The 72,089-nt window shown below is 43.8% G+C and overlaps 1 protein-coding gene and 1 long non-coding RNA gene across 3 annotated transcripts; both read left to right on the forward strand.

Moving 5' to 3' along the window:
• Positions 1 to 20,855: 20,855 nt before the first annotated feature.
• LOC120021694 lies at positions 20,856 to 29,302 on the forward strand. Of its 2 annotated transcripts, none has more exons than XR_005472542.1 (5): positions 20,856 to 21,257; positions 27,770 to 27,944; positions 28,044 to 28,121; positions 28,654 to 28,707; positions 28,827 to 29,302. It is a non-coding gene; the product is annotated as an uncharacterized LOC120021694 (long non-coding RNA). The 2 variants fall into 2 exon arrangements; XR_005472543.1 differs by having other exon boundaries at positions 27,849 to 27,944.
• A 3,932-nt stretch (positions 29,303 to 33,234) lies between these two features.
• On the forward strand, positions 33,235 to 51,050 carry slc34a1b (solute carrier family 34 member 1b). Its single transcript, XM_038964755.1, has 11 exons — positions 33,235 to 33,364; positions 33,573 to 33,719; positions 33,899 to 34,042; positions 34,316 to 34,427; positions 34,551 to 34,746; positions 35,305 to 35,400; positions 35,501 to 35,621; positions 35,829 to 35,996; positions 41,457 to 41,573; positions 49,650 to 49,774; positions 50,355 to 51,050. The coding sequence occupies exons 1-11, from the start codon at positions 33,235 to 33,237 to the stop codon at positions 51,048 to 51,050; spliced, it is 2,052 nt and encodes a 683-aa protein (XP_038820683.1).
• The last annotated feature ends 21,039 nt before the right edge of the window (positions 51,051 to 72,089 follow it).

A 72,089-nucleotide genomic window follows, 5' to 3' on the forward strand; every position in this document is an offset into this window, starting at 1 on the left:
ACACAATACTGGGACCAGCATCAAACCACTGAATATCACAAGGGTAAATCTATAATAAAATTCACATGTAGAAAAATAATTGATCAACTAATTATTAACTAATATCAGACTTAATCTGAGCTGTGGTTTATGGTAGTGACAACGTTTGTTAAGTCACTTACAGTGGCTGGCAGTTTCTCATGGTTTACTGTCCAGTGAAAATCTCACTTTTAAAAGTTCATATTCTGTTAACTTATACCCAAATTAATGTTGTTGACTCATCCTATTCTACTATTTTTGACTAGAGCATAAATCGGAGAAAACACACTTCAAAAACCCCACCTCAAACTTGTATCTAAAACAGACTGTTTAAAAAATGCTTGTTATTTCCTGATAGAGGATAATGTCATCCTCTGAGAAGGATGAGCTGGCCTGTCAGTGGTCTGCTCATACTGTATGAATACTTTTTATGACCGGTATACATCCACACCATTCTGTTGTTGGGGTACACCAACACCATTCCAACACAGAAAAGCTGCTTTTTAACATACTTCATAAAAACATTTTTGGAAGGAAAACTATTTAACTCATATTGTAATTAATTATAGGTTATATTTCACAGAAATATTGGTCAGTTTGACATACTGTATGACCAACACCCAGAAAACTCAGATACCACAAACTATTTCCAAGCTGTGTGTTGTTCAGTGTATTGATTTCATGTTTTGGTGTATACTATTGCGTCTGCATGAATGAGAATAATATTGCTTCAGACAAGGCGGCAAAAGGAGACATAGGTTTGTGTAGAGTGCACACACATCAGCTTGTGGTCTTGTTGCTATGGCAACACTTTCTGGCCATGTTTCTATGGCAAGACTTTCTGTGCAGTTAGGAAGTGGCAATCGGTACAAAGCAAGTATGTTCAGATAAGAACACTACCGGAACCCTTCTTCAGTGATCTATCAATGTCTCTCTTGGAATCTTTCAATGAACTGAAGCAATAGGGCAATGTTCCTAGTATTGGAATATGCAATATATGTGCAGTAAATTGGATTTATCAGTGTGTTTATGATTTAATCTGTCTGTCTGTCTGTCTGTCTGTCTGTCTGTCTGTCTGTCTGTCTGTCTGTCTGTCTGTCTGTCTGTCTGTCTGTCTGTCTGTCTGTCTGTCTGTCTGTCTGTCTGTCTGTCTGTCTGTCTGTCTGTCTGTCTGTCTGTCTGTCTGTCTGTCTGTCTGTCTCTCGCTCTCTCTGTCTGCCTGTCTCTGTGTCTGTCTATCTCACAGTCTCAGCTCTAAGTCTGCTAAAGATCACAGGATTTATGCCCCCCCAAAAAATGGTACGTCATATATTAAATCATTGTGTTTCTGATTGTTGTTTCCCTAATCCAAAGCAGATGTATTCACTGGTTTATGTCTGTGCTTCCAGGGTCTGGCAGTATCTGATGGAGGTGAGCTGAAACATGGAGACATACAGAACAAGTCAAAAGTTTGGACACACTCTTCCATGCCGTCCCTAGGAGGGGTGCGTCACTTGTGTGGGTTGAGTCACTGACGTGGTCTTCCTATCTGGTTTGGCGCCCCCCCTTGGGTTGTGCCGTGGCGGAGATCTTTGTGGACTATACTCAGCCTTGTCTCAGGATGGTAAGTTGGTGGTTGAAGATATCCCTCTAGTGGTGTGGGGGCTGTGCTTTGGAAAAGTGGGTTGGGTTATATCCTGCCTGTTTGGCCCTCTCCGGGGGTATCGTTGGATGGGGCCACAGTGTCTCCCGACCGCTCCTGTCTCAGCCTCCAGTATTTATGCTGCAGTAGATTATGTGTCGGGGGGCTAGGGTCAGTCTGTTATATCTGGAGTATTTCTCCTGTCATCCGGTGTCCTGTGTGAATTTAAGTATGCTCTCTCTCTTTCTCTCTCTTTCTTTCTCTCTCTCAGAGGACCTGAGCCCTAGGACCATACCTCAGGACTACCTGGCCTGATGACTCCTTGCTGTCCCCAGTCCACCTGGCTGTGCTGCTGCTCCAGATTCAGCTGTTCTGCCTGCGGCTATGGAACCCTGACCTGTTCACCAGACGTGCTACCTGTCCCAGACCTGCTGTTTTCAACTCTCTAGAGACAGCAGGAGCGGTAGAGATACTCTGAATGATCAGCTATGAAAAGCCAACTGACATTTACTCCTGAAGTGCTGACCTGCTGCACCCTCGACAACCACTGTGATTATTATTATTTGACCCTGCTGATCATCTATGAACATTTGAACATACATTTACATTTTTTACATTTTAGTCATTTAGCAGACGCTCTTATCCAGAGCGACTTACAGTAGAGTGCATACATTTTATTACATTTTTTTTTTTTTTTTACATACTGAGACAAGGATATCCCTACCGGCCAAACCCTCCCTAACACGGACGACGCTATGCCAATTGTGCGTCGCCCCACGGACCTCCCGGTTGCGGCCGGCTGCGACAGAGCCTGGGCGCGAACCCAGCCCAGCCTGGGCGCGAACCCAGAGACTCTGGTGGCGCAGCTAGCACTGCGATGCAGTGCCCTAGACCACTGCGCCACCCGGGAGGCGCAGTGGTCCCGGGAACATCTTGGCCATGTTCTGTTATAATCTCCACCCGGCACAGCCAGAAGAGGACTGGCCACCCCTGGTTCCTCTCTAGGTTTCTTCCTAGGTTCTGGCCTTTCCAATTTAGACAGTAATACAATTCAAGTTCTCTATTCAAAATCACACATTTCAAAGTGAAGCATACATTGTAGTTTCTGTATTACATCTAATACAGCCCTGTTGTTACAGTTTTTCTCAGTCGCTTTGGTGCATTTTTCACATCATCCCTAACATGTGCAGAATAATAAGTGCATTTCTCAGAACAATTTGTACAAACTGCAATATACAATAGATATGTTTCTAAAGCTAGTCAGTCACTAAAAATCCTTAGTACATCTCTCAAAAGTAAATATTCATGCCAATGATCATGTCAGTGTCATCAGAATGATAAGTCATTGAGTCATTGTTCTCGAACAAGGTCGTCAATATGTTTAGGCATGTTGTCAATGTAACTGTGTACTTTGACAGTATTACCTGATGTAAACTTAGGCTACAGTTTGGATGACAGTTACTGTATTGAAAATGCACAAGGCTGCACTTCTATGGCATATATCAATTTCAACAGTACTATTTACATATTACTGTATGTGGGTTATTGATTGAAAGAGACTGGACAACCCAAGGGGCACAAAGGAAAAAAAACTAAATTAGAAAGAAACACAGGAAACCACCCCTAAGGCACAACTTTGCCCGCAGCACTGTTGTCCTGTCTCTACACAACCAGACGTTCCTGTCTGTCGGCCCACATATTCTCATCCACATCACACCGGACATTTTCCCTTCCAATGCAACGTGGAAAGAATCTTTTGGAATGCCTTATCCATCCTCTGCAGGCGTCTACTGTGATGTCCTCACATGCTGCATCCATTGCAGCCAGCAGGGTCATCTGTGTGTGTGGCTGACGATCGTACACCTTCCACCTCCATGCTGAAAAGAACTCCTCAATTGGGTTAAGGAATGGTGAATAAGGTGGGAGGAATTCTATGAGCATCCTTGGGTGGGTCACAAACCATTGCCTTATGATGTTTGATCGATGGAAACTCACATTATCACAAATGACCACATACTTTGGCAAATCCTCTCTAAACAGACCCCTCTCATCATCAGGGATGAGAGCCCTGTAGAGAGTCTCTAAAAAGTTGAGTAGATGCTGGGTGTTGTATGGCCCTATAAGGGGGATATGGGTTAGGACACCATGCTCCGAAATAGCAGCACACATGCTGATATTTCCTCCCCGTTGGCCTGGCAAATCCACAGTAGCTCTGTGACCGATGATATTCCGACCCCGCCTTCTGCATTTGGTCAGGTTGAAGCCAGCCTCATCCACGTATACAAAGTTGTGAGAGGGTTCACTTGATTCCAACTCCATTATACGCTATATCCCAGAACACACAGTTGAATTTGTTTTGGTAAGGAAGTGTGACATAAAATGTACATATATTGCATGTTCCTTCCACAGCAATGGAAATGTGTGCAGTTTAAGCTTACTGTACTATGTATCACTATAAAATGTTGCTGTAAAGTAGTTACATAGATATACGTTTTACCTGTACATACTGGTACCGTAGCTCCTTAACTCTGTCCTCATTCCTTTGGAATGGTACACGGTACAGCTGTTTCATACTCATCTGGTTTCTATGCAGCACCCTGTCGATGGTTGAGATGCTAACCGTATGGATGTTTTCAAAGACAACGTTGTCTTCTATAATGGTCCTTTGTATTTCCCTGAGTCTCATGGCATTGTTTGCTCGGACCATGGTGCAAATAGCCTCCTCCTGTTGAGGTGTGAAAAGGCGTCCTCTGCCACCGGTTTGAGGTAATCTTGCAGTCCTATGTGGGGAAAAATGCAGTGATGCATCGCACACTTTCACATAGACAAAAACTATGCGAACACACATTTTACTGTAAAACATACAGGTGGGTGCATGTAAGGTGCAGCATGTATCTGTATAGAGTATATTTCTGTATGCTGTGAAATACAAGTGGACTACTGTAATATGAAGCATTGTAGGAAGTATACAGTATACTGCTCATATACAGTAACAGTGCACTGTACATTGGTGGACATACCTGTTCTCTCTTCGAAACGTTTGAACTATTGAGGACACGGTTGATCTCCCAATATTCGGCTGCACCCTTCGACCCGCCTCAGCCATTGTAAGGCCATGATTGACAACATGGTCTACAATAGTGGCCCTTATGTCATCAGATATGCGCCTATGTCCTCTTCTGTCTCTTCCTCTGTTTTGCCTTCCACCACGCATCCTTGCTCCTCTTCTTCCTCCTCTTGGCTGTTGACCCTGTTCGTTTCCTGGTCCATCCATTATTGGAAAATTGCAACTCTGTGTTGTGGTCTGTCTATATATGCTTGCCAATTGATTCTTCATGAGATGCACCTTTGAGCAATTTAGACAACTGGTTGATTGTTGGTTGAACTAACACTTTACATTCCTTCATGAGTGAGGGTCAATTTCACCTGCACGATTCATCAATTCACGTTTTTGTACAAAAGGTCTAATAGAAATGTGTAAAACTATGCTTGACAGTTTATGACAAATAGTTCAACAATTTTGCATGTAATGGCTTATGCAAGGAACTAATGCCTAGATGTTTTGAGGGGTAAGACTATTCAACAGAGAACCATCTACTATATTTTGATCAACATGACATGAGCAATTGATAATGTGGAAAAAAGCTGACACTTGTACATTATCAATTGCAATTTGTTCAAAGGAATAAGAAATTGCTTTAATGATGTGCACAAGTGACTAGATGATTTGGAATTTGTACAAGTAGTATCAAGAATTGCACTTTTGATCTAAGAAATGCACCAAAGCGACTGAGAAAAACTGTAATGTCTCCAGAGTTGAATGTGGTGCCAGAGGCGCAAGGGGCCAGTGTAGGCCTGTGTTCCAGCAGTAACTCCAATCTCCCCACAGTGCCCAGTGAGGAAGCCAGTGATGTGGGGAAGTTGACCAGTTGGGCTGTCAGCTTGGAGAGGCTCCTGCAGTGTCCTATACTTCACTGTGAGGGCTCAAGCTGACCGTATACAATCTTTCAAGCTTATGCCATGATGATCTGTTGTATACAGAGTTTTTGTGCTAGTCTGTTTATTGGTCTCGTGTGTTTGTTTCAAGGAGGGCCCATTGTTTTGAAGCGATAAATGAAGTAATTTAGAACAATTACATTGTCAACCCAACCGTTTAGTTTACATCACTTTAGATGACAAATTGTTATCTGAAGTGATGGCTCCTATTTTAAAGCATTTTACTGACTAGGACACAAAACTAAGCTCCGCTACAAGGATTGATTGTCAAATTTCCCAAGAAATTAGAATGAGAAAGAGGCCCACGCATGAGTCACTTAAAGATGAGATTTGCCAGTCTGGATTATGAGGCCTGTGGAGAATAGAGGGATGTGTGTGTGCTTGACAGAAATATCAGTGTAAACAATATAAGTCAAATATAAAGTCGTGCTAAGGTCAAATAATAGTTCTCAGACAGCGTCAAATCAGGCTGAAGATGATGCCTGGTGATAATGTATTGTGGCTGCTGGGTAGAAATTGGTGACAGAAATGTTTTTCTGTTTAAACCGACAGGCTTTCCTGAAGTCGGAGGTCAGTGCTGAGAACACCTTATTTTGGAAGGCATGTGAGAAGTTCCGACAGATCCCAGCCAATTAGAAAGAGAAGGTACTTCACAGATGAAAAGGGATTTGGAAAGTTTGATAGTCTAAGAGGGGTCTCTATGAGTCAGGGTCTGACCATGTTTCTCTCCTGTCCAGTTAAGCCCGGAGGCTCGCTCCATCTACAACACCTACCTCTCAGGCAGTGCTTCCCATCCCATCAACATTAATGACACAGTCCGCATTGAGGAGTGGGACGTGATAAACCCTCACCTTGACATGTATCACAAGACCCAAAAACAGGTACACCACCATGGACACATCATTATAAAGTATATTAAAATACAATTCCATTTAGCAGATTATCTAAAGTGACGCGTGCATACAGTTTTTACATATGGGTGGCCCTGGGAAGCAAACCCACAATCCTGGCATTGTAAGGGCCTTACTCTACCAACTGAGTCATTCAGGACAATATAATCTACTGTACCAAGGCTCACTAGAAAATAATGAAATATTCCTCTATTCCCCATACAGTAGCATGCCCATGTATTGCTGTGGGAAACACAGTAGCACAAATAAGAAATGCCATGGAAAACTGAGTTTATTAACAAACAGGGTTGTGCTGCCTGACTTGACGAGGCTTTTCCTCTGTCTCTCTCTCACTTCAGGTCTTCAAGCTGATGAAGTTTGACAGCTTTGTTCGCTCCCAGCTCTACCAGAGCTGCATGTTGGCCAATGTGGAGGGCAGGCCTCTACCTGAGGTGGGACCCCGCTCGAAGAGCACAGCAACCAGGAAAACTGCTGGGACTGACAGCGCCTCTCTCAGTGACAGGCACAAGGCTGACCAGAAACCCCAAAAGGTACTGTACAGTATTGTGAAGCTTGGCTATAATGTTTGTGCATAAACCAACTCATGACTGAGTATTGTTCTTAGAAACCAAAGGTCAAACCAGGAAAGTCTCTTCCTTTGGATGTGGACGAGGGAGCAGAGAAGAAGATGAAAGCTCTACAGAACAAGTTGACCAGAGACAAACTTCAGGAAAAGAGGTGCTCGTGGGGAGGTACAGTATAATACAATGGGGATAGCATTGGTTCAGAGTTTACGGTACAGTATATGACGTTTCTGGTACGGTGACCTACTGTACATTATTTGAAAAAAGGGTTATTCGGCTGTCCCCATAGGAGAACTCTTTTTGGTTCTAGTTAGAGCCCTTTTTGGTTCCAGGTAGAATCATTTTGGGTTTCAGGTAGAACCCTCTGTGGAAAGGGTTCTACATGGAATCCAAAACCCTTTTAGATTTCAAATAGATCCTTTTTTTCTAAGAGTGTACCTGCAGCTGAATATAATGCACCCCATTCCCTTAGCAGAGCTTGCTGACCTTGCTGCAGTCCTACAGAGGAGTGCCAGGCCGGGGTCTCTCCTCAATGCAATAGAGGTAAGCACACCACACACCAAGCTCTAACTATATCATAAAATATGTTCCGACAACATCTCCCTTTGAATTAACTTGTGACTTTTGCCCCCTTTCCCCGCAGCAGTTGGAGAGAGAGCGTTGGCGTGCGGCCCAGGCTGAGAACTGCTGTGTGTTCCTACCTGACGGTACTGCCTCCCTGGCTCCAGCCAGTGCTGGACTTTCCATCTACACCATGCTGACTGGGCTCTGTGAGAAGAAAAGCTTCCCCCTCTCGGATGCCATCATCTACCTGCAGGGCAAGGACAAGTTGAGCCTCAGTCAGAGTTGGCTCCTACATGCAGAGCAGAGGCCAACTGTGTAATAAGCAGAATATTTGTATTTTATTTAACCTTTATTTATCAGGCAAGTCAGTTAAGAACAAATTCTTATTTACAATGACGGCCTAAGAATCAGAATCACGTTTATTGTCCTACAAGAGGAAAATCTTGTACACATGACACACACATGAACGCTACATGGAATTGTTCATAATAGCTCCTGGAATGAAACTATTGGTTTAACCCAAAATGGTGTCTGTCTGTCACTTAGCAACATCATAGGTGGAAAAGAGTTTCTATTGTTGATGTACCTGTCCTGTTTGTTCTCTTTCTGTTCTCTGGTTCCTCCACAGAAACCCCTCTCTCTGGACCAGGACAGCTCAGTTCTGAAGGAACAGCAGGTTTTTCTGGAGCTCAGCGTGACTTTTGCATGAGTGACCACATCCTGATATTCCATGACTTTTATTTATCCTTGAAAAGGAAAGGCTCCATGCTTGCTCAACATTAAACAACGTGTCACTATTAAAAGCTGGACATTTCGGCCTTCATCAATGGCCTTCATCAATTAGAAAAATGACACAGAGGGAGTATATAGGTCATAAGTCATAAGTCATAGGGAAGACAATGTTATTATCCTGTAATTAAATAAATCATACAACCAGACAAAAAGTATTTCTCAGGGTGGAGATAGTGTCCACAGGGAAGACAGTGGGTATTGTGGTGACGTCCAATGGAACTCTACAGGAAGCAATGACCCCGGTGCTCCAGAAGCAACGTCTGCTACCACAGGACGTCATAGTCACCATGGTAAGTCATTCTGGGGGACTGTGACTGTGACGTTCTGTTGCATAACCTGTAAACCCTCTGATGTTTTCTCTCCATACTCCATTTTATTTCAGTGGTAGCATAGAGTCACTAAGCATGAGCACGGCCTTAACCTCACTGGACAAGAAAAAGCTAACACTGGACCGAGTAAAAGGCTAGTATGCTGCAAAGTTGTGTTTTTTGTGTGTATTTATGTTTAGGAGAGAGACATAGACAGTGAGATTGCCTGTGCTCAAAAGTAACACTAACACTGAATCAACCAAGCTTATGCATTTATTTCCCAAAGGAGTTTGTGCAATATTCTGCAATACACTTTTTCCTATTATGCCAAAACACTATGATTTCCCATGACAATTTTCTGTAAGGCTTGATCCTTTACGGTGCTCAATCACCTAGTGTTTTTTTTGTGGTAATTGGTTCTTCAAGGTAATTAGCTGTGAGTCTTTATGGGTGAGCTTTGCACAATATTTGCACATTAAAAAAATTATTCAAGATTTGTCAAGTTGGTTGTTGATCATTGCTAAACTGCCATAGATTTCAAGCTGATTTAAGTCAAAACTGTAAATATACCACTCAAGAACATTCAATGTCATCTCAGTAAGCAACTGCTTTGGCTTTTTGATTTAGGTTATTGTCCTGCTGAAAGGTGAATTTGTCTTCCAGTGTCTGTTGGAAAGCAGACTGAACCAGGTTTTCCTCTAGGATTTTGTCTGTGCTTAGCTCTAGTCCATAAAAAAATGTCCTAAAAAACTCCATCACTTGTTATTCAGGACATGAGGTTAATTTCTTTGCCCATTTTTTTGCAGTTTTACTTGAGTACCTTCTTGCAAACAGGATGCATGTTGTGGAATTGTTTTAATCTGTTCAGGCTCCCTTCTTTTCACTCTTTCATTTAGCTTAGTATTGTGAAGTAACTACAATGTTGTTGATCCATTCTCAGTTTTCTCCTATCACAGCCATTAAACTCTGTAACTGTTTTAATTAAAGTCACCTTTTGCCTCTTGGTGAAGTCCCTGAGCGGTTTCTTTCCTCTCCGGCAACTTACAGTATTTAGGAAGGACGTATGTATCTTTGTAGTGACTGGGTGTATTGATACACCATCCAAAGTGTAATTTACTTCACTATGCTCAAAGGGATATTCAATGTCTCTTTTTTATTTTATTTTTGTATCTACCAATCGGTGCCCTTCTTTGTGAGGCATTGGAAAACCTCCCTGGTCTTTGTGGTTGAATATGTGTTTGAAATTCACTACTCGACTGATGGACCTTACCGATAATTGTATGTGTGGGGTACAGAGATGAGGTAGTCATTAAAAAATCATGTTAAACACTATTATTGCACAAAGAGTCCAACGTATTATGTGACTTGTTAAGCTGTTGTTTACTGCAGGACTTATTTAGGCTTGCCATAACAATGGGCGTGAATACTTCTTGACTCAGGACATTTTAGCTTTAAATGTTTTATTAATTAGTAAGCATTTCTATAAACATACAGTACCAGTCAAAACTTTGGACACACATACTCATTCAAGGGTTTTACTTTATTTGTTTTACTATTTCTACATTGTTGAATAATAGTGAAGACATCAAAATTATGAAAGTAACTAAACAAGTATATATTTTATATTTGAGATTCTTCAAAGTAGCCACCCTTTGCCTTGATAACAGCTTTGCACAAACTTGGCATTCTCTCAACCAGCTTTATGAGGTAGTCACCTGGAATGCCTTGTTAAAAGCTAATTTATGGAATTTCTTTCCTACTTAATGCGTTTGAGTCAATCAGTTGTCTTGTGACAAGTTAGTGGTTGTATACAGAAGATAGCCCTATTTGGTAAAAGACCAAGTCCATAATATGGCAAGAACAGCTCAACTAAGCAAGGAGAAATGACAGTCCATCATTACTTTAAGGCATGAAGGTCAGTCAATACGGAACATTTCAAGAACTTTGAGCGTTTCGTCAAGTGCAGTTGCACAAACTATCAATGATGAAACTGGCTCTCATGAGGATCGCCACAGGATAGGAAGCCCCAGAGTTAAAATCAAATCAAATCAAAATGTATTTGTCACATGCGCCAAATACAACAGACTTTCCGTGAAATGCTTACTTACAAGCCCTTAAGCAACAGTGCAGTTACCAAATAAACTAAAATAAAAAGTAATAATAAAAAAGTAACACAATAAGAATAACAATAATGAGGTTATATACAGGGGGCACCGGTACCGAGTCAGTGTTCGGGGGTACAGGTTAGTTGAGGTAATTTGTACATGTAGGTGGGGTTGAAGTGACTATGCATAGATAATAAACAGTGAGTAGCAGTAGCAGCAGTGTACAAGGGGGGGGGGGGGGGGGGGGGGGGTGATTGTTCGGTGGCGATTTAGTTAATTGTTCAGCAGTCTTATGGCTTGGGGGTAGAAGCTGTTGAAGAGCCTCTTGGTCTTATACTTACCGCTTGCCTTGGGGTAGCAGAGAAATCAGTCTATAACTTGTGTGACTGGAGTCTCTGATAATTTTATGGGCTTTCCTCTGACACCGACTATTATATTGGTCCTGGATGGCAGGAAGCTTGGCCCCAGTGATGTACTGCGCCGTTCACACTACCCTCTGTAGCGCCTTGCGGTCAGATGCCAGGCGATGATGCAACCGGTCAGGATGCTCTCAATGGTGCAGCTGTAGAACCTTTTGAGGATCTGGGGACCCATGCCAAATCTTTTCAGCCTCCTGAGGGGAAAAGGTTTTGTTATGCCCTCTTTACGACTGTCTTGGTATGTTTGGACCATGATAGTTCATTGGTGATGTGGACACTAAGGAACTTGACACTATCGAACCGCTTCACTACAGCCCTGTCAATGTTAATGGGGGCCTGTTCGGCCCGCCTTTCCTGTAGTCCACGATCAGCTCCTTAGTCGTGCTCACATTGAGGGAGAGGTTGTTGTCCTGGCACCACACTGCCAGGTCTCTGACCTCCTCCCTATAGGCTGTCTCATCGTTGTCGGTGATCAGGCCTACCACTGTTGTGTCATCAGCAAACTTAATGATGGTGTTGGAGTTGTGTTTGGCCATGCAGTCGTGGGTGAACAGGGAATACAGTGGGGGACTAAGTACACACCCCTGAGGGGCCCCAGTGTTAAGGATCAGCGTGGCAGATGTGTTCTTGCCTACTCTTACCACCTGGGGGCAGCCCATCAGGAAGTCCAGGATCCAGTTGCAGAGGGATGTGTTTAGTCCCAGAGTCCTTAGCTTAGTGATGAGCTTCGTGGGCGCTATGGTGTTGAACGCTGGAGCTGTACTCAATGAACAGCATTCTCACATAGGTGTTCCTTTTGTCCAGGTGAGAAAGGGCAGTGTGGTGTGCAATTGAGACAGCGTCATCTGTGGATCTGTTGGGGCGGTATGCGAATTGGAGTGGGTCTAGGGTGTCCAGGAGGATGCTGTTGATGTGAGCCATGACCAGCCTTTCAAAGCACTTCATGGCTACCGACGTGAGTGCCACGGGGCGGTAGTCATTTAGGCAGGTTACCTTCGCTTCCTTGGGCATGGGGACAATGGTGGTCTGCTTGAAACATGTAGGTATAAGAGTCTCGGTCAGGGAGAAGTTGAAAATGTTAGTGAAGACACTTGCCAGTTGGTATGCGCATGGTTTGAGTACACGTCCTGGTAACCCGTCTGGCCCAGCGGCTTTGTGAATGTTGACCTGTTTAAGGTTTTGCTCACACCGGCTACTGAGAGCGTTATCACACAGTCAACCAGAACAGCTGGTGCTCTCATGCATGCTTCAGTGTTGCAAGGCATTTAGCTCATCTGGTAGGCTCACGTCACTGGGCAGCTCGCGTCTGGGTTTCCCTTTGTAGTCCATAATAGTTTTGAAGCCATGCCACATCCGACCAGCATCAGAGCCAGTGTATTAGGATTCAATCTTAATCCTGTATTGACGCTTTGCTTGTTTGTGGTTCCTCTGAGGGCATAGCGGGATTTCTTATAAGCACCCTGATTCGTCTCCCGCTCCTTGAAAGCGGCAGCTCTAGCCTTTAGCTCGATGAGGATGTTGCCAGTAATCCAGGTCTTCTGGTTGGGATATGTACGTACACTTATTATTGCACTTATTGATGAAGCCGATGACTGAGGTGGTGTACTCCTCAATGCCATTGGATGAATCCCGGAACATATTCCAGTCTGTGCTAGCAAAACAGTCCTGTAATGTAGCATCCACGTCATCTGACCACTTCCATATTGAGCAAGTCACTGGTACTTCCTGCTTTAGTTTTTGCTTGTAAGCAGGAATCAGGAGGATATAATTATGGTCAGATTTGCCAAATGGAGGGCGGGGGAGAGCTTTGTATGCATCTCTGTGTGTGGAGTAAAGGTGGTCTAGGATTTTTTTTCTCTGGTTGCACATGTGACATGCTGGTAAAAATGTGGTAAAACTGATTTAAGTTTGTCTGCATTAAAGTCCTAGGCCACTAAGAGTGCCGCTTCTGGGTGAGCATTTTCTTCTTTGCTTATGGCCTTATAGAGTTGGTTGAGAGCGGTCTTAGTGCCAGCTTCGTTCTGTGGTGGTAAATAGACTGCTACGAATAATATAGATGAGAACTCTCTTGGTAAATAGTGTGGTCTACAGCTTATCATAAGGTACTCTACCTCAGGCGAGCAATACCTCGAGACTTCTTTAATATTAGACATCGCGCACCAGCTGTTATTGACAAATAGACACACACCCCCACCCCTCGTCTTACCAGAGGTAGCGTCTCTGTTCTGCCGGTGCATGGAAAATCCCGCTAGCTCTATATTGTCCATATCGTCGTTCAGCCTCGTCACGGTGAATTTTGTATTTTTGTATTTATTTCACCTTTATTTAGCCAGGTAGGCAAGTTGAGAACAAGTTCTCATTTACAACTGCGACCTGGCCAAGAATAAAGCAAAGCAGTTCGACACATACAACAACACAGAGTTACACATGGAATAAACAAAACATACAGTCAATAACTGTATCTATATACACTGTGTGCAAATGAGGTAAGAAAAGGGAGGTAAGGCAATAAATAGGCCATGGTGGCGAAGTAATTACAACATACCTGTCAGGGTTTGTGTGCAGAGATGTAGCGGAGTCAAGCGCAGGACACAGGTGTTGAGCAAAACAACGGCGTTTACTCAAAATACAAGCAAAAATTCCTCAATGGGAATATAACAAACACACATGCACCAACAACAACCACTAACGAAACAAACAATCACGGACAGAACAGAAATGTATGCCAGAGGGTTAAATAGGGAACATGATAGGGGAATTGAAACCAGGTGTGTGTAATACAGACAAAACAAAACGAAACTGAAAAATGGATCGGTGGTGACTAGAAAGCCGGTGACGTTGACCGCCGAACACTACCCGAACAAGGAGAAGGGCCGACTTCGGCGGAAGTCGTGACAATACCAATTAGACAATAGAGTGATTGATGTGCAGAAGATGAATGTGCAAGTAAAGATACAGGCGTGCAAAGGAGCAAGATAAATAAATAAATACAGTATGGGGATGAGGTAGTTGGATGGGCTATTTACAGATGGGCTATGCACAGGTGCAGTGATCTGTGAGCTGCTCAGACAGCTTCAGACAGTTGCTCAGACTAGCTTAAAGCTAGTGAGGGAGGTAAGAGTCTCCAGCTTCAGTGATTTTTGCAATTCATTCCAGTCATTGGCAGCAGAGAACTGGAAGGAAAGGCGCCAAAGGAGGAATTGGCTTTGGGGGTGACTAGAGAGATATACCTGCTGGAGCGCATGCTACGGGTGGGTGCTGCTATGGCGAGAAGTGAGCTGAGATAGGGCGGGGCCTTACCTATCAGAAACTTGTAGATGACCTGAAGCCAGTGGGTTTGGCGACGAGTTTGAAGCGAGGGCCAGCCAACGAGAGTGTACAGGTCGCAGTGGTGGGTAGTTTATGGGGCTTTGGTGACAAAACGGATGGCACTGTGATAGACTGCATCCAATTTGTTGAGTAGAGTGTTGTAGGCTATTTTGTAAATAACATCGCCGAAGTTGAGGATCGGTAGGATGGTCAGTTTTACGAGGGTATGTTTGGCAGCATGAGTGAAGGATGCTTTGTTGCAAATAGGAAGCCGATTCTAGATTTAATTTTGGATTGGAGATGCTTAATGTGAGTCTGGAAGGAGAGTTTACAGTCTAACCAGACACCTAGGTATTTGTAGTTGTCCACATACTCTAAGTCAGACCCGTCCAAAGTAGTGATGCTGGGTGGGCGGGCAGGTGTGGGCAGCGATCGGTTGAAGAGCATGCATTTAATTTTACTTGCATTTAAGTGCAGTTAGAGGCCACGGAAGGAGAGTTGTATGGTATTGAAGCTCGTCTGGAGGTTAGTTAACACAGTGTCCAAAGTAGGGCCAGAAGTATACAGAATGGTGTCGTCTGCGTAGAGGTGGATCAGAGAATCACCAGCAGCAAGAGCGACATCATTGATGTATACAGAGAAGAGAGTCGGCCCGAGAATTGAACCCTGTGGCACCCCCATAGAGACTGCCGGAGGTCCGGACAACAGGCCCTCCAAATTGACACACTGAACTCTGTCTGAGAAGTAGTTGGTGAACCAGGCGAGGCAGTCATTTGAGAAACCAAGGCTGTTTAGTCTGCCGATAAGAATGTGGTGATTGACAGAGTCGAAAGCCTTGGCCAGGTCGATGAATAGTGCTGCACAGTAATGTCTCTTATCGATGGCAGTTATGATATTGTTTAGGACCTTGAGCGTGGCTGAGGTGCACCCATGACCAGCTCTGAAACCAGATTGCATAGCGGAGAAGGTACGGTGGGAATTCGAAATGGTCGGTAATCTGTTTGTTAACTTGGCTTTCAAAGACCTTAGAAAGGCAGGGTAGGATAGATATAGGTCTGTAACATAAGATGTTACAGTTTCTAATGTCCCGTTGGTAGGGTGATCTTAATCGTAGGTCATCAATTTTATTATCCAATGATTGCATGTTAGCAAGAAGAACGGATGGCAGTGGGAGTTTACTCGCTCGCCTACGGATCTTCAGAAGGATGCCTGATCTGCGGCCATTTTTCCTGCGTCTTTTCTTCACACAAAAGGTGGGGATCTGGGCCTGTTCCAGTGAAAGCATGATATCCTTCTCGTCGGACTCGTTAAAGGAAAAGGTTTTTTCCAATCCGCGGTGAGTAATCGCTGTTCTGATGTCCAGAAGTTGTTTCGGTCATAAGAGATGGTGGCAGCAACATTATGTACACAATAAGTAAAAAAATAAGTTACACAAAATGCCAAAAAAATGAACAAAATTGCACAATTGGTTGGGAGAACGTAAAACGTCAGCCATTTTCTTCGGCACCAGCAGAGTTACCTCTGCTGCAGAGGATAAGTTCATTAGAGTTAACTGCACCAGACTGCACCCAAAATAAATGCTTCACAGAGTTCAAGTAAAGAACACATCTCAACGTCAACTGTTCAGAGGAGACTGCGTGAATCAGGCCTTCATGGTCGAATTGCTGCAAAGAAACACGAGCAATGGACATAAGACCGGTGGAAATCTGTTCTTTGGTCTGATGAGTCCAAATTGGCGATTTTTAGTTCCAACCGCCGCATCTTTGTGAGACGCAGAGTATGTGAATGGATGATCATGTGTGGTTCCCACCATGAAGCATGGAGGAGGAGGTGTGATGGTGTGGGGGTGCTTTGCTGGTGACACTGTCAGCGATTTATTTAGAATTCAAGGCACACTTAATTAGCATGGCTACCACAGCATTCTGCAGCGCTACGTCCTCCCATCTGGTTTGCACTTATCATTTGTTTTTCAACAGGACAATGACCCAACACACCTCCAGGCTGTGTAAGGGCTATTTGACCAAGAAGGAGAGTGACGGAGTTCTGCATCAGATAATCTGGCCTCCACAATCACCCGACCTCAACCCAATTGAGATGGTTAGGGATGAGTTGGACCGCAGAGTGAAGGAAAAGCAGCCAACAAGTGCTCAGCATATGTGGGAACTCCTTCAAGACTGTTGGAAAAGCATTCCAGGTGAAGCTGTTTGAGAGAATACCAAGAGTGTGCAAAGCTGTCATCAAGGCAATAGGCTGGCTACTTTGAAGAGTTACATTTGTTTAACAGTTTTTTGGTTACTACATGATTTCATATGTGTTATTTCATAGTTTTGATGTCTTCACTATTATTCTCCAATGTAGAAAATAGTAAAAATAAAGAAAAACCCTTGAATGAGTAGGTGTGTCCAAACTTTTGACTGGTACTGTAGTTCCACTTTGACATTATGGGGTGTTGTTTGTTGAAAAATGACACGAAATCTCAATTTAATACATTTTAAATTCAGGCAGTAACACAACAAAATGTGGAAACGGGAAAGGGGTATGAATACTTTCTGAAGGCACTGTAATTACCTAGCAAACTCAATGTCACTAATTGTCATGTTTGGCTTGACACTGACAACAATGGAGCTGGCAAGAGCACAAACATATCCGGAACCAAGCTAGTAATTACCATTTTACCATGTGATTTCAATGTAAACACCAGATAAATAGCCTCAACTCATAAGTAAAATACATCTTCTGATGAAGATTCTACATCTAGTACTGTAGATGTCATTGTACTTGATTCATGTACACTACATTCTCTCTTTATCTTTTGCTTATGTGCATCAGGGAGCAAAACAGTGTTTCCTCCTGAGCAAATGTCTCGTCACATTTATGTTGTTGTGGACTGTGTAACCCCTCCCCAGTGGAGCTCTTACTAGCATCACTAAACCCACATCACTTTGCATCTACTGAACTGACTGTATCACAACCGTTACTGACCAAGGAATTCATGTATAATGTATAACAAATAGAGAATAATGCTTTTGACAACTTCTCTTTTAGCTTTAAAGAGCAGGAACTTATCTAGTTTTTATGTTGAAGTCCATCAACACATTTCGCTGTGCTGTTCTTATATTTAGTCTAAACCTCTAAATTGTTCTGTATAGTTTCATTGATGAGTTTGAGAATATTTGATCATAATATTCCCCCCAGGTACCAAGCAGAGCAGCAGCACAAGGGTGAGTGGTACTGGAGCACTGCTCTGTCTGTCTGTTTGTCTGTCTGCTTGGTCTGACTGTCTGTCTGCTTGGTCTGACTGTCTGTCTGCTTGGTCTGTCTGTCTGTCTGTTTGTCTGTCTGCTTGGTCTGACTGTCTGTCTGCTTGGTCTGTCTGTCTGTCTGTCTGTCTGTCTGTCTGTCTGTCTGTCTGTCTGTCTGTCTGTCTGTCTGTCTGTCTGTCTGTCTGTCTGTCTGTCTGTCTGTCTGTCTGTCTGTCTGTCTGCTTGGTCTGTCTGCTTGGTCTGTCTGCTTGGTCTGTCTGCTTGGTCTGTCTGTCTGTCTGTCTGTCTGTCTGTCTGTCTGTCTGTCTGTCTGTCTGTCTGTCTGTCTGTCTGTCTGTCTGTCTGTCTGTCTGTCTGCTCTGCCTGCCTGTATCTGCTTTGTCTGACTGTCTGTTTGCTTGGTCTGACTGTCTGTCTGTCTGTATGTCTGTCTGTCTACTCTGTCTGACTGTCTGTCTACTTGGTCTGTCTGGTCTGTCTGTTTGTCTGTCTGCTTGGTCTGACTGTCTGTCTGTCTGTCTGTCTGCTTGGTTTGACTGTCTGACTGTCTGTCTGTCTGTCTGCTTTGCCTGGCTATCTGATTTTCTGTCTGTCTGTCTGCTCTGCCTGCCTGCCTGTCTGCTTGGTCTGACTGTCTGTCTGCTCTGTCTGTTTGTCTGTCTGCTTGGTCTGACTGTCTGTCTGTCTGACTGTCTGTCTGTCTGCTTGGTCTGACTGTCTGACTGTCTGTCTGTCTGCTTTGCCTGACTATCTGATGTTCTGTCTGTCTGCTCTGCCTGCCTGTCTGTCTGCTTGGTCTGACTGTCTGACTGTCTGTTTGTCTGTCTGCTTGGTCTGACTGTCTGACTGTCTGCTCTGTCTGTTTGTCTGTCTGCTTGGTCTGTCTGCTTGGTCTGTCTGCTTGGTCTGTCTGTCTGTCTGTCTGTCTGTCTGTCTGTCTGTCTGTCTGTCTGTCTGTCTGTCTGTCTGTCTGTCTGTCTGTCTGTCTGTCTGTCTGTCTGTCTACTCTGTCTGTCTGTCTGTCTGTCTGTCTGTCTGTCTGTCTGCTTGGTCTGTCTGTCTGACTGTCTGTATGTCTGTCTGTCTAATCTGTCTGTCTGAGGACAATACATGGATTCAGGTGTTAAAAAAAGTTATTGGCTTGTCCAACACCGTGAACGTATTCTATGTTGTTTAGATGAGAAGATCAGCTGTTGTAGAGGTGGACGCTAGCTCCCTCTGTGGTGCTGATAGAGTCCCAACCAACGCCAGGCTGAGAAACCCTGCTGTTAGAAAAACCTATAACATGCATGGTAAGGTAGTGGTTTGGGAACCTACTGGACATTAGTGCTATGATCAGCTGGTATCTAGCAATTAGTTTATGGCATGAGCCTAACATTATTTTATTTTATTGTTGTTCCTTTATTCAACCAGGTTAGTCTTGTTGAGATACTATTAAATCTGTCTAAAGAAAGGTTAAATAAAAAAATCTATAAAATAAAATGTTAACAAGAATTGTCTGTTGTCTGTATTTCTGATGGAGCTTTTATCCAGAGCCCTGTGCTGCCCTGTGGACGACCAGAGAGGGCTTCTGAAGAAGGAGAAGCTGAGCAGCTCAGTTCCTACAACTCCCCTTGGAGGATGCGCACATGAGGAGGACCAGGAGGAAGAACATGGGAGGAGAGGAAGAAGAAGGATACTGGCGGGACTACAGGGTCAGCATTGATTTAGGCTCACTGAGACAGAGCTGGAGCTGGAGACAGCCAGATTTCAGACCATGACCCTGGCAGGGAGACTGTGGTGTGAGGGAGGGAGGGGAGACATGCTGTGGATAAACAGGTTTTGAATTAGCCTGTGTACCAGTCTGTTTAGCAATGACACAGACTACAAGGAGTGGAATGTTCGCTAAACAGGCTGGTATCCAGGCTTGTGGAATGTTAGCTAAACAGGCTAGTACTCAGGCTAGTGGAATGTTAGCCAAACAGGCTGATACCCAGGCTAGTGGAATGTTAGCTAAACAGACTGGTACTCAGGCTAGTGGAATGATAGCTAAACAGGCTGGTACCCAGGCTAGTGGAATGTTAGCTAAACAGGCTGGTACACAGGCTAGTATATTAATATACTTAAATGCAAAATATGAACAGTTGCATGTGTTTTGTACTGTTGTTCTGCTGTTTATTTTGTCTGGGAGAAAAGAAATGCATGTATTGATAACCTACAGTGTAAAGTGTAAATACAATTATATTGTCATTGGAATACAATGTTTGCCACAACAATGTAATCTCTGACAATGTAATCTCTGGAATGAATTACTCTCTCTCTGGGTGAAGAGATACTGTGGAGTATTAAATGGATGATAATTGCCTGAGTATGTGGTAGCCTTTTATCTTCAGTCTCCCTTGTTGGGTTGTTAGTATTCACTCCATACGCCTTCAAATAAAAAAGGAGGATGACCATAATGCTTTCGTGATAAGGAGAAGAGAGAGAGAACAGAAAGGGAGGGGCAAGACCTCAGTGGTGAGTGTGGGGGTGTGGGTGGAGATAATGGAGGATTAATGACGTAGTTTCTAGCCTGTTGAGCTTGAGCTGGAACTGCTGTTCACACAATTGAATACCCCCTATCTCTCTGCCTCTGCCGCTCTCTCTCAATTCAATTCAAGGGCTTTATTGGCATGGGAAACATATGTTAACATTGCCAAAGCAAGTGAAATAGATAATAAACAAAAGTGAAATAAGGAATAAAAATAAACAGTAACCATTACTCTCTCTCTCTCTCTCTCTCTCTCTCTCTCTCTCTCTCTCTCTCTCTCTCTCTCTCTCTCTCTCTCTCTCTCTCTCTCTCTCTCTCTCTCTCTCTCTCTCTCTCTCTCTCTCTCTCTCTCTCTCTCTCTCTCTCTCTCTCTCTCTCTCTCTCTCTCTCTCTCTCTCTCTCTCTCTCTCTCTCTCTCTCTCTCTCTCTCTCTCTCTCTCTCTCTCTCTCTCTCTCTCTCTCTCTCATACAAACACATACCTTGACGTGATTGGTCCACGCCGGCACACCGGATGCTCACAGAGAAGTATATTTGGATCTGGGATGCTCTTCATACAGTACTGGACGTGTCATTTACTGAGAAATAAAGAGGTGAAGACTGATAACTTGGAGCAATCACTCTAACAGGTTCTACGTAGAGAGGAGAGAGAGGAACAAGTGAGACAGAGGGGAGGAGAGAAAGAGGGAGAGAAGAGAAGAACTCTTAGCCACCCCACTTAACCATCCACGGGCGTGTCTCTTAGCAGTTCTGTGTCTCATTGTAGAAGAGTGTACAAGTAGGCTACAGATTCTCAAAGAAACCACTGTCTTTGTACTATTCTGCACATCCCACTCTAACTCTTAAATTCCCCGGGGCTGGACTTCATACAGAACAGCAAGGTAAGCTTCCTTTGCGTGGCTTTGTTGCAGTATTGTAAAGCTTGAGGAGGTCAGCTATTTACAGTATCTCTACATTTGTCATTGTATTTTTAACAGCTTACAGCAGCCCACATCACTTGATAGTGGAGTTGTTTTACACTATGACTGTTGTCACAGTCTGTTGTGACTGTTGTCACTATGACTGTTGTCAGGTGATGTGTCATAGTCTAAGGCACTATGACTGTTGTCAGGTGATGTGTCATAGTCTAAGACACTATGATTGTTGTCAGGTGATGCGTCATAGTCTAAGACACTATGACTGTTGTCAGGTGATGTGTCATAGTCTAAGACACTACGACTGTTGTCAGATGATGCGTCATAGCCTAAGACACTATGACTGTTGTCAGGTGATGCATCATAGTCTAAGACACTATGACTGTTGTCAGATGATGCGTCATAGCCTAAGACACTATGACTATTGTCAGGTGATGCTTCATAGTCTAAGACACTATGACTGTTGTCAGGTGATGCGTCATAGTCTAAGACACTATGACTGTTGTCAGGTGATGCGTCATAGTCTAAGACACTATGATTGTTGTCAGGTGATGTGTCATAGTCTAAGGCACTATGACTGTTGTCAGGTGATGTGTCATAGTCTAAGACACTATAACTGTTGTCAGGTGATGCGTCATAGTCTAAGACACTATGACTGTTGTCAGGTGATGTGTCATAGCCTAAGACACTATGACTGTTGTCAGGTGATGCGTCATAGTCTAAGACACTATGATTGTTGTCAGGTGATGCGTCATAGTCTAAGACACTATAACTGTTGTCAGGTGACGTGTCATAGTCTAAGGCACTATGACTGTTGTCAGGTGATGTGTCATAGTCTAAGGCACTATGACTGTTGTCAGGTGATGTGTCATAGTCTAAGACACTATGATTGTTGTCAGGTGACGTGTCATAGTCTAAGACACTATGACTGTTGTCAGGTGATGTGTCATAGTCTAAGACACTATGATTGTTGTCAGGTGACGTGTCATAGTCTAAGACACTATGACTGTTGTCAGGTGATGTGTCATAGTCTAAGACACTATAACTGTTGTCAGGTGATGTGTCATAGTCTAAGACACTATAACTGTTGTCAGGTGATGCGTCATAGTCTAAGACACTATGACTGTTGTCAGGTGATGCGTCATAGTCTAAGACACTATGACTGTTGTCAGATGATGCGTCATAGCCTAAGACACTATGACTGTTGTCAGGTGATGTGTCATAGTCTAAGACACTATAACTGTTGTCAGGTGATGCGTCATAGTCTAAGACACTATGACTGTTGTCAGGTGATGCGTCATAGTCTAAGACACTATGACTGTTGTCAGGTGATGCATTATAGTTTAAGACACTATGACTGTTGTCAGGTGATGCGTCATAGTCTAAGACACTATGACTGTTGCCAGGTGCTGTGTCATAGTCTAATACACTATGATTGTTGTCAGGTGATGCGTCATAGTCTAAGACACTATGACTGTTGTCAGGTGATGTGTCATAGTCTAAGACACTATGACTGTTGTCAGGTGATGTGTCATAGTCTAAGACACTATGACTGTTGTCAGATGATGCGTCATAGCCTAAGACACTATGACTGTTGTCAGGTGATGCTTCATAGTCTAAGACACTATGACTGTTGTCAGGTGATGCGTCATAGTCTAAGACACTATGACTGTTGTCAGGTGATGTGTCATAGTCTAAGGCACTATGACTGTTGTCAGGTGACGTGTCATAGTCTAAGACACTATGACTGTTGTCAGGTGATGTGTCATAGTCTAAGGCACTATAACTGTTGTCAGGTGATGCATCATAGTCTAAGACACTATGACTGTTGTCAGGTGATGTGTCATAGTCTAAGACACTATGACTGTTGTCAGGTGATGCGTCATAGCCTAAGACACTATGACTGTTGTCAGGTGATGCGTCATAGTCTAAGACACTATGACTGTTGTCAGGTGATGTGTCATAGTCTAAGACACTATGACTGTTGTCAGATGATGCGTCATAGCCTAAGACACTATGACTGTTGTCAGGTGATGCGTCATAGTCTAAGACACTATGACTGTTGTCAGGTGATGCGTCATAGTCTAAGACACTATGACTGTTGTCAGATGATTCGTCATAGCCTAAGACACTATAACTGTTGTCAGGTGATGCGTCATAGTCTAAGACACTATGACTGTTGTCAGATGATGCGTCATAGCCTAAGACACTATGACTGTTGTCAGGTGATGTGTCATAGTCTAAGACACTATAACTGTTGTCAGGTGATGTGTCATAGTCTAAGACACTATAACTGTTGTCAGGTGATGCGTCATAGTCTAAGACACTATAACTGTTGTCAGGTGATGCGTCATAGTCTAAGACACTATAACTGTTGTCAGGTGATGCGTCATAGTCTAAGGCACTATGACTGTTGTCAGGTGATGCGTCATAGTCTAAGGCACTATGACTGTTGTCAGGTGATGTGTCATAGTCTAAGACACTATAACTGTTGTCAGGTGATGCGTCATAGTCTAAGGCACTATGACTGTTGTCAGGTGATGTGTCATAGTCTAAGACACTATGACTGTTGTCAGGTGATGCTTCATAGTCTAAGACACTATGACTGTTGTCAGGTGAGGTGTCATAGTCTAAGACACTATGACTGTTGTCAGGTGATGCGTCATAGTCTAAGACACTATGACTGTTGTCAGGTAAACATATAACCAACCCATATCCCTAACCCTTTAACTAACCATATAACTAACCCTTTAACTAACCCTATGCATCAGAGGTGGACTGGGACAAGAATGCAGCCCTGGCATTTTATCCACACCAGCCCACATCACTGTGCTCACCACCAACTCCACACACACACACACACACACACACACACACACACACACACACACACACACACACACACACACACACACACACACACACACACACACACACACACACACACACACACACACACACACACACACACACACACACACACACACACACACCCTGAGTCTGCACCCCCTTCTTTTTTTCTTTTTTTTTTTATCTCTTTTTTTTTTTTTATAGGGGTGGATCAGCTTAATATTGCGGAAAGAATGTTGCTTCCAGTGTAATTGCACCCCCTTCTTAGACACAGGCAGTAGTGCTGACATATAACACTGACAGTACAGTAAAGCGTTTCTCAACCATTTCTGTACAAGTTACTGGCGAGACATGGTCCTCCTCTTTTTTAATAAATACAAATGCAAATAGTATACCTAGCTTCACGTTGAAATGATGGTGTCCTTTGTTTGGCAAACCAGATGTCATTGTAGCCTACATAAACCCAACCTCAGACCTATTTTACTTTCACATACAGCTTGTGTAAGACAAGTTAGTTACTTTCAACTTTTCAATGTTATATAGGAAGTCTAAACAAATGTGTATGGAAGCTGACAACCACTGTCTAAATGTGTTGACGTGACAGCTCAGTTAAATCTAACACAAACTTGTTTCTCAAGCTAAGCAGGGTACGTAGAGGGAGGCATCTGGATGGTGGACTCGTTCTCACTGAAGTGCGTTACCCCTCATATACCCAAAAGGACTCAATGTTCAGGCAGGAATTGTTGGACTGCGGCTTCACATCTTATTTCAATATACCTCTTAATAGCATGACGTTGAAGCAATGACGTTGATTCAAACATACCATTTTACTATCAACATTGAAACAAGGTCAAATAAAATATGTCTAATCAATTTACAATTCTACATAATTTGAACCACCCAATATAGGAATATAGAATGAAATATTTTTAACATTTGTATGTGGAATGTACCGGACAGTGCCTTCAGAAAGTATTCACACCCCTTCACTTTTTCCACATTTTGTTGTGTTACGGTCTGAATTTAAAATGGACTAAATTGAGATTTTGTGTCACTGGCCAACACACAATACCCCATAATGTCAAAGTTGAAATTTGTTTGTAGAACATTCTAAAATAAAAGCTGAAATGTCTTGAGTCAATAAAAATTCAACCACTTTGTTATGGCAAGCCTAAATAAGTTCAGGATTAAAAATGTGCTCATTAAATTGTATAATAAGTTGCCTGGACTCATTCCATGTTCGATAATAGTGGTTAACATGATTTTTGAATGGCCTCATCTCTGTACCCCCTTACAATACAATTACCGGTAAGTTTCTCAATCGAGTAGTGAATTTCAAGCCGAGATTCAACCAGAAAGACCAGGGAGGTTTTTCAATGCCTCGAAGGAGGGCACCGATTGGTAGATGTGAAAAAAAAGACATTGAATATCCCTTTGAGAATGGTGAAGTTATTAATTAGGCTTTTTGATGGTGTATCAATATACCCAGTCACTACAAAGATACAGGCGTCCTTCCTAACTCAGTTGACCAGAGAGGAATGAAAACACTATGAGGCCAATGGTGACTTTAAAACAGTTACAGAGTTTAATGGCTGTGATAGGAGAAGACTGAGGATGGATCAACAACATTGTAGTTACTTCACAACACTAACCTAAATGACAGAGTGAAAAGAAAAAAGCCTGTACAGAATATATATATAAATATGTTTTTTTTAAAGGCACTGAAGTAATACTGCAAATAAATGTGGCAAAGAAATGGACTTTATGTCCAAATAAATCGTTATGTTTGTGGCAAATCCAACACAACACATCATTGAGTACCACTCTTCATATTTTCAAGCATAGTGCTGGCTGCATCATGTTATGGGTATGCTTGTCATCAGCAAGGACAAGGGAGTTTTTTTAGGATACAAATAAACAGAATAGAGCTAAGCACAGGCAAAATCCTAAAGGAAAACCTGGTTCAGTCTGCTTTCAAACATCACTGGGAAACAAATTCACCTTTCAGCAGGACAATACCGTAAAACATAAGGCCAAATCTACATTGGAGTTGCCTACAAAGACAACATTGAATGTTCCTGAGTGGCCGAGTTACAGCTTTGACTTAAATCGTCTTGAAAATCAATGGCAAGACTTGAAAATGGCTGTCTAGCAATGATCAACAACCAACTTGACAGAGCTTGAAGAATTTAAAAAAGAATAATGGGCAAATATTGTACAATCCAGGTGTGCAAAGCTCTTAGAGACTTACCCAGAAAGACTCACAGCTGTAATTGCCGCCAAAGGTGCTTCTACAAAGTATTGACTCAGGCGTGTGAATATTTATGTAAATGAGATATTTATGCATTTAATTTTCAATAAATTTGCAAACATTTCTAAAAACATGTTTTCACTTTGTCATTATAGGATATTGTGTGTAGATGAGTGAGAGAAAATAAATATCTATTTAATTAATTAATAATTTGAATTCAGGCTGTAACAACAAAATGTGGAATAAGTACATTGTTCTGATGATTATATGGGAATTCCATTGATTTAGCAACCTCTTAGTCAGGTTAAGTCAATGTATTTAAATTGAGTGATTGACTGACTATGTGAGTGAGGGATTGAGGGATTGAGTAAGTGAGTGAGTGACTGAGTGAGTGAAAGACTGACTGACTGACATACTGACCGAGTGAGTGGGTGAGTGACTGAATGAGTGAGTGACTGTCAGTCAGTCACGTGTAGCAGAAGACGTTCCCCAGGGGGGTATCTCTCAGACAGTTGGGCTCTTTCAGTTAGCCCACTAGGCTCCTGCCGACATGTTGTTGCCATGGTGATGCTTTCTGAACTGTCATTCTGTCTTTAGTTCCTGCATGTTATGGTGGTGTGTATTTTGGGCAATACTCTATTATATTATTTTCAGGGATGATAAGCAAGGCTGTATGATGTTATTTTTCTTCAAAAGTATGAGATAACATGTTTTCATCTTTGATGCCTTTCAGAGCTCTCATCAAAGCTAGAATCAGAATACACACACACACACACACACACACACACACACACACACACACACACACACACACACACACACACACACACACACACACACACACACACACACACACACACACACACACAGAGAGAGAGAGAGCACATTAGCTTTTAGAGTGTCAAACCCATAGCTGGAGAGGTACAGTAAGTATGACTCACTGTTTGTCTTCTCTTAAAAAGCTTCTGGCTTCCTCTTCAACACATCATACATACAACCTGATGGGAGCCAGATGGGAAATGTCATTCAAACACATACGCATGCACGTGAGGGTAGTGGTGGATAAGTGGATATTATATAATCTAGTCTGTACTGCAAACCATCTGTAACTCTTGTTCCTATTCAAGGTCAATATACTCCTCCCTATATGAGACATTAATAGTAGACTATGGGCTGTCACTGTGACGGAATAAGTTTCCTTGACTTTGCACCACTCGTTTTGGTTTATAAAAGGTCAGTCTGACAGTCTCAGCAATACACTTACGCCCATTAAAGCCTCCAAATTAGTAGGCTATTTCAGACCAAGTCTATTGCAATTGAGAAAGCTCCATAACAAAACTAACAATGTATTATGTTCATTTCCTGCTTGGGACCACAGAGAGCCCCTGATCAGAGAGAAGCCTCAGTCTGCGCCCTGACTGAGTTGGTGTCCTGTTTCCTATTGATTTATTTCCCAGAAGAACAGTCATCGGTGGATAGAGATTGACGTTGAACTACAGACCGTAGATAACCTGGGGCTAGCAGAGACTACTATGGAGTCAGCACAGAATAAAGTTAGTGTATTTGTAAAAAAAAAAAATTGGGGGGCTTAAGTATGTCAATTGGTGACATCATCCTGTCTGAACAATTTCCTTTTCCTGTTTCCCATGTAGGCTCAACCAACCTCTCCTCATAAACAGACAGTGAAGAACAGGTCCAAGTCAACAGATGAGATTCAACAAGCCAAAAAGGTGGACGACATTACACCGTCCGTCAGTCTGCTCATTTTGAGCTCAGGAGTGGCGCAGCAGTCTAAGGCGCTGCATCTCAGTGCTAGAGGCGTCACTACAGACCCTGGTTTGATCCTGGGCTGTATCACAACCAGCCGTGATAGAGTGTCCCATAGGGCAGCGCACAATTGGCCCAGCGTCGTCCCGGGTTAGGGGAGGGTTTGGCCAGAGTAGGCAGCCATTGTAAATAAGAATTTATTCTTAACTGACTTGCCTAGTTAAATAAAGGTTAAAAAATGTAAATGTCATGTGTATTCAAAAGCATCTTGATCCATCTCATTGTTTTACAGCTGGGAGTGCCCCTTGCTGGTGTGTTTAAACCACCTGAGCTGCAGGTCTTTCTTTCATTACAACACGTGGCATGTTATGGCGGAGAGAGGAGGAGAGAGAGAGATGGCTGCCAATTCCTTAAACTAGTGATGGAACTAGTGTTAATCAGATAACTTTGGGCTGGTTTCCTTTTGTTGGTATGCTAATGACAGTCTTTCTCCAGGCTTTTCACACGACACAGAAATCATTGCCAGGGAAGCCGGAGACTGAGAATGAGGTGGATATAAAGCACTTTATCTTTTGCCTCATCCGAGCCACAGACCACATGACCTTTCCATTGCCTAATCACATTCCCTGCCGATACTGCTAAAATATCTTATTCTCCATATCTGCCAGGAGCCCCCAGAGAGTCCATCCTCATCAGAAGAACTGAAATGAAGGGGCAGACAGCACCAGGCAGAGAGTCAGAGTCATGGGCTACACCAATCATTCCTCTGGAAATCTATTCAGTTGTCTGCAGTTTTTATTCTCATAACGACAAAAAGGCTGTACATTTTTTGTAAACGTCTTATGAATGTGGTTGTTAACTAAATAAGAAAAAGTGTAAAATGCATTGTTTGTGAGGATATAATGTTCAAAGAATGACTAGAGACTTACTCTACAAAACACAGACACTTAACAGAAATGTGTAATTAAGTGAGTGGAAAACACATGTGCATGTGCCAGTTGGGATGTGTGTAAGTATGAGGTATAGTGGATTTGTTATGTACACTCTCCTAAAACATTGAGTTTTTTTGGAACTGATGTCAGAATTAATGTCTGTATGCCACTTTGAAAATGTGAAGCAATTGAACTTGTAAATAAACCTTGTGTATGTCTAAAAAATAAGTTATTTGAATCCCAATACCACACACAGGCAGACCATCAGGGTTTGAAATTCTTTAATATCCTCCTTTTCTCTCTTCTTAGTATCAAAATGTGTTTGTTTACAGGACAAAAGCAACAGAACAATGACACAAGGCCAGAGCCGGCGACACTCACAACACATACATGCTAGAATCCACAGTTGTTCAGCATGGAACGCTCTTCACGTCGGCGCTCTTCACGTCGGCATCATAGGGTTCCGACGCGGAAGTCGCAGCCTCAGCAGTATCATTGTAGCAGGCCACGTTTGGGGAGGGTGGAGAAAGCTTCATCATTAACGTACAGTAACGTACTGGAAACCATAGGTTTGCCCTCTCCCCGGCAGTAGTAGAGGTGCGGCTGAGCACAGTTTGTGGCACCTGTCCATTCCCGTGGCTGACTTCAATATCCTGAACAACGTCTGAGAGCTGCCTTTGTGCAGGGACAGCTCGTTAGCCCCAATGCTCCTGGTGTGGGGGTGTGGCTTAGGTCTGTGATTAACACTCATTCCCACGAGACAAAGACTAAAAAGAAGCAGTATGTAAATCTTGGTGGAGCCCCCCAAAAATATATGTTGTATGCATGCCAGCAAAGCCTCTACACAACACAACACTAAACAATACATTAATTGCACTATAACGGTGAAAAATGGTGCCCACAAACTGTTAGGGCCCAACACCTTACCACTGTTACACCTGGCTATCAGCGGAGCCTTGTCTGGCAGTGAAACAGTTCATTCAGCCTCATTTACTGCCTTTAAAAAAAACATAGCTGATATGGCTGACTTGCTTAAACAAACGTGGTTTCTACTAACAATTGAGATGTACAAACTATGGCATAAGGGGACGACAGGCGGACAAGAGGCAATCCGTAATTTCAATTAAGACATTAATGAGCGAGCTAGGACGGACGTAGTCAATATAACTATTTGTTCAGCACTTTTGAAATTTACAGCAACAGAATTCAGAACATGGGCCGTTCTTACAGTATTCTCCCTGTACACCAAGTTAGAACCGTAAGATAAATAAAGGGGGCACATAAGCAGACAATGACAGCTCTTTACAATATTCGATGATGACATTTCTCTAAAACAGGTTATAGGCTACATGTGCACCACCTACAGCTAACAGCTTAAAACACAACATACACTTAGTATTACTTCTACAGTATACATATCTCCCTGGCATATTACATAATTTATGCAGCAGCATAAATACATTTTTGGACTCACCTTGTTGTGCTGTACTCACTTGAACAGGATGGTGGAGCGGAGAACCTTCGTGGGCAAATTTTGTCATTAAACTTTGTCACCAAAGTCTGTCATTCTCTGGATTTATGGTGTTTTCAAGACAACTGGGAACTCAGAAAAAAACAAGGTTGAATCATGAGGATGTTAGTGATCTTCAGGTCGGAGCTCTAGAAAGAAGCCCGAGTTCCCGACTCGCAATTCCGAGTTTGATGACCGTTAAACATATTTTCCCAGTCGGAGATAGTTTTTTCCCGAGTTCCCAGTTGTCTTGAACGCACTATAGTCAGATTTCCCAGTTCAGAATTTCCAGTTGTTTTGAACGCGGCAGAAGTCATGCTGGATTGACAGCACGGCCAATGTTGCATGTTTAAGCTTGGAAAAGAGACCCTTAAACCCAGACTTGGACCACACATCCACTCCACTGAATAGCAGGCTAGTGATTGCTTTGCAATGCTTGCAGTTAGCCACTGATTCCTTCCAAACCACTCATTGTTGAATTTGCGATTTCTGTAATGTTTATGTCCAATGGCCAATGAGCACAGATACGTTTTACCTATAATTTCTCTTCCTTATTTCTCTTCATATGACAAGGATTGAAAAGGATTTGCCATCAGATTGTCGACTTGATTCATGATGATGACTGCTAGCTTGCTAGCTAATATTTTGAAAGTATGATGTTGACATGATCAGTCCAATCAAAGCTACTATAGATATAACGTGATTTAACTTAATTTTATCTGTGGCCAATATCCTTGAGCCTTCTTGGGTGGGCACTTCTAATTTAACTCTATGGCAGCACCCAAGGGAATTAAATTTTTGAGATCTACAGTTAGATTTTGCGCTGACGTGGTGTCCCCATGAGTGACAGAACACTGAGCCAATCGCGGCACAACTAGAGAACATTACCAACCCCTACGCTCCGTATTTTCCGCTGGCTGCCCCACCACCACAGAAAGCACTGAGCTAGGCTGCATTTTGGAGCTGTCTTACTCAAGAAAGCAAAAAAAAAAACAAGTTGGTATGCAGCTTTATTAACTCAATGATGATGATTATTATAATTGTTTACATTGTTTGCAAACTGATATGTGACATGTATTAATGCCAAAATAACATGCAAAACCTGCCCTGAATGAGGGGTCGCCACAAAGGAGGTCAACCGATTCAAAGGAAGTCACTCAAATAAGGAAATAAGAATTCAACCAAAACACAGCACATGATAGGATAAATATTTAAAGCACTTCTAGGATAATACATTCAAATTCAAATTAAGATTCTACAGCTCTATATGACTTGTGTGTGAGTGCGCGTGTGAGTGCGCATGTGTGTCCGCGCGTGCGTGTGTGCGTGCGTGCGTGTGTGTGTAATCAATGATGTCTTTTACATGGCATATATCTCTGTGTGAATCATCATGTTTATCTGTGGGAGAGAAATCGGACATTTCTGTCCAGGAAGCAGATTCATCATTCACAGCCGGGGGTATGACATCATTCACCAACAACTGTTCCGAGTGACCACACAAGTAGTGGGCAGCCAGCTCCATAGAGAACAACATGTGCCTGCTTCTCTAGATCTCACCACAGGGTGTCACCCTCTGCATTCTGTTCCAACACTCGAAAAGCCCGAGTAATGCTGAAAGAATGCTCCCCATCTCTTTCCTTATGAAAGTTGTAGCCTTTAGACATTTGCCACATAATCAGTGAACTCTCTCTTCATATTGCACTAAGTATTATTTAACCACCTGGAGCACATTCAATGTTTTGTGGTTATACACGTGAGGTGCTACTTTTAGACTTTGCACCTCAGACTCAGGAGGAGACATACAAAAGCCAGGTCTCTCTCCTTCACACATTGTCAAAAGAGGAGTATACTGTCATTGTTTGGTGGTAAAGAGTTGGGCTTAAGACGGTAAGACAAGTCTATCTAATAGCTGTCACTAATCTAATCAATGTTTTCATGACCAAATGATTTTCTCTCTCTCTGTGGCCCCTGTTAACATTATCCATTGTTTGGGATGTGAGTTAGCATGTGCTATCTAGATATGTATTTTTAATCAAAAGGATTAGAGAGCTTTTGACTGGCATTGGAGATCTTTTTGTACCCACAGATGTAAAGCCTTTGAATTATTGAAGTGGAAGACTACTGGCTTGATGTTCATCCTCCTCAGCAGCCCCAGAGACATTGACAGGATCTAAACCTTTCATCTACCACCAGGCTTTATAGTGCCGCTATGCTTTGCAGAAACAGCGTTTCGAGCTGTATTTTAAAAGCTGTAGATCCACAAAGTGCACACTCCTTAAATTCAACAAATACATTGTACTGATAGATAACGTAATGAGAACAATTGGCATAATGGAGGAATAAGATACAAAAATCTACACCCTTTAAATTAACAAATAAATAAATCAAGAATGAATGCAATGTTGACTACTTTATACAAAAAAATATTTATATTATTAAAGTCTTATTTCACCTGACCTCAGTCAACTGATCCAATTGGCTTATTGTCATATTTATACGGTTCTGTTGGGTCCATTCTTTAGAAAGATTGCTCACCGGAGCAGTAATTTGACTTTACTGTGGTCACTAATGTCATTTCTATATTACTTCAACTGGACATAGACTCCTCTACAATAGGACGTGTTCCATGACAGCATGCCCCTCCAGGACTCATCATGTGCTCTGGTGAAGAGGAAATACCTGGGACAACAGTCACACCTGGACGGAGACATCCTTCCCGACCCCCCAAAAACATGGCCTGAATCCCCACTCATAAAAGCACATGGTAAGTGGAGGAGAGGATTGACACATTCAGGAATGGAATAAAGTGTGACTGATTTACCTGCAACACTCCAAGCATAATGTTGAAAAGTAAACCATTTAATTCAGAATGTTTGTTTTCATGCATGGTTATCTATTAACCAACTAATAGTTCATCTCACTATGACAACAGCTTATCTGAGATGCCGGGAACTTGTTATTTTAACCTGCAGATTTTGCTTCGTCAATGTCCCAGACTCAGGCAGAGAGAATGAGATCAGTTTTCATCAACGTCTCCAAGATCCCCCTGCTCCTCCTCTTCCTGTACATGTTCGTCTGCTCGTTGGATGTCCTGAGTTCTGCCTTCCAGTTAGCAGGAGGTATCCTTCCTCAGGTTCATTCAGGTTTATCCATCCTGGTCCATTAATGTATGACTACTCTCCCCTCAATCTCTGACTACATGAGACATAACTTTATAGATTGGAATAAAAAAATAACAATCATTAGCCTTACCCCACAGCTGTAAATGTAAGTGGTGTGTTCCCCACTGGGCGGACAGGTAAGGTGGCTGGGGACATCTTCAACGACAACGCCATACTGGCCAACCCGGTGGCAGGGCTGGTGGTGGGCATCCTGGTGACGGTTCTGGTCCAGAGCTCCTCTACCTCCACCTCCATTGTCGTCAGCCTCGTCTCCTCGGGCCGTAAGTCACACACACACACACACACACACACACACACACACACACACAAAACCTCTACTGTACTGCATTATACTACACAATAGGTCTGGATTACTGGAGGATAAACTGCAATAGAAGATGAAAGGTATATCTTGACATGCTGCCTCAATACAAGATGAAAGAGTATTTCTTGACATGTTGCCTCAATACAAATGAAAGAGTATTTCTATAAAAAAAATTGACTTTGTAATATAGATGAATAGTGGTTTATTGTTTTGCTCCTTGCTTGTGCAGTACTCAATGTGAGGTCTGCCATCCCAATCCTCATGGGATCCAATATTGGGACGTCCGTCACCAACACCATCGTTGCTCTGATGCAGGCTGGAGAGAGGGATGAGTTTGAACGGTAAGAAATGGCTGTGTATCCTCCTCTCCTGTAATTCCTTAGGATTTGAACAAACCCTATACCAAGTATTGCCACAGTTTGGCATCATGCATGATTTATAATAACATGACCTGTTCATTACAGGGCATTTGCTGGAGCGACGGTGCATGACTGTTTTAACTGGCTGTCAGTGCTGGTGCTACTGCCCCTGGAGGCAACCACAGGCCTGCTGAGAAGACTGTCTCAGGCCGTAGTTGACACCTTCCACATCAGCTCTGGAGATAAGGCCCCAGAGATGCTCAAGGTCATGACTGAACCACTCACCAAACTCATCATTCAGGTACTGAACCAATCACCAGACTCATCATTCAGGTACTGAACCACTCACCAAACTCATCCTTCAGGTACTGAACCCCTCACCAGACTCATCATTCAGGTACTGAACCAATCACCAGACTCATCATTCAGGTACTGAACCAATCACCAGACTCATCATTCAGGTACTGAACCACTCACCAAACTCATCATTCAGGTACTGAACCCCTCACCAGACTCATCATTCAGGTACTGAACCACTCACCAGACTCATCATTCAGGTACTGAACCACTCACCAAATGCATCATTCAGTTACTGAATCACTCACCAAACTCATCATTCAGGTACTGAACCACTCACCAGACTCATCATTCAGGCACTGAACCACTCACCAAACTCATCATTCAGGTACTGTCGGGGTTGGGCAAAATGTGTGGGTCTGCACTGTGTGGCTTTGGTCAAACACGAGTCACATGTCCAGGAATGTAGAAAGACTTATAAGCTTGTCTTTGGATCATTCATCCTTCCTTTGATCACCTCGCATTGATCGATATCATGTTTTATTCCCGTTTATCCTTACAGTTGGACAAGTCTGTCATCACTGGCATCGCCATGGGAGATGAGGCCATGAGTAACAGGAGTCTGGTGAGGGTATGGTGTAAGAATCACATCCTAACGGTAAGACCAAATGCCACAGGCCTCTCTTCATGTGCAAAATATCTGGAGTCACTGGTTTGGTGGTTTCAACGACAGATGTTTCTCTCTCATCCCCCTGCAGTCCTCTGTGAATGTTTCTGTTGGTGATTCCTTCAACTGTACGCCAATACAACCCTGCTGGCAAAGCAATGCAACAACCTGGACAACACAGAACATGACTCTGCTTGTAAATATAGAAAAATGTAAATCAATGTAATTTTCATTCTTGGAATTGAGCGAGTGTCAAAGTACTGTCACAGGGAAATACGTGACAGTCATACTGATTCCGCTACAGTCCTGGGGCTGCGGGCCCTAGTTGGACCCATAGTGGGGCCTTAGTGACAGATAATCTTGACAGATAAAAGCAGCAGAGTAGAAAGACTGACCCAGTCCTCTGTTGATGTCCCTAGGCAGCCATCTGTTTGTGGACTCGTGGTTGTCCGACCTGGCGGTAGGCCTCATTCTGCTAGCCTGCTCTCTTCTGCTCCTGTGCACCTGTTTGTTGCTGCTGGTCAAGCTGCTCAATTCCCTGCTCCAAGGCCAGGTGGCTAAGGCCATCCAGAGGATCATCAACACAGGTGGGTGTAATCTAAATGTGGCTGGAAGATTGAGATCAGAAAACATAGTTATGATTAATTTTTTTCCTCCCTGTGGTTTATGATTGCAAAGAATATCTATTAGAGGTGACGCCCATAGGCTTTGCATAGCTTATTAGAGGTGACGCCCATAGGCTTTGCATAGCTTATTAGAGGTGACGCCCATAGGCTTTGCATAGCTTATTAGAGGTGACACCCATAGGCTCTGTATAGCTTATTTGAGGTGATGCCCATAGGATCTGCATAGCTTATTTGAGGTGACGCCCATAGGCTCTGCATAGCTTATTTAAGGTGACGCCCATAGGCTCTGTATAGCTTATTAGAGGTGACACCCATAGGCTCTGCATAGCTTATTAGAGGTGACACCCATAGGCTCTGTATAGCTTATTAGAGGTGACACCCATAGGCTCTGTATAGCTTATTAGAGGTGACACCCATAGGCTCTGTATAGCTTATTTGAGGTGATGCCCATAGGATCTGTATAGCTTATTTGAGGTGACGCCCATAGGCTCTGTATAGCTTATTTGAGGTGACGCCCATAGGCTCTGCATAGCTTATTTGAGGTGGGGCCCATCATAGGCTCTGCATAGCTTATTAGAGTGGGTGTCCATAGGCTCTGCATAGCTTATTTGAGGTGACGCCCATAGGCTCTGTATAGCTTATTTGAGGTGACGCCCATAGGCTCTGCATAGCTTATTTGAGGTGACGCCCATAGGCTCTGCATAGCTTATTTGAGGTGACGCCCATAGGCTCTGCATAGCTTATTTGAGGTGACGCCCATAGGCTCTGCATAGCTTATTTGAGGTGACGCCCATAGGCTCTGCATAGCTTATTTGAGGTGACGCCCATAGGCTCTGCATAGCTTATTTGAGGTGACGCCCATAGGCTCTGCATAGCTTATTTGAGGTGGGGCCCATCATAGGCTCTGCATAGCTTATTTGAGGTGGGGCCCATCATAGGCTCTGCATAGCTTATTAGAGGTGACGCCCATCATAGGCTCTGCATAGCTTATTAGAGGTGACGCCCATCATAGGCTCTGCATAGCTTATTAGAGGTGACGCCCATAGGCTCTGCATAGCTTATTTGAGGTGGGGCCCATCATAGGCTCTGCATAGCTTATTTGAGGTGGGGCCCATCATAGGCTCTGCATAGCTTATTAGAGTGGGCGTCCATAGGCTCTGTATAGCTTATTTTAGGTGACGCCCATAGGCTCTGCATAGCTTATTTGAGGTGACGCCCATAGGCTCTGCATAGCTTATTTGAGGTGACGCCCATAGGCTCTGCATAGCTTATTTGAGGTGACGCCCATAGGCTCTGCATAGCTTATTTGAGGTGACGCCCATAGGCTCTGCATAGCTTATTTGAGGTGACGCCCATAGGCTCTGCATAGCTTATTTGAGGTGACGCCCATAGGCTCTGCATAGCTTATTTGAGGTGACGCCCATAGGCTCTGTATAGCTTATTTGAGGTGACGCCCATAGGCTCTGCATAGCTTATTTGAGGTGACGCCCATAGGCTCTGCATAGCTTATTTGAGGTGACGCCCATAGGCTCTGTATAGCTTATTTGAGGTGACGCCCATAGGCTCTGTATAGCTTATTTGAGGTGACGCCCATAGGCTCTGCATAGCTTATTTGAGGTGGGGCCCATCATAGGCTCTGCATAGCTTATTTGAGGTGGGGCCCATCATAGGCTCTGCATAGCTTATTTGAGGTGGGGCCCATCATAGGCTCTGCATAGCTTATTAGAGTGGGTGTCCATAGGCTCTGTATAGCTTATTTTAGGTGACGCCCATAGGCTCTGTATAGCTTATTTGAGGTGACGCCCATAGGCTCTGTATAGCTTATTTGAGGTGACGCCCATAGGCTCTGTATAGCTTATTTGAGGTGACGCCCATAGGCTCTGCATAGCTTATTTGAGGTGACGCCCATAGGCTCTGCATAGCTTATTTGAGGTGACGCCCATCATAGGCTCTGCATAGCTTATTTGAGGTGACGCCCATCATAGGCTCTGCATAGCTTATTTGAGGTGACGCCCATAGGCTCTGTATAGCTTATTAGAGGTGACGCCCATAGGCTCTGTATAGCTTATTAGAGGTGACGCCCATAGGCTCTGCATAGCTTATTTGAGGTGGGGCCCATCATAGGCTCTGCATAGCTTATTAGAGTGGGTGTCCATAGGCTCTGCATAGCTTATTAGAGTGGGTGTCCATAGGCTCTGCATAGCTTATTAGAGGTGACGCCCATAGGCTCTGCATAGCTTATTTGAGGTGACGCCCGTAGGCTCTGTATAGCTTATTTGAGGTGACGCCCATAGGCTCTGCATAGCTTATTTGAGGTGACGCCCATAGGCTCTGTATAGCTTATTTGAGGTGACGCCCATAGGCTCTGTATAGCTTATTTGAGGTGACGCCCATAGGCTCTGTATAGCTTATTTGAGGTGACGCCCATAGGCTCTGCATAGCTTATTTGAGGTGACGCCCATAGGCTCTGCATAGCTTATTTGAGGTGGGGCCCATCATAGGCTCTGCATAGCTTATTTGAGGTGGGGCCCATCATAGGCTCTGCATAGCTTATTAGAGTGGGTGTCCATAGGCTCTGTATAGCTTATTTGAGGTGACGCCCATAGGCTCTGTATAGCTTATTTGAGGTGACGCCCATAGGCTCTGTATAGCTTATTTGAGGTGACGCCCATAGGCTCTGTATAGCTTATTTGAGGTGACGCCCATAGGCTCTGCATAGCTTATTTGAGGTGATGCCCATAGGCTCTGCATAGCTTATTTGAGGTGACGCCCATCATAGGCTCTGCATAGCTTATTTGAGGTGGGGCCCATCATAGGCTCTGCATAGCTTATTTGAGGTGACGCCCATAGGCTCTGCATAGCTTATTTGAGGTGATGCCCATAGGCTCTGCATAGCTTATTTGAGGTGGGGCCCATCATAGGCTCTGCATAGCTTATTTGAGGTGGGGCCCATCATAGGCTCTGCATAGCTTATTAGAGTGGGTGTCCATAGGCTCTGCATAGCTTATTTGAGGTGACGCCCATAGGCTCTGTATAGCTTATTTGAGGTGACGCCCATAGGCTCTGTATAGCTTATTTGAGGTGACGCCCATCATAGGCTCTGTATAGCTTATTTGAGGTGACGCCCATCATAGGCTCTGCATAGCTTATTTGAGGTGACGCCCATAGGCTCTGCATAGCTTATTTGAGGTGACGCCCATAGGCTCTGCATAGCTTATTTGAGGTGGGGCCCATCATAGGCTCTGTATAGCTTATTTGAGGTGACGCCCATCATAGGCTCTGTATAGCTTATTTGAGGTGACGCCCATCATAGGCTCTGCATAGCTTATTTGAGGTGGGGCCCATCATAGGCTCTGCATAGCTTATTAGAGTGGGCGTCCATAAGCTCTGCATAGCTTATTAGAGGTGACGCCCATAGGCTCTGCATAGCTTATTTGAGGTGACGCCCATAGGCTCTGTATAGCTTATTTGAGGTGACGCCCATAGGCTCTGTATAGCTTATTTGAGGTGACGCCCATAGGCTCTGTATAGCTTATTTGAGGTGACGCCCATAGGCTCTGTATAGCTTATTTGAGGTGACGCCCATAGGCTCTGTATAGCTTATTTGAGGTGACGCCGATAGGCTCTGTATAGCTTATTTGAGGTGACGCCCATAGGCTCTGTATAGCTTATTTGAGGTGACGCCCATAGGCTCTGTATAGCTTGAGGTGACGCCCATAGGCTCTGTATAGCTTATTTGAGGTGACGCCCATAGGCTCTGTATAGCTTATTTGAGGTGACGCCGATAGGCTCTGTATAGCTTATTTGAGGTGACGCCCATAGGCTCTGCATAGCTTATTTGAGGTGACGCCCATAGGCTCTGTATAGCTTATTTGAGGTGACGCCCATCATAGGCTCTGCATAGCTTATTTGAGGTGGGGCCCATCATAGGCTCTGCATAGCTTATTTGAGGTGACGCCCATAGGCTCTGCATAGCTTATTTGAGGTGATGCCCATAGGCTCTGCATAGCTTATTTGAGGTGGGGCCCATCATAGGCTCTGCATAGCTTATTTGAGGTGGGGCCCATCAGGCTCTGCATAGCTTATTAGAGTGGGTGTCCATAGGCTCTGCATAGCTTATTAGAGGTGACGCCCATAGGATCTGCATAGCTTATTTGAGGTGACGCCCATAGGCTCTGTATAGCTTATTAGAGGTGATGCCCATAGGATCTGCATAGCTTATTTGAGGTGACGCCCATAGGCTCTGTATAGCTTATTTGAGGTGACGCCCATAGGCTCTGCATAGCTTATTTGAGGTGGGGCCCATCATAGGCTCTGCATAGCTTATTAGAGTGGGTGTCCATAGGCTCTGCACAGCTTTTAGTAAGCACTACGTAGCCATTTAGTAAGCAGAGATACATTTCGGTTGTGTGAGGAAAACAAAGCTGTAATAAAACACAGAGGTAGATTATGCAGTAAGTAAAATATAATAAAAAATATATATAATATTTAACCAGGTAGGCTAGTTGAGAACAAGTTCTCATTTACAACTGCGACCTGGCCAAGATAAAGCAAAGCAGTGCGACACAAACAACAACACAGAGTTACACATGGAGTAAACAAACATACAGTCAATAATACAATAGATTTTTTTTTTTTAGATACAATGTGTGCAAATGAGGTAGGATAAGGGAGGTAAGGCAATAAATAGGCCATAGTGGCGAAATAATTACAATATAGCAATTAAAACACTGGAGTGATAGATGTGCAGAAGATGAATGTGCAAGTAGAGATACTGGGGGCAAAGGAGCAAAATAAATCAAATAAATAACAGTATGGGGATGAGGTAGTTGGATGGGTTATTTACAGATGAGCTATGTACAGGTGCAGTGATATGTGAGCTGCTCTGACAGCTAGTGCTTAAAGCTAGTGAGGGAGATATGAGTCTCCAGTGATTTTAGCAGTTCGTTCCAGTCATTGGCAGCAGAGAACTGGAAGGAAAGGCGGCCAAAGGAGGAATTGGCTGTGACCAGTGAAATATACCTGCTGGAGCGCGTGCTGCGGGTGGGTGCTGCTATGGTGACCATTGAGCTGAGATAAGGCGGGGCTTTACCTAGCAAAGACTTGTAGATGACCTGGAGCTAGTGGGTTTGGCGACGAATATGAAGCGAGGGCCAGCCAACGAGGGCATACAGGTTGCAGTGGTGGGTAGTATATGGGGCTTTGGTGACAAAACGGATGGCACTGTGATGGACTGCATCCAATTTGCTGAGTAGAGTGTTGGAGGCTATCGCCAAAGTCGAGGATCGGTAGGATATACGAGGGTATGTTTGGCAGCATAAAATAACAATCCCAGCATTTGACATATTTCCCTTGAAAGCTCTTTACTGAAACTCCACATACTGTAAGTAATATGAATCTCCTCTCTCTCCCCTCCTCCAGACTTCCCCTACCCGTTTGGCTGGCTGGCAGGTTACCTGGCCATCCTAGTGGGGGCTGGCATGACCTTTGTGGTTCAGAGCAGCTCAGTGTTCACCTCTGCCATCACTCCTCTCATAGGTGAGTGTTACAAATACTATTTACCATGCAGATCACTTTGTAAGTTCTGGGCTCATAGGAGTGCTGATCTAGGACTAGATTCAGAGTCATTAACCGGTACCTACAAAGCAGATCATTGTTTTTATTTAGGTCATACAGTGCCTTTAGAAAGCACTCAGACCCCTTGACTTTTTCCACATGTTGTAATGTTACAGCCTTATTCTAAAATGTATAAAAAAAATTAAAACAATCTCAGCAAACTACACACAATATCCCATAATGACAAAGGGAAAACCGTTTTTAAATTTCTTTTGCACATTTATTAAAATAAAAACCGTTTGCTATGAGACTCGAAATTGTCAGGTGCATCCTGTTTCCATTGATCATCCTTGAGATGTTTCTACAACTTGATTGGAGTCCACCTGTGGTAAATTAAATTGGTTGGACATGATTTGGAAAGGCACACACCTGTCTATTTAAGGTCCCACCGTTGACAGTGCATGTCAGAGAAAAAAACCAAGCCATGAGAATCAGGTTTCAGGTAAGACCCAAATGCAGACTGTGTTGAAGTATCAAAGGTTATTGCAGCAACAGGGGGAAGCACACGACAGTTCAAGGCAGGAAGGGGTCGATAATCCAGAGTAGAGGGCAATGGTACAGGACGGGAGTCAGGCTTAGGATCATGGCAGGGCAGAGAGGTCAGGCAGGCGGGCTCAGAGTCAGGACAGGCAAGGGTCAAAACCAGGAGGGCAAGAAACAGAGAGACAGGGGAAAAGCAGGAGCTGAGAAAAAAACGCAGGTTGACTTGACAAACAAGACAAACTGGCAACAAACAAGCAGAGAACACAGGTATACAGTTGAAGTAGGAAGTTTACATACACTTAGGTTGGAGATATTAAAACTCGTTTTTCAACCACTCCACAAATTTCTTGTTAACAAATTATAGTTTTGGCAAGTCGGTTAGGACATCTACTTTGTGCATGACAAGTAATTTTTCCAACAATTGTTTACAGACAGAAAATTTCACTTATCATTCACTGTATCACAATTCCAGTGGGTCACAAGTTTACATACACTAAGTTGACTGTGCCTTTAAACAGCTCGGAAATTCCAGAAAATTATGTAATGGCTTTAGAAGCTTCTGATAGGCTAATTGACATAATTTGAGTCAATAGGAGGTGTACCTGTGTATGTATTTCAAGGCCTACCTTCAAACTCAGTGCCTCTTTGCTTGACATCATGGGAAAATCAAAAGAAATCAGGACAAATTAGCCAAGACATCAGAAAAAAAATTGTAGAGATGCACAAGTCTGGTTCATCCTTGGGAGCAATTTCCAAACGCCTGAAGGTACCACGTTCATCTGTACAAACAATAGTATGCACGTATAAACACCATGGGACCACGCAGCCGCCATACCGCTCAGGAAGGAGACAGTATGTCTACTAGAGATGAACGTACTTTGGGGCCGAAAGTGCGAATCAATCCCAGAACAACAGCAAAGGACCTTGTGAAGATGCTGGAGGAAACAGGTACAAAAGGATCTATATCCACAGTAAAACGAATCCTATATCGACATAACCTGAAAGGCTGCTCAGCCAGGAAGAAGCCCCTACCACAAAACCGCCATAAAAAAGCCAGACTATGGTTTGCAACTGCACATGGGGACAAAGATCATACTTTTTAGAGAAATGTCCTCTGGTCTGATGAAACAAAAATAGAACTGTTTGGCCATAATGACCATCGCTCTGTTTGGAGGAAATAGGGGGAGGCTTGCAAGCCGAAGAACAACATCCCAACCGTGAAGCACGGGGGTGGCAGCATGTTGTGGGGGTGCTTTGCTGCAGGAGGGACTGGTGCACTTCACAAAATAGGTGGCATCATGAGGCAGGAAAATTAGGTGGATATATTGAAGCAACATCTCTAGACATCAGTCAGGAAGTTAAAGCTTGGTCGCAAATGGGTCTTCCAAATGGACAATGACCCCAAGCATACTTCCAAAGTTGTGGCAAAATGGCTTTAGGACAACAAAGTCAAGGTATTGGAGTGGCCATCACAAAGCCCTGACCTCAATCCTATAGAACATTTGTTGGCAGAACTGAAAAAGCATGTGCGAGCAAGGAAGCCTACAGACCTGACTCAGTTACACCAGCTCTGTCAGGAGGAATGGGCCAAAATTCACCCAACTTATTGTGGGAAGCTTGTGGAAGGCTACCTGAAACATTTGAAAAACTGAGTTTAAATGTATCTGGCAAAGGTGTATGTAAACTTCCAACTTCAACTGTAAGTACACCCAGGGGATAATAGGGAAGATGGGCGACACCTGGAGGGCGGTGGAGACAATTACAAGGACAGGTGAAACCGATCAGGTCGTGACAATGAGATTGAAGGAATTGTCCGTACAGCTTTGAGACAGGATTGTGTTGAGGCAAAGATCTGGGGAAGGGTGCCACAAATTCTGCAGTAATGAAGGTCCCCAAGAACACAGTGGCCTCCATCATTCTTAAATTGAAGAAGTTTGGAACCACCGGGCCAAACTGAGCAATCGGGGGAGTAGGGCCTTGGGAGTAGGGCCCGATGGTCACTCTGACAGAGCTCCAGAGTTCTTCTGTGGAGATGGGACAACCATCTCTGCAGCACTCCACCAATCAGGCCTTTATGGTAGAGTGGCTAAACGGAAGCCACTCTTCAGTAAAAGGCACATGACAGCCCGCTTGGAATTTGCCAAAAGGCACCTAACGTCTCTCAGACCATGAGAAACAAGATTCTCTGGTCTGATGAAACCAAGATTGAACTCTTTGGCCTGAATGGCAAGCGTCACATCTGGAGTAAACCTGGCACCATCCTTTCGGTGAAGCATTGTGGTGGTAGCATCATGCTGTAGGGATGTTTTCCAGCGGCAGGGACTCGGAGACTAGTCAGGATCAACGGAAAGATGAACAGAGCAAAGTACAGAGAGATCCTTGATGAAAACCTGCTCCAGAGCGTTCAGGACCTCAGACTGGGGCGAAGGTTCACCCTCCAACAGGACCCTAACCACACAGTCAAGACAACGCAGGAGTGGCCTCTGTGTTGAGTGGTCTTTGAAGGAGTGGTCTCTGAATGTCCTTGAGTGGCCCTGCCAGAGCCCGGACTTGAACTTGATCGAACATCTCTGGAGAGACCTGAAAATAGCTATGCAGCAACGCTCTCAATCCAACCTGACAGGGCTTGAGAGGATCGACAGAGAAGAATGGGAGAAACTCCCTCCAAATACAGGTGTGCCAAGCTTGTAGTGTCTTACCCAAGAAGACTCGAGGCTGCAATCGCTGCCAAAAAGTGCTTCAAGAAAGTACAGAGTAAAGGATTCTGAGTACTTACGTAATGGGATCTGTTTTTGCTTTATCATTGTGGGGTATTGTGTGTAGATTGATGAGAAAAAAATGTTTTAATCAAGTTAAGAATAAGGCTGTAACGTAACAAAATGTGGATAAAGTCAAGGGGTCTGAATTTTTTAGCTCCCAAGCACGACCCGCTCGTAAAACTGTAATAAACAACTACTTCTTTATCAGGGTTAGAACTTAACCTCTAATTCCTCCCAAACCCGGATCACCCCCATCAGTAAAAAAGCTGACTAGCATAGCCTAGCATCGCGTCACAAGTAAATACTAGCATCTAAATATCATTAAATCACAAGTCCAAGACACCAGATGAAAGATACACATCTTGTGAATCCAGCCATCATTTCTGATTTTTAAAATGTTTTACAGGGAAGACACAATATGTAAATCTATTAGCTAACCACGTTAGCAAAAGACACCACTTTTTTTACTCCACCAGTTTTTTACTCCATCAGTAGCTATCACAAATTCGACCAAATAAAGATATAAATAGCCACTAACCAACAAACAACTTCATCAGATGACAGTCTGATAACATATTTATTGTATAGCATATGTTTTGTTAGAAAAATGTGCATATTTCAGGTATAAATCATAGTTTACCATTGCAGCCACCATCACAACTCACCAAAGCGACTAGAATAACTACAGAGAGCAACGTGTATTACCTAATTACTCATCATAAAACATTTCTTAAAAATACACAGCGTACAGCAAATGAAAGACACAGATCTTGTGAATCCAGCCAATATTTCAGATTTTTTTAAGTGTTTTACAGCGAAAACACAATATAGCATTATATTAGCTTACCACAATAGCAAACCACACAATTCAAGCCAAAAATAGCGATAACGTATAACCCAGCAAAAGATATTAATTTTTTCACTGACCTGCTCAGAATTCTTCAGATGACAGTCCTATAACATCATATTACACAATGCATATAGAGTTTGTTCGAAAATGTGCATATTTAGCGGCACAAATCGTGGTTATACAATGAGAAAAGTAGCCAAGCTGCAAAGAAAATGTCAGGAGAAATCTTGGGAAAGGCACCTATTCTAATCGATAAGTAATCATAAACTTGACTAAAAAATACAGATTGGACAGCAAACGAAAGATAAATTAGTTCTTAATGCAATCGCTGTGTTAGATTTTTAAAATTAACGTTACTGCGCAATACAGCGTGCGCTAAAGCGAGACCGCACCGAAATTCATGGCGGAATTATTATTTGACATTTGTCAACATAAATACGAATTAACAGCATAAAGACTGCTTACTATTTGCTGAGCTTCCATCAGAATCTTGGGCAAGGTGTCCTTTCTCCAGAACAATCGTCTTTTGGTTGAAAGATGTCCCCTTCTCCTGTAGAAATAGCAGCTAACGCTAGCTATGTGCCGGAAAGGTGTCCAACTCCTGATAGCGCGTCACAAAGAAATCCCAGAAAATCGCAATAAACTGATATAAACTGCTATAAGTCGGTTTAAATTAACTACCTTATGATGTCTTTAACAACTATAACGAATAAAAACATGACCGGAGATATAGAACTAGTAAAACGAAAGCTTTTGCAGGACGCCATTGTGATGTCCCTCTTGCGCCAGGCGCCCCGTTGAAAAGAACGGTACTTCCGTTCCACGGTCTTATATAGGGCCCCAGATGGTGCAATCCACTCCATTCAAATTCTCACCGCTTACTGACATCTAGAGGAAGGCGTATGCAGTGCATGTAGCCCCATAGCTTACATGGGGACTTATAAACTGACCCTAGAACAGGGACCTCGATTTCAGAAATCTCACTTCCTGACAGGAAATGTGCTGCAGAATGAGTTCTGTTTCACTCAGAGAAATAATTCAAACGGTTTTAGAAACTAGAGAGTGTTTTCTATCCAATAGTAATAATAATATGCATATTGTACGAGCAAGAATTGAGTACGAGGCAGTTTAATTTGGGAACGAAATTATTACAAAGTGCAAATAGCACCCCCTATTGCCAAGAGGTTTTAAACAAGGCTGCATGGGATTTCTCTTAACGCGACTCCGTGCAGCCAATGGCAATGTTCGCTTTAGGTATAACGCCGGGAGCCGCTTCTGGATTTGACAGCTCAACCGCAGTTCCACCTCCGACATGTCAAAACAACAGCTATGCGGGAATCGGCTAGAGCGAATCTGATTGAATCAGCCCCCCTGTCTATGTAATCTTATTCATTATAATCTAATATACAAAACTGATCCTAGATCCGCACTCCTACTCTGAGACGCTTAAGAATACGGGCCCTGTAATCTTCTAAGCTAAAGGTATTCTGTAGCCAGCTGACCTGAGCAGGAGATCAAATGACTCATTCCTCTGGTGGTGATAGTGACACATGAGTTAATGAGGAGGTGGCACTAGTTTCTCTTTAATAAGCCTTGGTGAGGTATTACTTTTCTCATGAATTTCACTTTTTTTATGTGGGGGGGCATTAACCCAATTGAAAAAAGCAGGGCTTGTTTTTGCTCTATTTGTTGATGAAACACTTACAGGAGAAACAAGGTTATACTAATATGAATTAAGGTTGGTTTTGTTTGGGAATTAATTATGTGTGTCTGATGGAGCCAGGTGTATTATTTGCTAGAGAGGGGAGAATCCATTTCATGCTGTCTAATCCCCGGCACTCTCTGGGGGATAGATCTACCTCAGTGTTCTGAGATCAGCAATAATTAACTGCATAGTGGCTGGACTCTCCCACGGAGCATGGTAGTGAGCTGTGGCTCCATGGAATCCCTATTTCTGGGCTGGTTAATCCCCTGGAGTTTAGGATCTGCTGTGCAGGCACGGAGACAAAGTCTTTCTCACACAGAATAGCTACTGCTATTCAAATGAAATGAAATCAAACTTTTTTTTGTCACATGCACTGAATACAACGTGTAGACCTTACTGTGAAATGCTTACTTACAAGCCCTTAACCAACAGTGCAGTTCAAGAAGAGTTAAGTAAATATTTACTAAGTAAACTAAAGTAAAAAATTATAAAAAGTAACACAATATTATAACAATAGCAATGCTATATACAAGGGGTGCCGGTACCGAGTCAGTGTGCGGGGGTACAGGTTTGAGGTCATTTGTACATGTAGGTAGGGGTGAAGTGACTATGCATAGATAATAAACAGCGAGCAGCAGCAGTGTACAAAACAAATGGAGAGGGGGGGGGTCAATGGGGGGTCAAAGTCCGGTGGCCATTTGATTAGTTGTTCAGCAGTCTTATGGCTTGGGGGTAGAAGCTGTAAACGAGCCTTTTGGCCCTAGACTTGGTGCTCCGGTACCGCTAGCCGTGCGGTAGCAGAGAAAACTGTCTATAACTTGGGTGACCGAAGTCTTTGACAATTTTATGGGCTTTCCTCTGACACCGCCTAGTATATAGGTCCTGGATTGCAGGAAGCTTGGCCCCGGTGATGTACTGGGCCGTAAGCACTACCCACTGTAGCGCCTTACGGTCAGATGCCGAGCAGACTTTGTGAAATGCTTACTTACAAGCCCTTAACCAACAGTGCAGTTCAAGAAGAGTTAAGAAAATATTTACCAAGTAGACTAAAATAAAAAGTAATAATAAAAAAGTAACACAATAAGAATAACAATAATAAGGTTATATACAGGGGGCACCGGTACCGAGTCAGTGTTCGGGGGTACAGGTTAGTTGAGGTCATTTGTACATGTAGTTGGGGGTGAAGTGACTATGCATAGATAATAAACAGCGAGTAGCAGTAGCAACAGTGTACAAGGGGGGGGGGGGGGGGATTGTCCGGTGGCGATTTAGTTAATTGTTCAGCAGTCTTATGGCTTGGGGGTAGAAGCTATTGAGGAGCCTCTTGGTCCTAGACTTGGCGCTCCGGTACCGCTTGCCGTGCGGTAGCAGAGAAAACAGTCTATAACTTGGGTGACTGGAGTCTCTGACAATTTTATGGGCTTTCCTCTGACACCGCCTATTATATAGGTCCTGGATGGCAGGAAGGTTGGCCCCAGTGATGTACTGCGCCGTTTGCACTACCCTTGGTCAGATGCCGAGCATTTGCCATACCAGGCAGTGATGCAACTGGTCAGGATGCTCTCGATGGTGCAGCTGTAGAACCTTTTGAGGATCTGGGGACCCATGCCAAATCTTTTCAGTCTCCTGAGGGGAAAAGGTGTTGTCGTTCCCTCTTCACGACTGTCTTGGTATGTTTGGACCATGATAGATCATTGGTGATGTGGACACCAAGGAAAGTCTCGACCCGCTCCACTACAGCCCCGTTGATGTTAATGGGGGCCTGTTCGGCCTGCCTTTTCCTGTAGTCCACGATCAGCTCCTTTGTCTTGCTCACATTGAGGGAGAGGTTGTTGTCCTGGCACCACACTGCCAGGTCTCTGACCTCCTCCCTATAGGCTGTCTCATCGTTGTCGGTGATCAGGCCTACCACTGTTGTGTCATCAGAAAATGTAATGATGGTGTTGGAGTTGTGTTTGGCCACGCAGTCGTTGGTGAACAGGGAGTACAGGAGGGGACTAAGTACACACCCCTGAGGGGCCCCAGTGTTGAGGATCAACTTATCAGACGTGTTGTTGCTCCAGCCAGCAGTTCCTTAACTGGAACTAGATAATGCTGTCTCCTCACCAACCATGTGATTCCTCTACTAAATAAAGCTTCAGTCTATGGAGTTGCAGCCCCATCACATGGCTCTGTGATGCTATTGTATTTTGTGCTCTCAGGTATTGGTGTTATCAGCATTGAACGTGCCTACCCTTTGACCCTGGGGTCAAACATTGGTACAACCACCACAGCTATCCTGGCAGCATTGGCAAGCCCAGGGGACAAGCTGGCGGCAGCTTTCCAGGTACAGAAATCTCATCCTTCTACACTGGAACTTTACATGACTGTTTTTGTTATCCTTTCCAATCAATCAATCAATCAAATGTATTTATAAAGCCCTTTTTACATCAGCCGATGTCACAACATGCTGTACAGAAACCCAGCCTAAAACCCCAAACAGCGAGCAATGCAGATGTAGAAGCACGGGGGGGGGGGCTTGTCTGTTTACAGGGTCTTCTGTCCTATCATATTTTTCTCATTACATTACCCTGGTCTGTTTACAGGGTCTTCTGTCCTATCATATCTCTGTCATTACATTACCCTGGTCTGTTCTACAGGGTCTTCTGTCCTATCATATCTCTGTCATTACATTACCCTGGTCTGTTCTACAGGGTCTTCTGTCCTATCATATCTCTCTCATTACATTACCCTGGTCTGTTTACAGGGTCTTCTGTTCCTTCATATCTCTGTCATTACATTACCCTGGTCTGTTTACAGGGTCTTCTGTTCCATCATATCTCTGTCATTACATTACCCTGGTCTGTTTACAGGGTCTTCTGTCCTATCATGTCTCTGTCATTACATTACCCTGGTCTGTTCTACAGGTCGCCTTGTGTCATTTCTTCTTCAACATACTGGGCATTCTGCTGTGGTACCCTGTGCCCACCACCCGCCTGCCCATCCGTATGGCCAGGACTTTGGGGCAGCGCACGGCCAAGTATCGCTGGTTTGCTGTACTCTACCTACTTCTGTGCTTCCTGATCCTGCCCTCGCTCGTCTTCGCCCTCTCCATGGCAGGCTGGCAGATGATGGCTGGGGTGGGCGTGCCCTTCGCTGCGGCCCTCCTCTTGGTGTCTGTGGTGAACATCCTGCAGGTACACAGGCCAGGCTGTCTGCCAGTGAGGCTGCAGAGCTGGGACTTCCTGCCTCTCTGGATGCATTCCCTTCAACCCCTGGATACCCTAATCACCAAGGTGACCCTGTGCTGCGCTAAAGGAGCCAGCGAGCCTGGTCTGATACAGTGCTCCATGGACCGTGATGGTCCTCAGAAGAGGAGCCACATGGCTTTGGACAACCTTGTTCTGTGTTACATAGACGAAGCCCCCACAGTGGTAATGTCCCAGGGGGCAGACGAAGCCCCCACAGTGGTAATGTCCCAGGGGGCAGACGAAGCCCCCACATTGGTAATGTCCCAGGGGGCAGACGAAACCCCCACAGTGGTAATGTCCCAGGGGGTGGACGAAGCCCCCACAGTGGTAATGTCCCAGGGTGTAGACAGGGTCAGGAGCACACGTCTGTAGAACATATGACACTGTAACAACAGGGAGACAGAGCAGATATCTTGTGAAAGCAGCATCGTGGACTGCAAGAAATGAGCAGTGATGATCTAATGTTATGGAACAACGAGACTGGAGCAAAAACTGTAGGAGCTTATGGTTGCATGAAAACATGACTCCACTCACAGTCAGTTCCTTTATGGATTGCAGAAATCATGCATGATGCCAGCAGCTACAAAACAATGTTTACTGTAGTTGAGTTATGTCATGCACTGTACTTCAAAGCCAAGGAATCCTTAAGAGTTTATTATTTTCTCACAGTAACTCTATTTCCAGACAAATGTTTGGGCCTATTGCCTACAGGACATATGTATGATATTATAATTTCCCACAATCAGGATTGCAATTGACTTTGTCAAAACAAACACTTCTTCCTCTTTGCTGTCAGTCAGGAGAGGCAGTAAATGTCTGTCTCTCTGCTGAAAATGCAGGAAGTCTGAATAGAACGACAAAAAACTCAGCCAAATAAAAGGCTAGCTTAAAATAAGCTATATAGGAGGGAATGGGCGCCTCCACTCGCTAATTATAAAGCAACGGGGCTCTGAATGGTTGATTTAAACATCCATTTGGTGGCATAATGGCAAGTGATTTCCCCAGTTTCAATACATTTTAGGCTTAACGTCTCCTCGCTACTCTTTGAACAATTGGTACTTTTAACCACATGAATATTCCAGAGAGTTAAAATGAGATCATTTGATCATTTTGTTCAAAATCACAATTATTGTACATATAGGAGTTTCATATTTGAGATGAGATGGGAAGCAATTGTATCAAGTCAACTGTGTGTAACACAGAAAGACATGAATCTGTCTTTCCTATTTAAAAGACACATTAGAGCAGGGCTTTTCCCCGGACGAGTTTCTCCAACCGAGCTGAGACGGACAAGAGAGTTGCCAGTGTCATGAAACTAGAAGCTAGAATAGAATTTAGTAATAATTCAGAATATACCACATCTAACAGTCGGCAGATAGGGAGTTTAAAATCATCCATAATAGCCAAGGACGATAGATGAAGAGCAGCCATGAGATGGCATGTTTTTATTACATAAGAAGTTCTTGAGGCAGACCTATTTAAGTGTAGACTACTTTTCTTGTGACAGAGCCCTACACTACAGCTTACAGCACAGAGCCCTACACTACAGCTTACAGCACAGAGCCCTACACTACAGCTTACAGCACAGAGCCCTACACTACAGCTTACAGCACAGAGCCCTACACTACAGCTTACAGCACAGAGCCCTACACTACAGCTTACAGCACAGAGCCCTACACTACAGCTTACAGTAGAGCCCTACACTACAGCTTACAGTACAGAGCCCTACACTACATCTTACAGTACAGAGCCCTGCACTACATCTTACAGTAGAGCCCTGCACTACATCTTACAGTAGAGCCCTACACTACAGCTTACAGTACAGAGCCCTACACTACAGCTTACAGTACAGAGCCCTACACTACAGCTTACAGTACAGAGCCCTACACTACAGCTTACAGTACAGAGCCCTACACTACAGCTTACAGTACAGAGCCCTACACTACAGCACAGAGCCCTACACTACAGCACAGAGCCCTACACTACAGCACAGAGCCCTACACTACAGCACAGAGCCCTACACTACAGCTTACAGTACAGAGCCCTACACTACATCTTACAGTACAGAGCCCTGCACTACATCTTACAGTAGAGCCCTGCACTACATCTTACAGTAGAGCCCTACACTACAGCTTACAGTACAGAGCCCTACACTACAGCTTACAGTACAGAGCCCTACACTACAGCTTACAGTACAGAGCCCTACACTACAGCTTACAGTACAGAGCCCTACACTACAGCTTACAGTACAGAGCCCTACACTACAGCACAGAGCCCTACACTACAGCACAGAGCCCTACACTACAGCACAGAGCCCTACACTACAGCTTACAGTACAGAGCCCTACACTACAGCTTACAGTACAGGGCCCTACACTACAGCTTACAGTACAGAGCCCTACACTACATCTTACAGTACAGAGCCCTACACTACAGCTTACAGTACAGAGCCCTACACTACAGCTTACAGTACAGAGCCCTACACTACAGCTTACAGCACAGAGCCCTACACTACAGCTTACAGCACAGAGCCCTACACTACAGCTTACAGCACAGAGCCCTACACTACAGCTTACAGCACAGAGCCCTACACTACAGCTTACAGTACAGAGCCCTACACTACATCTTACAGTACAGAGCCCTACACTACATCTTACAGTACAGAGCCCTACACTACATCTTACAGTACAGAGCCCTGCACTACATCTTACAGTAGAGCCCTGCACTACATCTTACAGTACAGAGCCCTACACTACAGCTTACAGTACAGAGCCCTACACTACAGCTTACAGTACAGAGCCCTACACTACAGCTTACAGTACAGAGCCCTACACTACAGCTTACAGTACAGAGCCCTACACTACAGCTTACAGTACAGAGCCCTACACTACAGCACAGAGCCCTACACTACAGCACAGAGCCCTACACTACAGCTTACAGTACAGAGCCCTACACTACAGCTTACAGTACAGGGCCCTACACTACAGCTTACAGTACAGGGCCCTACACTACATCTTACAGTACAGGGCCCTACACTACATCTTACAGTACAGGGCCCTACACTACATCTTACAGTACAGAGCCCTACACTACATCTTACAGTACAGAGCCCTACACTACAGCTTACAGTACAGAGCCCTACACTACAGCTTACAGTACAGAGCCCTACACTACAGCACAGAGCCCTACACTACAGCTTACAGTACAGAGCCCTACACTACATCTTACAGTACAGAGCCCTACACTACATCTTACAGTACAGAGCCCTACACTACATCTTACAGTACAGAGCCCTACACTACATCTTACAGTACAGAGCCCTACACTACATCTTACAGTACAGAGCCCTACACTACATCTTACAGTACAGAGCCCTACACTACAGCTTACAGTACAGAGCCCTACACTACAGCTTACAGTACAGAGCCCTACACTACAGCTTACAGTACAGAGCCCTACACTACATCTTACAGTACAGAGCCCTACACTACATCTTACAGTACAGAGCCCTACACTACAGCTTACAGCACAGAGCCCTACACTACAGCACAGAGCCCTACACTACAGCACAGAGCCCTACACTACAGCTTACAGTACAGAGCCCTACACTACAGCTTACAGTACAGAGCCCTACACTACAGCTTACAGTACAGAGCCCTACACTACAGCTTACAGTACAGGGCCCTACACTACATCTTACAGTACAGGGCCCTACACTACATCTTACAGTACAGAGCCCTACACTACATCTTACAGTACAGAGCCCTACACTACATCTTACAGTACAGAGCCCTACACTACAGCTTACAGCACAGAGCCCTACACTACAGCTTACAGTACAGAGCCCTACACTACAGCTTACAGTACAGAGCCCTACACTACAGCTTACAGTACAGAGCCCTACACTACAGCTTACAGTACAGGGCCCTACACTACATCTTACAGTACAGGGCCCTACACTACATCTTACAGTACAGAGCCCTACACTACATCTTACAGTACAGAGCCCTACACTACAGCTTACAGTACAGAGCCCTACACTACAGCTTACAGTACAGAGCCCTACACTACATCTTACAGTACAGAGCCCTACACTACAGCACAGAGCCCTACACTACAGCTTACAGTACAGAGCCCTACACTACAGCTTACAGTACAGAGCCCTACACTACATCTTACAGTACAGAGCCCTACACTACATCTTACAGTACAGGGCCCTACACTACATCTTACAGTACAGAGCCCTACACTACAGCTTACAGTACAGAGCCCTACACTACAGCTTACAGTACAGAGCCCTACACTACAGCTTACAGTACAGAGCCATACACTACAGCACAGAGCCCTACACTACAGCTTACAGTACAGAGCCCTACACTACAGCTTACAGTACAGAGCCCTACACTACATCTTACAGTACAGAGCCCTACACTACATCTTACAGTACAGAGCCCTACACTACATCTTACAGTACAGGGCCCTACACTACATCTTACAGTACAGAGCCCTACACTACAGCTTACAGTACAGAGCCCTACACTACAGCTTACAGTACAGAGCCCTACACTACAGCTTACAGTACAGAGCCCTACACTACATCTTACAGTACAGAGCCCTACACTACATCTTACAGTACAGAGCCCTACACTACAGCTTACAGTACAGAGCCCTACACTACATCTTACAGTACAGAACCCTACACTACATCTTACAGTACAGAGCCCTACACTACAGCTTACAGTACAGAGCCCTACACTACAGCTTACAGTACAGAGCCCTACACTACAGCTTACAGTACAGAGCCCTACACTACAGCTTACAGTACAGAGCCCTACACTACAGCTTACGTGAGCAGTTGTGCAACATATAATTTTTACATGAGTATGTAAAAGATGTACAAGATGTGATATTTAACCCAAATGTAATTTAAGTCTTAATTGCAGTCTTTGCCTTGAATTCTGTGATTTTATTAAATCTGTGCCAAAATTGTGATAGGAACGTAACACAAAATTAAATTAACGACTTTGTTGATTCTTTTTGCTTAATTGAATGCCGATGTCTGTCAGGCTGGTTCTGTTGTTGTCCTGGACGTCTGGGGAGCAGGGTCGCACATACAGGTGAGTTTTATCCACAAAGCCTCTGAGTAGGAGTTCTGATCTAAGATCAGTTTTGCCTTTTAGATCATAAAGAATATGATTATATGGAAAGGTTGGGGACCTGATCCTAGATCAGCACTCCTACTCCGATACGCTTTTTATTATATTTATTCTTTATTTTACTAGGCAAGTCAGTTAAGAAAAAAATCTTATTTACAATGACGGCCTACCCTGGACCAATTGTGCTCCACCCTATGGGACTCCAAATCACAGCTGGATGCAATACAGCCTGGATTTGAACCAGGGACTGTAGTGACACCTCTTGCACTGAGATACAGTGCCTTAGACTCAGGAGCTTTGTGGATATATACAGGGGATAAATTAAATGTGTTATTGTACTTATTCACCATGTCAAATCAAACTTTATTTGTCACATGCGCCGAATACAACAGGTGTAGACCTTACCGTGTGTCAGAGCCATGTGTATAGGTGGCAGGGAAGTCAGGCGCAGGAGAGTTGAACTGAGTGTAAATGGAGACTTTTAATAAATGTCCACTTAACAATGCTCCAAACACAAAAATGTACATACATAAAATAAACATGGGTACGAGGACCCGTCGCGCACCTATACACCAAATAAACAACAGTTGACATGAAACAATCCCTGACAAAGACATGAGGGGAAACAGAGGGTTAAATACACAAGAGGTAATGGATGGGATTGAAAACAGGTGTGTGGGAAGACAAGACAAAAGCAATGGAAAATGAAAAATGGATCGATGATGGCTAGAAGACCGGTGACGTCGACCGCCGAACACCGCCCGAACAAGGAGAGGCAACGACTTCGGCAGAAGTCGTGACACCGTGAAATGCTTACTTACAAGCCCTTAACAAAACTAAAGTAAAAAATAATAAAAAGTAGCACAATAAAATAACAATAACAAGGCTATATACAAGAGGTACCGGTACCGAGTCAATGTGTGGGGGTACAGGTTAGTTGAGGTAATTTGTACATGTACTGTAGGTAGGGGTAAAGTGACTATGCATAGATATGATTCACATCAGTATGCTGAGGGAGTACACACAGTACACACAATATATCCTCAAACTGTCACATATCCCTTGAGGAGCTGGTAGTTGCATCATGCACCAATTGAAAAAGGCACGGTTGAAGGATTAACATCTCAAGTTTTGGATTATAGCGAGCTGCAGATTAAGGAATCAAAACACTCCCGCCACTGGCTCCTCTGCTCACAGCCCAGGGATGTTCTCATGCCTTCGTCACTGGGCCTCCTTCTGTCACTCACACGTCCTGTCATCAAACCGTCACAGCAGAGGAGGAGAAGATGATAGGACCTGGAGTCAATGCAGTCAGCTTGGATGAGTTGAAACAGGTTGATTCCTGTGTCAATAGTCATGGGTTTAAATGCCAATATCACAGCAAACTGTAGCAGTTTTAGAAATATTTCAGACGTTAGACAAAAACGACACAGCGTAGTTTTACACCAAGTACCGTGATATCGTGCCCTAAAAACTCAAACTCACATGCAGACTGGAGATTTAAACATCTCGAACAAAACAGCCATCCCACTGGACATGAATCAAGTGGTTTCCACGTCATTTCAACCAAAAAAGTAAATGGAACACTGATTGGATTTGCAAAAAGTCATCAACATCAAGGATTTTTTCCACAAACTTTTAACCTAAATCCAATGTCATTGTGAAATATTTTGTTGATTTCGCGTCAGTTAACAACTCAACCAAATATAAATCAAAAATAGACTTAAACTGATGTTTGTGTCCAGTGGGATTATTCAATTTCCTCTTTACTTAGCCCTTTGCATTCAATTTCGATTTCAGATGCTCTGACCGTACAACGCTATTTCAACAGAGTCATACACTGCCTTTTAGCCCTTTTTTAACTTGGTCTTATCAGTAGGCTTGCTGTTTCTGAGCTTCCCTCAATCTCCAGGGTGAAGTGTCTAGTACACTCCAACCACCTACACGCAGCAACAACAAGCCCCTCCCTCAGCAACAGGCATTCCAGAACATAACGCTTTCTCACTATGGGGCTTCAAAGTGCAATCCAGCCCTGGGTAATGTATTGTTAGAGGCTTAATGCCCTGTTATGGAATATATTTTAATATACTTTGGAACAGTAGATTAACCTGATAGCGTTTAAATGTGGGTTGGAAACCTTATATTTGTTGTTTTATATCTTATTACTGTGATTTATGACACACATACTGACAGTAATGTGAGAGCGTCGTTGTCTGTGAATATATTTCAAAATGTACATTTCAGTAGACTCTCTTATCCAGAGCTACTTACAGGAGCAATTAGGGTTAAGTGCTATGCTCAAAGGCACATCAGGTTTTTCACCTCAGGGATTCAAACCAGCAACCTTTCAGTTACAAGCCCAACACTCTTAACTGCTAGGCTACCTGCCGCCCTGAATCAAATCAAACTTTATTTGTCACATGCGCTGAATACAACATGTGTAGACCTTACAGTGAAATGCTTCCTTACAAGCCCTTAACCAACAGTGCAGTTCAAGAAAGAGTTAAGAAAATATTTACCAAATAAACAAGTGTAAAAAATAATAAAAATTAATACAATAAAATAACAATAAAGAGGCTATATACAGGGGGTACCGGTACCGAGTCAATGTGCAGGGGTACAGGTTAGTCGAGGTAATTTGTATAGGTAGGTAGGTGTGAAATGACTATTCGTAAATAATAAAAAGCGAGTAGCAGCAGTGTAAAAAACAAATGGAAGGGGGGTGTCAATGTAAATAGTCCGGTGGCCATTTAATTAATTGTTCAGCAGTCTTATGGCATGGCGGTAGAACACATGCACAAACACACACACGATAACATACGCACTGAACATACACATGGATTTAGTACTGTAGATATGTGGTAGGGTGGGGAGTATGTGTCACGTCCTGACCATAGTTCTTATGTGTTTTGCTTGTTTAGTGTTGGTCAGGACGTGAGCTGGGTGGGAATTCTATGTTGTGTGTCTAGTTTGTCTGTTTCTATGTTCAGCCTAATATGGTTCTCAATCAGTGGCAGCTGTCAATCGTTGTCCCTGATTGAGAATCATATATAGGTGGCTTGTTTTGTGTTGGGTTTTTGTGGGTGGTTGTTTCCTGTCTCTGTGTTTTGTCTGCACCAGATAGGGCTGTTTCGGTTTGCCACATTTTGTTGTTTTGTAGTGTTGTAAGTGTTCACAGTTCGTTATATTAAATATGTTGAGCACTGGCTACGCTGCGTGTTGGTCCGATCCCTGTTTCACCCCCTCTTCTAGTGAAGAGAGGGAAGGCTGCCGTTACAGAACCACCCACCAATCTCGGACCAAGCAGCGTAGCAGCGGCAGCAGCAGCAGCAGCGGGACCAGGAGAAATGGACTTGGGAGGACGTATTGGACGGAAAGGGTTGCTACACATGCGAGGAGATCCTGGCTGGTAAGGATCGCCTTCCATGGGAACAGGTGGAGGCAACTAGGAGAGCGAAAGCAGCTGCGAAGGGGAACCGGTGTTATGAGGGAACACGGCTGGCCAGGAAGCCCGAGAAGAAATCCCAAAAATGTATTGGGGGGGGGGGGATAAAGGGTAGTGTGGCAAAGGCAGGTAGGAAACCTGCGCCCACTTCCCATGCTTACCGTGGAGAGCGGGAGTACGGGCAGACACCGTGTTATGCGGAAGAGCGCACGGTGTCTCCTGTACGTGTGCATAGCCCGGTGCGGGTTATTCCACCTCCCCGCACTGGCCGGGCTAGATTGAGCATTGAGCCAAGTGCCATGAAGCCGGCTCAACATATCTGGCCTCCAGTACGTCTCCTCGGGCCGGTGTACATGGCACCAGCCTTACGCATGGTGTCCCCGGTTCGCCAACACAGCCCAGTGCGGGTTATTCCACCTCCCCGCATTGGTCGGGCTACGGGGAGCATTCAACCAGGTAAGGTTGGGCAGGCTCGGTGCTCAAGGGAGCCAGTACGCCTGCACGGTCCGGTATATCCGGTGCCACCTTCCCGCCCCAGCCCAGTCCCACCAGTGCCAACACCACGCACCAGGCTTCCAGTGCGTCTCCAGAGCCCTGTTCCTCCTCCACGCACTCTCCCTATGGTGCGTGTCTCCAGCCCAGTACCTCCAGTTCCGGTACCACGCACCAGGCCTATAGCGCGCCTCGAGAGTCCAGTGTGCCCTGTTCCTGCTCCCCGCACTAGCTTTGAGGTGCGTGTCTCCAGTCCGGTACAACCAGTTCCGGCACCACGCACTAAGCCTCCTGTGCGTCTCCAGAGCCCTGTACGCACTGTTCCTTCTCCCCGCACTCGCCCTGAGGTGCGTGCCCTCAGTCCGGTACCACCAGTTCCGGCACCACGCACCAGGCCTATAGTGCGCTTTGAGAAACCAGTGTGCCCTGTTCCTGCTCCCCGCACTAGCCTTGAGGTGCGTGTCTCCAGTCCGGTACCACCAGTTCCGGCACCACGCACCAGGCCTACTGTGTGCCTCAGCAGGTCAGAGTCGGCCGTCTGCCCAACGCCGCCTGCACTGCTCGTCTGCTCAACGCCGCCTGCACTGCTCGTCTGCCCAGCGCCGTCTGAGCTGCCTGCCTGCCCGGCGCCATCTGAGCCATCCGTCTGCCCAGCGCCGTCTGAGCCATCCGTCTGCCCAGCGCCGTCTGAGCCATCCGTCTGCCCAGCGCCGTCTGAGCCGCCCGTCTGCCCAGCGCCGTCAGAGCCGTCCGTCAGTCAGGAGCCGCCAGAGCCGCCTGCCAGTCATGAGCTGCCCTCCAGTCATGAGCTGCCCCTCGGTCCGGAGCTGCCCCTCGGTCCGGAGCTGCCCCTCGGTCCGGAGCTGCCCCTCGGTCCGGAGCTGCCATTCGGTCCGGAGCTGCCATTCGGTCCGGAGCTGCCATTCGGTCCGGAGCTGCCATTCGGTCCGGAGCTGCCATTCGGTCTTGAGCTGCCATTCGGTCTTGAGCTGCCTCTCTGTCTTGAGCTGCCTCTCTGTCTTGAGCTGCCTCTCTGTCTTGAGCTGCCTCTCTGTCTTGAGCTACCTCTCTGTCTTGAGCTACCTCTCTGTCTTGAGCTACCTCTCTGTCCTGAGCTACCTCTCTGTCCTGAGCTGTCTCCTCTATCTAGGGGGGACCTTTGTGAGGATTCCTAGGCCAAGGTCGGGGGCGAGGGTCGCCACTCAAAGGACGCTAAGGAGGGGGACAAAGGAAGTGGTGTCCTCGTCCTGCGCCGGAGCCGCCACCGCGGACAGATGCCCACCCAGACCCTCCCCTTGAGTTTTAGGGGTGCGTTCGGAGTCCGCACCTCAGGAGGGGGGTACTGTCACGTCCTGACCATAGTTCTTATGTGTTTTGCTTGTTTAGTGTTGGTCAGGACGTGAGCTGGGTGGGAATTCTATGTTGTGTGTCTAGTTTGTCTGTTTCTATGTTCAGCCTAATATGGTTCTCAATCAGAGGCAGCTGTCAATCGTTGTCTCTGATTGAGAATCATATATAGGTGGCTTGTTTTGTGTTGGGTTTTTGTGGGTGGTTGTTTCCTGTCTCTGTGTTTTGTCTGCACCAGATAGGGCTGTTTCGGTTTGCCACATTTTGTTGTTTTGTAGTGTTGTAAGTGTTCACAGTTCGTTATATTAAATATGTTGAGCACTGGCTACGCTGCGTGTTGGTCCGATCCCTGTTTCACCCCCTCTTCTAGTGAAGAGAGGGTTGGCTGCCGTTACAGTATGGGCCTGAGAGCACACAGTGTGTTGTGAAATCTGTGAATGTATTGTAATGTTTTTAAAATTGTATGAACTGCCTTAATTTTACAAATACAAATATTATCCGTGTCGTCGTTCAGCCACGACTCGGTGAAACATAAAAATATTACAGTTTTTAATGTCCCGTTGGTAGTATAATCTTGATCGTAGGTCATCCATTTTATTTTCCAATGATTGCACGTTGGCCAAAAGAACGGATTGCAGTGGGGGTTTCCACACTCGTCTACAAATTTTCAGAAGGCAGCCCGACCTCTGCACCCTTTTTCTCTGTCTTTTCTTCATGTAAATTAAGGGGATTTGGGCCCGTTCCAGAGAAAGCACTATATCCTTCGTGTCAATTCGCTTCACCTATTTAGGAGTCCTCAATTGAAGTACTAACTGGTATAGAATACAATATCTATGAGGACGGTCGTCATACTCTTCCACACATCAATAGTCACTCCTTCATAGAATATATTACAAAATGCCCCCAGCTATTGAAAATTAAATTGACCTTAGAACTTTCAGTTTGACATGCAAATCATCTATTCTGTCTGTAGATAAAAATCTAAAAATAAATAATGAATTCCTCTTTCATTGGTCATTAGCCATTCATTCAACTTTGCGAGCTATGAATAATGGAAGTTTTGAATTATATTAGAGACATTTTCAGCATTCATGTCATTTCTCCCCTATAGTTTCCTAATAGAGTAATACTTAAATAATTTTTTTCTGTGTCTTGTAGTATGTTGTGTTCCCACAGAGAAACAGATTTAAACATCATTATAAAATACTCTATCTAATTCAGACTGCTCCAGGTTTCAAATCAAATCCAATTTTATTGGTCACTTACACATGGTTAGCAGATGTTAATGCTAGTGTAGCAAAATGTTTGTGCTTCTTGTTCCGACAGTGCAGTAATATCTAACAAGTAATCTAACAATTTCACAACAACTACCTAATACACACAAATCTAAAGGGGTGAATGAGAATATGTACATATAAAAAATATGGATGAGTGATGGCCGAGCGGCATAGGAAAGGTGCAATAGATGGTATAAAATACAGTATATACATATGATATGAGTAATGTAAGATATGTAAACATTATTAAAGTGGCATTATTTAAAGTGGCATTGTTTAAAGTGACTAGTGATCCATTTTTTAAAGTGGCCAGTGATTGGGTCTCAACGTAGACAGCGGGTCAAATTCCCTCTGAGTTAGTGATTGTTGTTTAGCAGTCTGATGGCCTTGAGATAGAAGCTGTTTTTCAGTCTCTCGGTCCCAGCTATGATGCACCTGTACTGACCTCACCTTCTGGATGGTAGCGGTGTGAACAGGCAGTGGCTCGTTAAAACCAGGGCTATGGTACATTAACTCAGGTCGTCTCGTTCTTTTCTTCTTCTACTATTGAGTCGCCCAAGAGAAAGTATGACAATGCATTTAGTCGTCTCTCTTTTTTTAAAGATCTATTTATTAGCTAAATAAATTGTTGCAGAATGTGTGCCTTCACCTTTACTCTGTTCCAGTCACATTGAGAAGGCTTGACAAGTGCTTTTCAATCCCACCTGGTTGAGACTTGGTAATGCAGACGCTGCCAACAAGAACAACTCAAGACATACTCAGAGAATATTCAGATCCTTGAATCAAAGAAGCAGCTGACCATGTGACTCTCTTGGACAAGTTCCCTTTTGCTGTCAAAAAGGCTTGACAGTCCTCAACATATAATTTGTGCCCAAGCAGGTTCAGTAACCGTGGCGAGTGGTGTTTAAATTGCTGGTTATATGTGATGTGTGTTAATGAAGAGTCCTCCTGCTGGCCAATGGCAACTGAGCTCCACCAGGGAATTGGTCTCCATTCAACATTTATTAAACCTGCCTGGGTCAACTATGTCTGTCTGATAGTGAGTGAGAAGAGTTATCTGCAGGAGGGGAGGACATGAGGAGGATTAATAAAGGTAGGTCCTTCTGATAACCCATAACAGAACTCAGGGGACATATCAGTGGGGGTGACTGACAGGTCCAATCAATCAATCAAGCACAATTTACATCAGCAGTTGTCACAAAGTGCTTTACAGATACTCAGCCTAAAACCCCAAAAGAGAAAGCAATGTAGAGGCAGAAGCACAGTGGGAAGAACTCCCTAGAAAGACAGGAACCAGGAAGAAACCTACAGAGGAACCAAGCTCTGAGGGGAGGCCAGTCCTCTTCTGGCTGCCGGGTTGAAAAGGTATCTGCAGTCATTTATCCATTCTATTCCTTCTGGTTATTTAACAGGCTTTCTAAAGCTCACGTACCATGATTCCACTATTCAAGCGTACCTTTCCACCCCACGGAGCCAAAAGCTTTATCTTTTGTATTGTGTTAAGAAGGGAATTTAGCTTTTCTATGAATGAAAAGCCATTTTGTCAGAGAATTTGACAGTAAATGTCAAGGCACAATGTCTGGCCATTGTTTATGGCCATTTATGGCTACAACGATAGAGCTTCTACACGCAACACACATACAGTTACCTATCACAACTCTCAACTGTTAGGTGGTGCCATTAATTGTAATGCAAAATAATCCCGTGCCCATCATGGTATGAGGCTATGCCTTCAGTGGAGTCAGAGCAATGCTATGGAACCAAAAACTAGTAATTGCCCACGAGGGGGAAGCTTTCCCTGCCCTTGAATTGAAGTCTATAGACCCAGTCATAGACCCAGTCACAGATTAATACTGTTGATTTCCCATAGAGACAGATCTCTGTGCAATTCCTGTTGCATGTTTCAGACCATGATGTTTTTAGCCTGCAAAGCCCCAGAATGTAAAATCTTTCAAAAAGATGATCCCATATGAATGAAGCGATGCTGATTTCAAGGTTTGATACAGTTTGCATGAAGCGTTCTCACTGCTGTGCCTGCCGTTCAGTTGACTGAAAGGCAGGCAAAAATAAAGCCATTGAGTTGCATTCAACATGTTGAGTGTCCATTTAGTGGCCAAAGCGACTTACAGTCAGTCATGCGTGCATACATATTCAAAGGCCACTAAATGGACATTCAAAACATGTCGAATGTGACTCAATGGCTTCATTTTTGTCTGCCTTTCAGTCAACGGACTGTAACAATGTGTATATATCATTCCACTTAGTTGATATATATATATATATACACTGTATATATTAATTAAAACCTCCAATCTGGAAGGTTCTCCGTCTGTATGACCTTCTATTATGACTCTGTCGACATAATCAGATGAACCTTTCTCAACTGTCTTTCCATTTCTCTGGTTCTACAGTTGTAATTAACCTATATTAATCTTACGTATCTTGATACAGAACTGAACACTTTATTTAGTATGCTGTCCTCCATAATCCACTGTAATTACTGAGGTAACCTTTGTGGTCTGTGCTGTTTGTTCAAGCATCCTCGACTGTAATGAGATTCCTCCTACTCGTATTAGTGGCCCAGTGGATTTGTTTTTAGAAACCAACACTCAGAAGGCTAGTGCTCATAATTGTTCACTACACCCCCTATACTGTCTGTGATTTAAAGGGAAAATCCACTCAAAAACAATATTTTGGAATTCTTTTCATTCGTTCACTGTTGTTACAGTCCTAAAAAGTTGTGCATTGTCAGCAGTCTAGTTTTCAAGCTATTGGACTTTTATAAGCAAAGTGTCACCGGTCACATCATCATTGTCACGCCCTGGCCTTAGTTATCTTTGTTTTCTTTATTATTTTAATTAGGTCAGGGTGTGACATGGGGGATGTATGTGTTTTGTATTGTCTAGGGGTTTTGTATGTTTATGGGGCAGTGTCTAGTCTAGGTGTTTGTATGTCTATGGCTGCCTAGATTGGTTCTCAATTAGAGGCAGCTGTTGATCATTGTCTCTGATTGGGAACCATATTTAGGCAGCCATATTCATTGGGTATTTCGTGGGTTATTGTCTATGTGTATGTGTAGTGTTTGTGTCAGCACTATTTGTTTATAGCGTCACGTTCGTTCGTTTGTTGTTTTGTAGTTTTGTTTAAGTGTTCTTTATTACGTCGCTTAAATAAATAGAAAATGTATTCACTTCACGCTGCGCCTTGGTCCTCCTCTCTTCCACCATCTAACGATCGTGACAATCATACTGTACGTGTTTAAATTGTTATGTTGTCACTCATTTGATAAACATACTTATCCACAAAGCACCAGATTGGACAGCCCTAAATGACAACATAATCGTGAAGATTAGAGATTGGAGGAAAATATTCTAATACGTCAATCACGCCTGCACCCTCTGCTCTTAACTCCAAAATATTTATTTGATGGATTAGTGATGTTACCCACTTAAATTACACACTAAACAGAATTTGTTATTTTTCTTAACTTGCATAATTCATTAATTACACACAGGATGCTTTGCCTTTGGCTATTGCTATTTGTGAATGGTGCATGGGGAAGCACAAGCTCCAAACCATCCATCCATCCTCAAAACCATTAATCCTCCTCCAAACCATCCGTCCTCCTCCAAATCATCCATCCTCCTCCAAATCATCCACCCATCCTCCAAATCATCCATCCATCCTCCAAACCATCCATCCATCCTCCAAACCATCCATCCATCCTCCAAACCATTAATCCTCCTCCAAATCATCCATCCTCCAAATATCTATCCTCCTTCAAACTGTCAATCCATCCTCCAAACCATCCATCCATTCATCCTCCAAAACATACATCCTCCAAACCATCCATCCTCCTCCAAAACATCCATCCATCCTCCAAACCACCCATCTTCCTCCAAAACATCCATCCATCCTCCACACCATTAATCCTCCAAACCATTAATCCTCCTCCAAACCATCCATCCATCCTCCAAACCATCTATCTATCCTCCAAACCATCCATCCATTCTCCTCCAAACCATCCATCCTCCAAACCATCCATCCTCCTTCAAACCATCCAGCCTCCTCTAAAAAATGAATCCTCGTCCAAATCATGTTCTCTCTCAGCCAGTTCTGTCCTGCTACTTCTTATCACCCAACGTACAATACGTACAATACGTACAATATTTAATTATCTGTACTGTGATCAAGGACCACTTTGGAAACTATTATTTTAATAAATTATTAGTGCTCTGGGAATACAATGTACACTAAGTGTACAAAACATTAAGAACGACCTAATATTGAGTTGCACTCCCCCACCCCCCCACCCATTTTGCCCTCAGAACAGCTTCAATTTGTCAGGGCATGGACTCTACAAGGTGTCGAAAGCGTTCCACAGGGATGCTGGTCCATGTTGACTCCAATGTTTCCAACAGTTGCGTTAATTGACTGGATGTCCTTTGAGTGGTGGATTGTTCTTGATTCACACGGGAAACTGTTGAGCATGAAAAACCCAGCAGCGTTGCAGTTCTTGACACAAACCGGTGTGCCTGGCACCTACTACAATACCCCGTTCCAAAAAATCTCACTCAGCTGATATCTTTAACATTTTAAATCTGAACAGTGCCTTTCATTAGTTTCATTCTCTCAATAATATGACAGCAGTGTCTTTCAGGAATAAAGTTTGAAACTCATTGCACTGTTATGGAGTCCTAAAGAATCCACAGAGTTGTTTTTACATGTGTACTGTACCCTCCTTTCCCCAGATTTCTACAGCTCTCCCGGGACTAGAAACGCTTGGGGTTTGTGTGCGAGAAGTACAGCCGCGCTTTTTCCATGACTCTAGTGGACCACAGGCTCCAGGTTCAGTTCCCTGTAGCTCATATAGAATACTGGAGAGAGCGAGAGAGAGAGAGAGAGAGAGAGAGAGAGAGAGAGAGAGAGAATCTAAGGAGAGACATCTGTGGTTACCGTAAAATGTTTCCTATTGTCATCTGATATGTTTCAGAGCCTAAAATGAAAAGATGATCCCATTGAAATGCAACTGAATCTTTCATCTCGGATTCCTCCTCAGCAAATCAAAGGCTTTTATTGTGGAGGTTTGATGTGTGTTAAATCAATGTAAAACCTTGAGGCGCGGGGGTACCTAGCTATCGTCTGCATGAGTTGCAGTCTGCAGAGAGTATCCCAGCCGTTTCCATGGTCACCACTGGAACCGGATCACGCCTATGTGAAATAAATGTATTTTTCTCTGAAAAAGCACAGAAATGTATTGGGCTGTGTGTCAGACTACAGCAGGCAACATAACTCATTCGGCGCTGGGTGACTCTGTGCTGGCTCACTAGGACCATATTTTCTACTCTCACATTAAGCCTGAAGCCTTTCCTGACCATTCTGGACTGTCAATCATGGGGGTCAACTTTCTCTTCTACAGGGTTGATTGATAGGCTATTTTGTTCTTCACACTGAAAGATATCAATCGGTAGAATCATCACAAATGATTCTCCTCATCTCTCCCTTCTTATGATAATACATTTTACTGTACTGTCAGCCCATACATTGTTGGACTGTGCTTTTATTGATGATAGCAGAATGAAACACTTAACTTTCTAATGAAAATATCTTAGTGATGACATGCTGTGTGTCTGGAATGCAAATCCCCTCAGGACAGTGTCATGCCAACGTTGTCTGACTGTATAAACTGGACTATGATTTAATCAAAGTGATTTGTAAGTAAAGCCTCTGAAACTGACATAGACTAGCACAATCTGTTGGCATAACTTTTATAGATAATTTCGACACATTTTGGAAACAGAAGATGCTCTACAGGAATGACGGAGTCCATCTAAATCATCTGGTGCCTGGACCCTGTCCTGGCATTTCAAAGCCGTGTTGAGACAATGACCTATCAGTGACCCAAGCCCTGCTCAGATAATCCCGAACATTGTGACGCTGAGTTGTCGTAGTGCTGCTGCAAATGCACATTTTCAAGGGGGGGTGGATAGTCATACTGTAAGTAACCTATTTTTTGTTCCTCTAAATGCATCTGTCAATCCTACAGCTATTGTCATCAGTAATCATGTGCTGATGAACCTGAGTTATACTGTTAGCACTGAGACATTTTGTCCTAGTAGGAAGCCCACTGTGAGCAGTGCACCCTGCACTATCAGCTCAAACATAAATATCACTGTCATGTCTACCTCTGATAAGCCTCCCAGTAAAGCAATAAAAACTATCAAGAGTCCCAGAAAGTACTAAAAATAGCCTACCCTATACTACATATGTAGCCCAAGAAACAAGGTTAATGAAATCGATAACTTGCTAGTAACAAATGACAATCATATTCTATCTCTGAAACTCATTTAGATAATTAATTTGATACAGTTGTAGCAATATATGGTTATAATATCTACAGAAGAGACAGGAATGTCAATGGGGGAGGTGTTGCTGTTTATGTTCAGAGTCATATTCCTGTAAAGCTTAGAGGATCTCATGTTAAATAGTGTTGAAGTAATATGGCTACAGGTTCATCTGCCTCACCTAAAGCCCATTCTGGTGGGAAGCTGCTATAGACCACCTAGTGCTAACAGTAAGTATCTGGATAATATGTGTGAAATGCTTGATAATGTATATGATCTCAACAGAAAGGTATATTTCCTTGGGGACCTAAATATTGACTGGCTTAATAGCTGTCCACCCAAGAAAACACTTCAAACTGTAACCAGTGCCTGTAACCTGGTTCAGGTCATCAGTCAACATACCAGGGTATTTACAAACGGAACAGGAACTAAATCATCCACTTGCATTGACCACATCTTTACTAATGCTGCTTTTACACCTGCATTGCTTTCTGTTTGGGGTTTCAGGCTGGGTTTCTGTACAGCACTTTGTGACATCAGCTGATGTAAGAAGGGCTTTGATTGATTGACCTGCTCTAAAGCAGTATCCAAATCCATCAAATGTGTGATAATAATATCATAGACATATCTAGGAAAACCAAAGTTCCAAAGGCTGGGCCTAATATAGTGTATAAGAGGTCATACAAGAGGTTTTGTAGTGATTCCTGTGTTTAAGATGTAAATAATATTTGCTGGTATGTGGTGTGTAATAAGGATCAACCAGACGCTGCACTTGACACATTTATGAAATTGCTTATTCCAGTTACGAATAAGCATGCACCATTAAGAAAATGACTGTAAAAACAGTTAAATCCCCGTGGATTGATAAGGAATTGAAGAATTTTATGCTTGAGAGGAATGGCAAATAAGTCTGGCTGCACAACCGATTGGCAAATAAATAAATGGAGAAATCATGTGACTAAACTTAACAAAAAGAAGAAACTGTACTATGAAACAAAGATAAATGATATAAAGTATCAGGTATGAAGGTAAGACTCAGATGCAGACCACGTCGAATAAACAATAGTTTAATATTCCAACAGGGGCAGGCAATAGACAGGTCAAGGCAGGCAGGGGTCAGTAAACCAGAGGTGGGGCAACGGTACCGTGTGGCAAGCAGGCCCAGGGTCAGGGATAGGCAGAGGTCTGTAATTCAGAAGGGGGCAAAGGTACAGGTCGGCAGGCAGGCTCAGGCAGAGTGGTCAGGCAGGTGGGCTCGGAGTCAGGACAGGCAAGGGTCAAAACCACGAGGGTGAGAAAAGACAGACTGGAAAAAGCAGGAGCTGAGACACAAAACGCTGGTTGACTTGAACAAACAAGACAAAATAGCAACAGACAAACAGAGAACACAGGTATAAATACACAGGGGATAATGGGGATGATGGGCGACACCTGGAGGGGGGTGGAGACAATCACAAGACAGGTGAAATAGATCAGGGTGTGACAATAAAGAATGATAGTAGAAAGCTTTGGAGCACCTTGAAATACATTTTGGACAAAAAGGCGAACTCGGCTCCATCATTCATTGAATCAGATGGCTCATTCATCACAAAGCCCACAAAACTACTTTATAGATTTTTTATTGGGCAAGATTAGCAAACTTAGGCATGATTGACAACAACAAATTCTGAACATACTGTACACATCCATAACTGACCAAATTATGAAAGGCAAGCACTGTGATTTTGAATTCCGTAAAGTGAGTGCGGAACAATGACAAGGCAGCTGGGTCTGACAACTTGGATTGAAAATTACTGAGGATGATAGTGGACTATATTACCAATCCTATTTGTCATCTCTTCAATCTAAGCCTACAGGAAAGTGAATCTCCCTCAGGCCTGGAGGGAAGCAAAAGTCCTTCCGTTACTCAAGAATAACAATGCCCCCTTTACTGGCTCAAACAGCTGACCAATCAGCATGTTACCAACCTTTAGTAAACTTTTGGGAAAAGTTGTATTTGACCAGATCCAATGCTATTTCACAGTAAACAAATAAACAACTAACATTCAGCATGCTTAAAGGGAAGGGCATTCAACATATACGGACGGCACTTACAATGATGACTGATAATTGTCTGAGAGAAATTGATAATTAGAAGATTGTGGGAGGTGTTTTGTTAGACTTCAGTGCAGCTTTCGACATTATCGATCCTAATCTGCTGCTGGAAAAACGTATGTGTTATGGCTTTACACCCCCTGCTATATTGTGGATTGAGAGTTTCCTGTCTAACATAACACAGAGGGTGTTCTTTAATGGAAGCCTCTCTTACATAATCCAGGTTGGTCTTCCCCACGGCAGTTGCTTTGGCCCCTTACTTTTAAAAATCTTTACTAATGTCACTGGCATTGACTAAAGCCTGTGTATGTATGCTGAAGACTCAACACTATACACGTCAGCTGCCATAGCAAGTGAAAGCACTGCAACACTTAAACCCTAAACTGAATCTAGTAATGAATAATGTGGAAGTTGGGTAAAATAAGGAGACTAAACTGCTTGGTGTAACCCTGGATTGTAAACTGTCATGGTCAATAAATATTAATGCAACAGTAGCTAAAATGGGGAGAGATCTGTCCATAATAAAGCGCTGCTCTGCTTTCTTGACATTGCTATCAACAAAACAAGTCCTACAGGCCCCAGTTTTATAACACCTGGACTACTGCCAGTCATGTGGTCAAGTGCCACAAAGAAGGACATAGGCAGATTACAATTGGCCCAGAACAGAGCAGCACGGCTGGCTCTTAGATGCACACGGAGAGCCAGTGTTGATAATATGCATATCAGTCTCTCCCGGCTCAGGGTGGAGGAGAGATTGACTGCATCACTGCTTGTCTTCGGAAGTGGTATTGACATGTTGAAATTACGAGCTGTTAAGCGACTAGAGCACAGCTCAGACACCCATACATACCCCACAAGACATTCCACCAGAGGTCTCTTCACATTCCCCAAGTCCAGAACAGACTCTGGAAAACACTCATTACTACATAGAGTAATGACTACATGGAACTCTATTCCACATCATGTAACTCAGTCAAGAAGTAAAATCTTATTTAAAAACAGACATTATGGAACAGCGCAGACTTTGAAGAGAGACACACACACACACACACACACACACACACACACACACACACACACACACACACACACACACACACACACACACACACACACACACACACACACACACACACACACACACACACACAGGCACTCGCACAGCATTCTCAAACACATGCGAACACACACACACACACACATTTTAATATTGTTATTTTTCTGTTTTATTGATTTTGTATTGTAGATATGTTATGG

Source organism: Salvelinus namaycush, chromosome 26 (assembly GCF_016432855.1).
Source record: "Salvelinus namaycush isolate Seneca chromosome 26, SaNama_1.0, whole genome shotgun sequence".
Taxonomy (NCBI): Eukaryota; Metazoa; Chordata; class Actinopteri; order Salmoniformes; family Salmonidae; genus Salvelinus; species Salvelinus namaycush.

What these genes read in the sequence shown, in the direction of transcription:
- slc34a1b (XM_038964755.1), top strand. Translation starts at nt 33,235, where the DNA reads ATGCCCCTCCAGGACTCATCATGTGCTCTGGTGAAGAGGAAATACCTG. An exon ending in TCACCAAACTCATCATTCAG is followed by an intron (nt 34,747 to 35,304) that starts GTACTGAACCAA and finishes TTATCCTTACAG; the next exon opens with TTGGACAAGTCTGTCATCAC. An exon ending in TGCCATCACTCCTCTCATAG is followed by an intron (nt 41,574 to 49,649) that starts GTGAGTGTTACA and finishes TTGTGCTCTCAG; the next exon opens with GTATTGGTGTTATCAGCATT.